The 67,593-nt window shown below is 44.0% G+C and overlaps 2 protein-coding genes across 3 annotated transcripts; both read right to left on the bottom strand.

Moving 5' to 3' along the window:
• Positions 1-12,216: 12,216 nt before the first annotated feature.
• Positions 12,217-33,130, bottom strand: ankef1a (ankyrin repeat and EF-hand domain containing 1a). 2 transcript variants are annotated; one of them, XM_086263748.1, is made up of 12 exons: positions 32,964-33,130; positions 32,472-32,678; positions 31,202-31,363; positions 29,148-29,347; positions 28,911-29,060; positions 28,596-28,719; positions 25,733-26,549; positions 25,269-25,495; positions 24,866-25,005; positions 21,729-21,884; positions 21,416-21,555; positions 12,217-12,306 (listed from the first exon to the last, which is right to left on the bottom strand). In XM_086263748.1, exons 2-11 carry the CDS (start codon positions 32,659-32,661, stop codon positions 21,427-21,429), a joined length of 2,295 nt encoding a protein of 764 aa, XP_086119874.1. In that variant the 5' UTR covers positions 32,662-32,678; positions 32,964-33,130; the 3' UTR covers positions 12,217-12,306; positions 21,416-21,426. The 2 variants fall into 2 exon arrangements, with proteins under 2 accessions (XP_086119874.1, XP_086119873.1); XM_086263747.1 differs by lacking the exon at positions 12,217-12,306 and having other exon boundaries at positions 20,291-21,555.
• Positions 33,131-34,728: 1,598 nt separating this feature from the next.
• emilin1a (elastin microfibril interfacer 1a) lies at positions 34,729-65,023 on the bottom strand. The gene is made up of 12 exons (XM_086263746.1): positions 64,665-65,023; positions 46,396-46,512; positions 44,396-44,562; positions 43,971-44,070; positions 43,636-43,744; positions 43,382-43,552; positions 40,030-41,304; positions 39,104-39,518; positions 38,741-38,857; positions 37,957-37,974; positions 37,723-37,857; positions 34,729-37,624 (listed from the first exon to the last, which is right to left on the bottom strand). The coding sequence occupies exons 1-12, from the start codon at positions 64,775-64,777 to the stop codon at positions 37,305-37,307; spliced, it is 3,057 nt and encodes a 1,018-aa protein (XP_086119872.1). The 5' UTR covers positions 64,778-65,023; the 3' UTR covers positions 34,729-37,304.
• Between the last annotated feature and the right edge of the window lie 2,570 nt (positions 65,024-67,593).

The following is a 67,593-nucleotide window of genomic DNA, read 5'->3' as shown; positions in this document are numbered from 1 at the left end:
CCCACAGAATGCAGTGTTTCACTCTGTTATACGTCGTTATATGTTAAACTTTTTTGTCCCTTACAGTTTAAACATCCCCCTCAGAGTTCATACATGCAGGCCATTGCATTTTGACAGGTCGCCTTTCATGACACTGACGTCATCTCCGCTCCAAATGAAAAAATACTGAACGACAATCACGTGACGAGAGGGAAACGTGCACAAAGACAGCGACTGATGTTTCCTCAGCTCGTCTGTGGACTCAGCGGCGTGGGAATGCCCCCCTCCCCTCCAGCCGCTGCCTCTGCTCTGCACTGTAACAAATGTGTCTTCAATTACTCTGAAGCGAACCTGTCTCCTAAATGAATGATAATGATAACTCTGTACGAAAAATCCATTTGGAGAGAAGAGCCAGAGGAGAGAGGACGGGAATCAGGAGTGTGTGTGTGTTGAGGGCTGTTACGTGGCTGCAGATGTGTGTTTGAGTGTGGAGGGTGAAGAGGATGAATCTACAGGTTTCACGTTCATTCATTTTGCTCTGAAGCAACATCACAGGAGCACGGCAAACAAAATTAGGCTCTGATGGAAATGAAGGATTTAGAGTTTGAACAGAAGCATCAGAGGCTGTGAGGCCGGCACTACAGAGCAGGGTTCAGGACCTAAAGAGGTAAGCTCGGGTTTGACTCGGTCACAAAGCTGGTTCACTTTTATTGCCTAACTTATGCTGCAACACAAAAACACCACTAGCTGTCCAATCAACTCTCTGGACAACAGCGTCACCACTCCTGGAGGATCCTGTCGACCTGTGTGCTCAGATATTATAGCGAGACATCCCTCATGAGCAGACTGCCAGCAAAGCAAACGTTATTCCTTTTTCCTCTTTACTGCTGGTCTAAAACAATTTAAAGGCATCTGTTTTTCCATGTAGCTTTAATAGTGTTTCTATACTGTGGATTATTTTTCTATGAAAAATGAAATGCTACAATGCTGCAAGCAGTCATGTTTGTGATTGGTCATATATGGCGAACGGCCTCTCATTGATGGGAACGCGCATAGTTAGACTGGGAAACCCTGGGTGGATCTATCAAGCTGATAACTACTTAGTGGAAACACTTTGTGAGACTGCTGATGGAGCTGAAGCTGCATGAGGGGAGAGACAGCCCGAGTATACTGAACTTGTTTGGCAGTACAGGACACACCTTCGAGCAAACTAAGGTCAACAATCTCACACACCACTTATTGTCAGCATTATTTCAATAATAGGAGTCCCAGTTAGGAAATGTTTTATGGACTGACTGTCTTTACTTTCTGAATATTCGTAGGAATAAATCTGAGTTTTGAGTTGCAATATGTTTACTGTTACGCAAGATGAGACAGAAAAGGAGGAACAATTCATTTATTTGACCGACGCATAGCAGAGATGCTGCGTTGGACGACTCCAAGCAACTTTGCTCCAAACAGTTACCCTCTAATATTTGGCAGCCATAATATTTAAGGTTTGCCATCTTATTTTCACACTAGCATTAGCCATTGGCCCTAAACAGAAGTGCAGCCGAGGCTGGTATTTAGCTTGGCAGCTGAATGTTAAGTGTGCTAGATTAATAAGTGTTTTTAAATTGGCTGTAGGTCTGCAGGAGTGAGCATGCATGGTTGTTAATCTCTCTGTGTCAGCCCTGCGACAGACTGGTCACCAGTCCAGGGTGCACCTGGCCCAGTGTCATCTGAGAAAGGCTTCTTTTAAATGATAAATTAAAAAACACCTTATGAAACAATAATTCATAACTGTTTTTAAAACAGTTTTCACATGGTTGTTGACAACAGAAAAGAAAAACCAGGATAAACAATCCATCTATAGCGTGTCTATAAGCACATCTGGATCAATACAAAGCTGTTTAGCTCCTGCTTCTACAAGCTCCGGAGGTTTTTGCCCATTAGTCCAGTGGTAGTAATTAGATTGAATGACTAGACTGAGTAACGTGAACTCAGCAAGCACAAAAAACCCTGAATTTAAAAAGGTTCAGATTGTTACTGTTTCACAATGACAGACCCACAGCATTAGATAACAATGCAGGGCTTTCTCCACCAAATCTGCAGCTACAAGTACCAAAAAACATGCAGTGAACCTGAAACTCACAGGCCCCCGGGAGTCTGGTGTCCTGGGGGAATTACATGTGGGTAATCCAACCTCGGGCACATCTAACTTCTCATTTAAACCTGCAGATGGTTACATTCTCAAAATCGAAAGGTTTCAGTGAAGCTGCAACAAACGCTAAGTCTCATTCTGCTTCTGCTGGTTGTTTTCTTGTTTGTGTTTTTTTGCCTCCACGATTAAATAGACTCGATCCAAATGAAAACTTAAAGTGTGCCTTTAATGAGTATGTGTGCTGGGAAAATAAAGTCCAAAGAGGAAACTACATCCAAGAATCTGGGAAAAACACAAAAGCACAAAACCAAAGAAAACCAGAGAGCAGCGCGGGATCACAACGCACTGACAACCAACAAAAGACTTAAATACACACTGAGGGAAAATGGGATTGGACACAGCTGTGTGAAACACATGGGCGCAAACAATCTGGGAAAATGTGAGGAGGGGAAGTAAACTGAACACGAGGCACAAATCCTTAAAATAAAGCAGGAAGTGAAACGTGGTGAGTAAGTAAGACAACAGCTGAACTAAACTGTAAACAACCAAGAACTGAGAACATGACTAAACAGCAAAATACACAAAGAACAATACCATCAAAAATATGACCAGAAGGTAAGAAAAAGGAGTCAGGAATATAAACTTCAGACACTGGGTAGACTGGGACTATGATACTAACAATGTTTTTTACAGCAGTACGTCATTATTACAGCATGAATGTAGAAAACAGCTGAATTTGTCGTCCAGTGATTCAGAAAAATCATTGACGATTTTGTTGTCATAGAGATTTGGACGACAGTATTATTATCATCGGTAGATTCAGGTTAATCCAGTTTCACATGTTATGAGAATTACATTTTTATTTATTTGTTTTTTTATCTGACAGATTTATCAGTTGTCTGAAACATGCACTGCCAGCCTATTTCCAGAAACTTCCCCCTGGCACTGCTTCAGTTTCTTCACCACAGAGCAAACTGTGGCTGCAAGGTCTAAAGTCTTTCCTTGTGGATTTGAGGGCGAGCTGGTCTCTTCTGTTCAGCATCTGAATATAAAGACACGCCTTAAGTTCTGATGTTATCATGATAAAGACATGAATTAAAAGCTCTCAGTGAGAGAATGAAGTCTTTACTGATCCATCGTGTGCATGTACGTGTGCATGTACGTGTGCATGTGTGTGTGTGCACGTATGCATGTATATGTGTGTGTACGTGTGCATGTATGTTTGTGTGTGTGTATGTGTGCATATGTGTGTGTGTGCACGTATGCATGTATATGTGTGTGTGTGTGCACGTATGCATGTATATGTGTGTGTACGTGTGCATATGTGTGTGTGTGCATGTACGTGTGCGTGCATGCACATATGCATGTACGTGTGCATGTGTGTGTGTGTGTGGGGAACTCAGGCGATGGAGCTTTTGCTGTAACTGTGCTTTGTCTCACAGTCAAAGAGCAAAACACAGCAAGTGGAGGGAAGATTAGCTGCAGCATTATCAGCCCTGTAGCAGACAAGCTCACACAAACTTCACAAGGAAGGTGGGAGGCTGGAGGAACTGAAGGCGGAGGAGAGAGGATGGGGGTGAGCTGTGAAAGAGTGACGAAGCAAAAAAACCAAACCCACAATAGTTACGGCCTAAAAACATAGAAAGAGATGCGAAAGAGCTGCAAGTGACAAAATCAACTGAGGCAGAAGAATGAGATTAGAGATGAGGCGAGGCAGCGATGGAGTGATGGATGGAGAGGCTGCATCTCTGTATTATGTTATATACGTGTTTCTGTGTCCGTGTGTTTGTGAAGACAGAGAGGGCAGGATGAAGCATGAGAGATGAAGCTAGTCAGCCAGGCTGAGTAGTTCAGTGTGGGGGAGGGCGCTGCAGCGGCAGCAGCAGCCGTGCTGTGACTCAGCACTAAACTCTGCCCCCCCCCCCTTCATTTCCCTCAAATATCAGCCCTTAGTCATCGTACTTAGCCATCGCACACAATTAGACCGCTTTTCATCCGTCTGTTCAGAGCTCGTCACGACGATGCGTTTTTATTTTAATGTTGCATCTGATTACAGCTGCCTGTGTTCCTGAGCATTCAACCACATGAAGCATTTACATCTGCCCAGCTCTTATTTACAGTTTTTACAGTTCAAAGGATATTTTCTGTTTGCAATTCATAAAACATCCTCATTTACTCGTTACTTTATTTAACAGTCTTAGTACACAAAATGGTCTTTAAAATGTTTAAATGTGTTGCTACAGGATAACGCATTCACAACATCAACGGGACTCCAGTGTTTTTATATTGTCGTGTTAATGCTTATTTCCTTCAGTGCATCTTGTGCTGCGTTTATATTCTGCACAGTAAAAACAACAAAAAAGCAAAAAGTTTATCTGGACAAATGTCGTAGGAGTAGCTGAAGAATCAGTTTATTAAGTCAAGGAATGAAAGACTCTATTAGTTAAACTTAACAGTGCAGTCGATGATCATTAGAAGAAAGTCTGCATTGTTTTGAAATTAGAAATGAAAACACCTACAAGGCTATTTCCAGACAAGGACACACACTTCATATAACAGTCAGTGAACACATAACAATTTGATTCGACTATTGAACAGTGGGTGGCTACTGTCAGTACTTGTAAGGCCATCTTCAGCTTCAGGGTGTGAAAACTGACGAACAATATCAACAATCTATGTGAACAGCAAAACCAGCCAGTAGGCGTGAAGCATGTCAGGGCCGGGTGCTGGCCAACTCCTCGTGCTGGAGACCCTTTCTTGGACATGGATCTAAGAGCAGGTTGCTGTGGTCTGCTCTTTGATCCAGTAGACACTCAGCATTGCTGTTGTGGGGTGCGTCCTTCTCCCATTGGTGGTGCTGGTCTCGTATTGTTCCCCTGCCACCGAGAGTACACCTCGGATGGTTCAGTGGAGGACAGCTGGTTGATTCTCCTACTTATATCTCTCTGCTGCATCTCTTCAAGCGACTGGCCTTTTTCACCTTAATGCAAAACTGCCAAGATTTCCTTCAGTTGCTCCGTTCCTCAGACTCCTATGGTTATATTTATCATTTAACATTTTAATTCAATACGTAAGTGTAATATATATAGAATTACCAGACTAGGTGATTTTTGGTGCATCTGACTGCAAGTCGTCACAGATCCCTGTCTTTGAAGAGACCATTTCAAAGGTAACAAGTCTGCAATTCTATCACACACGGTTGTAATAATTTTGATTGTGCTGTGATCTCTGTTACCCTGGTTGGACTGTAGCATCACAGAGAAAATCCCAACAATCACATTATCCACTACGAGCAGCACTTGGTGACCCCGGGAAGGAAGAACTCCCTTTTAACAGGATGAGACCTCCAACAAAGGGAAGCCACCGGCCACGAGGGGAGGTGAGAAAAACACAGAGAGGCCAAGAAACAAACACATGTACTGTAGAGGGTTGTTTAAGAGAAAGCCTCTGTTTTACTCATATCATGACTGTTGGTGCTGGATATAGCAGCATGTTAACCAAAGCAAGTAACAACACAGGATATTTTTTGATTTTTTAAAGGCTTTTAAAAATATTTTCTGTGATTTGATGGGAAACAAGAGCATTCAGAGACTGTAACTCTTACCAAAGGCTAATGGTTACACTAAAACCTTCATGTTTTATGATGTTTTTATCACAATCTGATGATGTCAGCCTGTTATTGGCATCGTTGTGTTTCTATGCTACTATATGATTTTTTTTTCCAGGTCAACTTTGACCACAGGTGCTAACTATGAAAGTCAAATGCTTAGTGAATCTGAGTACTTATGCTCCCTAAGGCCTAGTATATTGTTGTTAAGTTTGAAGACGATCTGTAAAAAATTGTAGGTAATATGAAATTTTTACTGATTTTCAAAGCTGACCTTGTAGTTGCACCTTGACCACACACCTCTGGTAGCCATCAGTAAGCTCCTGGCATAATTCAGGTTGGATGTTTGACTGCTCTTCTCAGCAGGATTTTTACATTTCATTTGAATAGGGACCTAGCCTAGCCTAGCCTAGCCTAGCCTAGCCACTTCTGCCCTTGAGACGAAGGTTTAGAAGTGTCCAGAACATCCAGACTCACTAACTCCTTTTCCCCACTGCCACCAGACTCTTGAACAGCTGACCCATTTTGCACGCCTGGTCGTCTTACATATTGAGCTATAGCTCTTTTGCGCACATCTTTTTCAAATCTCCATATTTTGTCTCCTTTTCTGACTTCAGCTATTTATTTGTACTATTTGTATTTATATGCTCTATTTCTATTGTATATATTATTCGGCATCTGTGGGTGGACAGTAAAGAAAGAATTTCATTGCACAAAGAAATGCCTTTTCTCTTGTGACACATAAACACTTTGAATCTTGGATCTAGTGCACAGATTTCAGAGGGATTGAGGTGTGATGGCTGCACTTACAGCCACACAGTGGTAATATCACCATATTAGTGCAGAGGCTTTTACATAACACTGCATTCTAAAATAAGTGCGCACATTTTAGTTTACACTGTTATGTATGATTTAATCTTTGTCTTCTGAGTTACCTTAGTTGCAGCTGCTCCAGTCGCTTGATTGAGGAGCCAGGAGGTGGAAAAGGGGCGGAGCAAGCCTTGATGGAAAGCTGCAAATTGGCTCATTCCATAACTCGGGACCATGGGGGGGATTTGGACTTCATTATGTTAGTTTCAGTTAGGTTTTGTGTGTTTTACCCCTTTTTGTGGGCTGATCAGCCACTATTTAAGTTTCCCTTTGTCTTGTTAAGTTAGGTCAGTTTGTTTGCGTTATCAGTGTTGTTGTCAACTTTGAGTAGAGTTCTGTTATTCTGACCTCTTTTATGGGCCCAAGATGTTGATTCTTTTTGCAGGATTTAACCAATTATGATTTTGGGGTTAAATAAAAAATCCTTTTTTTGGACTTTAACCTGTGCCTAAGTTTCCTTCGCTGCTCAGTCCATCACAAAGCTCAGGACTGCTAGCCTGCTGTATCCTTTCCATCTGGGATCACTATCCTGGTGCAACATCAAACTTTGTCTGAATGCAACCCTCTATCTGGTCATTTGAGGTGACATTTAAGAATATCAAGGTTGTCCTCCTCCTTCATTATTCCATCTATTTTTTACAACCTGCCAGTAGCTCTGGGAGCAAAGTGCCAGAGCAGGATGCAGCCTCCTCCGTGCTCCACAGCTGATACAGAGTTTGAAAGCCTCAGTTTTACTCCTCCAAACATACGTCTTGTCGCTGTGGACAAATAGCTCCATTCTTGTCTGTTAGGGAAAATGTTCTAAAACACTTCTTCAGTAAAGACTCAGAGAAGAGAAACACACAGAAGTTCTTGCTAGCAAGGGCAGCCTCCACTCTAAGAGACTCCAGTGAGAGAACTGCCCTGGTCTTTATTTATACTCTTGAGCGTATGTGTGTGCGTGTGTGTGTGTGTGTGTGTGTGTGTGTGTGTGTGTGTGTGTGTGTCACTGCTGATCAAAAGGGTCATATAACATACAAACACAAAAGGTACATCCTTGGTCATAAAGAGGGTAGTCTCCCCCACCCTAGATGGCACGGTGAGGAAGTCCAGCAGTTAAAGCACTTAGACTAAAACAGACATAGCTACGTTAAAACAATAAAACAAGGTGCGACCTCTCCCACGCTCCCAGGATGTGGGGGGTGAACCAAGCCTGCAGCCTGCTAGAGATCACACATCTTATCACTACACAATTGATTATATGCCTCTAAGTATACATGGTTAAACATTTCCTAATACAAATAACTACAAACAGCATCCTACCATAAGCAAACTTATATCACTAAAAGATTATACTGACTACTAAATACAATTTTCCATTGACATTGTCTCATCTGACTATGAAACTTTTCTCCACAAGCCATCTGGCTTGTCCATGTGGGGAGCTCCAGATGTCACTTGAGCTTGAAGGTGCTGACTTTGGAGCGAGGGCTTCTTCTCTGTGGCACCTAGTTTCTGTTTTTAAATGTCATTAGAGAAAAATGCAATCATTGTACAACCATTCCACCCTGGAAACGGTAACGTTCAAAGAAAACATTAAAATCCCCAAATTACCACGACATTCATGCCATGATGAGTGTATTTGAAACATCTGACCACAACTGTAGGCATTAGCACGTGTGCTGTTGTGTCACCATGAGGAGTGATTTAGATACCAAGTCATCGTGTAGTAAGTTTCAGCATTATTCTAAGAAGAACTCGTGTCTCAGTGGAGTGCTGCTAATATCGTATAAACATGACTGAGTCTCATCTTTTGTAGCAGCTCTGTGTGTTGACTCTGACGGTTTGCGTGCAGGCCTGTTATGTTGCTTAGCCTTTAACGGCCTGAACTCTTCCACAGCAGCATTTTTAATTTCTCTTTGATATTTGGGCTGATTGGGACCTGATGAATGTAAAAACAAAGAATTACCAGATTTTTTTTTTTTTACCTAATTTTTGTTTCTAAGAAAAATGAGAGCCACTTATGAGGATATTAGTTTAAAATTTTGATAGAACAGTAGCAGCATAATGTCCTCGTGAGTGGATATCAGGCCCTTGTTAAGCAAAATTGAGTATTTTGGTCTAAATAACCCAAAATGTGACGTCCACATATGTGGACGCAGGTCCTAGGAGGTTAAACTGGAGCTAAAGCAAATATACATCAACGGGGACGTGCATGAAGAATAGCTCTCAGTCTCAGCCAGCCCACTGGGGAGAGTGATATTCAATCTGATAATTGAGGTATTGATGAATCAGGAATGAGTGGTGACATTGATGAGTGTGAGACTGGAGGTCTTGCATCCGATGGTGAGGAGGACCATTAGAGGGAGAATGGTTGTGAATCGACCCGCACAGCTACGCCTCCCCGGCCTTATTCTTTTTCCTTTTCTATCCTTAGCTTTGGTATTTTCTCTCTTCTGTTTGCTCCAGCTCTCCCCACATTTTCCTGTTTTCATCTCCTCTTTGGATCTATTTGCAACCCCCACCTCCCCACTCCACCCCCTTCTTTTTTGTCTTCTGTTTTTTGCTAGTGTGGGATGAAGCATGTAGAACAGGCTTACATCCTGTGAGTGGTATGTGGTATTTGTGACTCAAACAAGGAAACGACATAGAAGCGTTGTCCTTAAACACTTCACTCCAACCGAGCAGAGACAGACCGAGGCGGAACAACTGGACAGAGCAGGTTATGGAAGATATCGTCCCAAACTAACACAATAACAAATGCACAAGCGCTGTTACATAAAGCAACACAAGGTAAGGAAATGTAACGTAATACAACGCGATGTAACGTTACAACAGAACTGAGAGCAGAAAAGGAGCAGAAGTGATGAGGGTGCACTGGCCCAGAATCTAAAGTCCCTCCTGGCTAGCTCACAGGAAGTGGAACATTACTGTCGAATAAACTCAGAATTCTCTCCCATATGTGCATATGTGTATACATGAAACTGCATATAAATGTGTGGTAATGTTTGAACAGCTGACACTGCCCCGATGCATGACTAGGGCCAGTGAGCAGAGAAATGCAATCAGCTTCGTCAGGATATGGAGATCAAGACGTTTCTGTTTGCTTTTAAAGACAAATGCAGATAAATGCCCATCGCAGGAATTTCAAATAGACCAGAATGATTTTTTGTGATGCTTCAGTGTTCATTAATAAAACTAAAGCTGTGCTGAAAAGTGACAAGTGAAAAATGACAAGAATGGCAGAATAGGCTGCACGTACATATTGCGCAGGTTTTCTTTGGTAATGCTCTGTTTTATTTGATGCAACCTCCTGTTTGTCCGCGGTAGCTGCTGAGCTTTCCAGATGGTCAGTCCATTTTAAATATCCCTGCAACTATTTGGTGCATTACTATGATATTCTCGCTGTTTTGCACAGAAACAATTTTAGTTTTTGGACAGTTCACACTGTTCGGGACATGCTAACACATGGACATGCTAACACATGGACATGCTAACACATGGACATGCTAACACATGGACATGCTATATTGCTAACACAATTCTAATATTTAAGAAAATGTTTTCCTGAAAGTTAAATATGAATTGAACTTTTTCGTGTCAACTTCTACTTCGGCTAAATTGTTGATTGAGGGGCGTTGGTTGGCATAGAGCTCCACGGGGAGGGAGGGGGGGGGGGTGATGATTAACAGTGATGAGTAAAATTTACATTAAACCAAAATTCACGATAAGTACTTACATTCAGAGTCCAACTAGAATCTCAAATATCTGGAGCAGTACCCTCCATGGAAAAGGAGACTAAAGGCCCTCATGTCGTTGCAGAGGGAAGTGGAAAGGTGTGATAAAGAAAGGGATGCCAAGTACAGCAAAATCCCCACACCTTGGAAACTGCCGAGCAAAGACTCACAGTCTTATCTTGAAGAGATAAACCAGAGAGATTGAAAGTAGGAGAAGAAACCAGCTGCTCTCCACTGAACCATCCAAGGTGTACTCTCAGTGGCAGGGGAACAATATGAGAACAGCACCACCAAGACTGGAAGAGCACATGGGAGAAGGACGCACCCATAACAGCAATGCTCAGTGGCTACTGGATCTAAGAGCAGACCACAGCAACGTCTCTGAACAGGATGCAGCAAGTATCACAGCGGCAGACATCCAAGAAAGGGTCAGAGTTGGACAGCACCCGGCCTGACATGATTCACACCTACTGGCTGAAGAAGCTGATTGCAGTCTATGAGTCTGGCAGCACAAATGAATCAGCTGCTAGTAGATAAGACACACCCCGAGTGTCCTGATCCTCAATAATCCCCAGAAAGGACCGGTCCCATCAAAATACCAGCTAATAACCTGCCTCAGTATCATGTGGAAGGAGGCATCATAGCAGCTAAGATGAACAGACACATGAGCAGGGCACAGAAACGGATGGGCAGGAATACCAGAGGGGCGAAACTACACCTACTTATAGACAGAGCAATTGCCCGAGACTGCAAAACCAGCCTCACTGTGAAGGCCTATGACTCAATGCCCCACACCTGGATCCTGGCATGCCTAAAACAGGAGCCTAAGAGCCTTCATCGGGAACTCAGTGGGGATGTGGTGGACAACACTAAAGGCCAACTTAAAGCTCACAAGTCACCATCAAGTGTGGGATCTACCAAGATGCTCTGCCCACTGCTGTTCTGCATAGGCCTGAACCCCTGAGTGAGAACTACAGAACGGAGCAACCGTCAGCCACCTCCTCTACATGGGTGACATCAGGCTGATGCACAGCACCAGGATACACAGCAACGACATCACAGTGTAAAGTCCTGTTGTGGTACAGCCACTTTGGTATAGCCTCCACTGCAACACAGCAGACCAGTGTGTGAATGTGTGTGTGAATGGGTGGATGACTGGATATGTAAAGCGCTTTGGGGTCCTTAGGGACTAGTAAAGCGCTATATAAATACAGGCCATTTACCATTTACCATCATTCAGGCAAACAAGCGCTCAGAAGTGTTCATGCTGTAAGGAGCTGTGGCTCTTTACAGCATGAACAGCATTTCTGCAGCACACCCTGCATGCATCTGCCTTTTCTAAAGTTTTCCTCACGTCCTGCTCTAATCTCTCCCCTCTCTTGTTCATTCTTTGAAATTGCTTTCTTCTCCTTCCCTGTCCTCACCCTAGCCCAGCGATCCCCCTCTCTGTCTCTCTTCCCTCCTCTTCATCATGTATTGCAGCTCCAGGGTACAGATCAACACTCTCTCCCCCAGCACCCCCTCCTCTCTAATCTCACTCTCCTGCCTCATCCTTCTCCTCCTCTCCCCTTTCCTGTCGACTCCCCTTTCACCCCCCTCCCCTTCCCTCGCCAATGCGTCAGGCATTTCCCAGAACAGGGTCAGCAAAGTCACGGTGCTGGTTGGCCAATCGCGTCTTCTCTGTGACGGAGACCATTTTCACACGTGTGCTTTTCTCACATCTATGACTGAAAATGCACGAAGCTCTGCCATCGCACTCGTGTGAGCGTCGTTCTAATCACACTGCAAAGTGCATGCAAATGTTTCACCTCAGCAGATCGAAAACTAGCTCCCAATGTCTTGCACCTGCCTGTTGCTATGGAAACTGGGTATCCTCTGTGCGTCACCTGTGCCCATGTTTGGTCTGGTTTCCTGCTCCCTTCCATCAGCTTCCCTCTTGCTCTCTCTTGTCAGATTTTGCTGTCTCTGACGCTCTCGCTCCCAACAACTCACTGGAAGAGAAACACACACTAAAAACCTTAAGTGCATTAACTAAATGAATTCCTTTTTTTGCACAGTGCAGTGCACAGACACACACACACACCGCTGGGATCACCTCAACAGAGACAAAAACATAAAATACTGTACACATTTCAGAATACAAGCACTGTAGAGAAAACAGCAGCATCGAGTTCCTGTGTGATGCTCTTAATCAGAATTAGCTGAGCTTTGATCAGCGGCTGTTTGCGGTTCAAACAGATGTCGCTCTTTATGAATCAGCGATGAGGAACAGAGCGCCGCACACTGAAAGCATCGGCATTACTCATCATCGAACCCTGTTGTGAAAATAGTACCTACAGGAATTTCTCTCCCCTAATACAGAGCTGATACTTAAACCCTACTGCACGAACCAACAGGGCACCGATGGAGCCTTCCCACTTTATGACACAGCTAACAGCTAACAGCTAACAGCTAATAGCTAACAGCTAGCCTGGCTCTGGGAAAAGAAGCAGCAACTCTAACGTTTGCTCATTTATCTAATTTACTCTACACAGAGAAGGGTGCAAATGACGAAGTTTGTGTTTAATGTGTTTCTTTGACATAAGTGGTAACTTTAATGAACCTGCAGTTTCTCCAAAACTGATTCAGTCCCACAGACTCCCAATTTTAAAATGCCCAACTTTACAGTATTAATACACCTTCTTCCAGCCAGATACAAAAAACATTTACAGCCTCTACTGATCGTTCCCACTTCATGACAGCTGGACAGGGAGGGAATGTTTATATCATCCTGGAGAAGAAACGATAACTACTTTATTTATACCATATACGGGGAATTCGTTTATTACAGCAAATGTTAAATAACAACAATAATACAGTAATAATTACTCTCTGGCAGACACCGCGTTTCCAGACATCCAACCACTGCAGAATGGTCAGAGTGTTTCTCTGCGTGTCCTGGGGTGTACATGGTGAGCAGGAATGGAGACAGCACAGTGGAGCTGCTGTACTGCACATCATTAAACCAGACAGAGCCCTGCCCAGTCTTACATACTGTCTATCAGATAGTCACCAATCCATGAAATAGATTAAAGTTAGTGCAGAAACAATGTGATGTAGCTGACAGCTGTCTGCTATGACAAATCTGCACTCACTTCACTAAAGGTCCCCACACTTTCAGTGCCTTTAACACCAGTTTTACTCGACTTGTCTAACTAAATGATTTGCTGTGTCACTTTGGTTTTGGTGAGTGAAACTGTAATCTTGTGTTACATTTTATAATAGCATAATATTTGTGTAAACAGTTTGGTCATGATTGTGGTCATACTTTGAAAAACATGATTGAAAGAGGAAGAAAAAAGGGTCTCCTGCGTCTCCACGTCTGACACTGTACTAACCCGCCTGTCCTCCCCGACCTCCTCTCTATGCACACCTTACTCTGTAACGATCTCAGCCAGTGTCTCAATATAACAGGCAGCTGGATGCAAACAGACACTTTCTCTCAAAACGCTCTCAACAAGAAACAAATGAATCACAGCAGATGGCCCCGCCCCTCCCTGAGCCTGGTTCTGCTGGAGGTTTCTTCCTGTTAAAAGGGAGTTTTTCCTTCCCACTGTCGCCAAAGTGCTGCTCATAGGGGGTCATGTGATTGTTGGGTTTTCTCTGTATGTATTATTGTAGGGTCGACCTTACAATATAAAGCACTGTGAGGCGACTGTTGCTGTGATTTGTATAAATAGAACTGAACTGAATTATTCATCGTAGATCATCCCGACAGTGTGTTTGATAAGGTGAAAAACCCATCCATCAGTGTATCCCTACCACTGCCCCCTACAAACTCCCTTCCAAACAAACTCTAGAAGAATAAGTTTTGTGCAAATGTGCCAAGTTAGTACAGGGCAGACGCTGATGCAGCTAATAAGGAAAAGTGTAGGATCTTGGCAGGATGCTGGATGTCTGCACACTGCAAGAATCTGAGACAACTTCACCCAAGGCTGCCAGAATAGTTGTGGACAGTGGGGCGCCAGGTATCAGAGAGCAAGGTCCTGCCTGGGGGAAAACCGGGCAGAAGGACAGGGAGAGACAGCGAGTCAAGCAAAGACAGATGAGACTCCAGTTAGAATGACGGGAGAGAGAGAAAGATATGGGGCCTATCAATGTGAAGTCAGAGAGAGAGCCTCCACTGCAGTAAAACAACCCTATACCAGGCTGACCCTCCTCCTCCTCTTTCTCCTCATCGATTCAGTAGCGCAGCAGCAGCATAGCAAAACTCTTGCAGAAAAGAAATCGCTCAGCTTTAGGCTCTGCAGTGGCTACACGGTTTGGGGAAAACACCTCTCTTTTGTCTTCGATCGCTGCGTCCTCATATTTGAATCGACACACCCAAATACAGCCTATTGTACTGACACCCACGATGATACCTGCAGTTTCATTAAAGGCCACCTTCTTTTTGAAAGACACCCCTTTTCCCACTTTTACTCACCGCTAAACTTATCCTCACCTTCCACTGTGTCTGAGTGATTTTCCTCGCCTGCCATAACTTCCATGCAGATCTTCTTCAGTCCTCTCACGCTCCTCCTCTTTATCACCTACCGGCTGCCTAACAACAAGCCTTCACCTTCTCCTTCTCTTCTACCCTGAAGCACATTTCTCTCGTACATGATAAAACCAGGAACACTGTAGAAACACAGGCATGCTTGGCATTCAGTTCATTGTTTCCTCTCTGCATCCTGTGCTCCACAGCCACGGCTGTATCCTTACCATTCAGAGTGAGAGTGCAGTGGCAGCGGTAAGTGTGTGATGTGTGGGGCTTTAGGGGAAATAAAGCTAATGGGAAACATAATGACAAGAACTCTTCAGACTCCTAATTAGATAATAAAACGAGTGTTTGCATGGCAGCAAAACTAAAACAGTTCAGTCACAGTCTTGACACATGAGTGGCTTTTTTTTACATAACATTAATCTGTATTATTTACAGGCTTATCAGGAAGCCCTGCTAACAATTCCTTATATAACATTTAGATTTTATATTATTATTATATTATATTTTATGGCTGTTTTTTTGAAGTTTGATTAAAATGTCTCTCTTGGCCACTGAGCAGGCCCTGTGTATGTGTGTGTGTGTGTGTAACTGTGTGTGTGTGTGTGTATAACTCCGTGTATGTGTGTGTGTGTGTGTGTGTGTGTAACTGTGTGTGTGTGTGTGTATAACTCCGTGTATGTGTGTGTGTGTGTGTGTAACTGTGTATGTGTGTGTCTGTGTGTAACTGTGTATGTGTGTGTCTGTGTGTAACTGTGTGTGTGTGTGTGTATAACTCCGTGTATGTGTGTGTGTGTGTGCAACTGTGTGTGTGTGTGTGTGTGTGTGTATGTGTGTGTGTGTGTGTGCAACTGTGTGTGTGTGTGTGTGTATAACTCCGTGTATGTGTGTGTGTGTGTGTGTGTGTGTGTGTATGTGTGTGTCTGTGTATGTGTGTGTGTGTGTGTAACTGTGTGTGTGTGTGTGTGTAACTGTGTGTGTGTGTGTGTGTAACTGTGTGTGTGTAACTGTGTGTGTGTGTGTGTATAACTCAGTGTGTGTGTATAACTCAGTGTGTGTGTGTGTGTGTGTGTGTGTGTGTGTGTGTGTAACTGTGTGTGTGTGTGTGTGTAACTGTGTGTGTGTAACTGTGTGTGTGTGTGTGTGTAACTGTGTGTGTGTAACTGTGTGTGTGTGTGTGTATAACTCAGTGTGTGTGTATAACTCAGTGTGTGTGTGTATGTGTGTGTGTGTGTGTGTGTAACTGTGTGTGTGTGTGTGTGTGTATAACTCCGTGTGTGTGTGTGTGTGTGTGTAACTGTGTGTGTGTGTGTGTGTGTGTGTGTGTGTAACTGTGTGTGTGTGTGTGTGTGTGTGTGTGTGTAACTGTGTGTGTGTGTGTGTGTGTGTGTGTGTGTGTGTGACCATCTCTCCTCGTTGTATTTTCAAAGGTCAGTTTGGGGAGTACAGCTGACACTGCAGTAAGATCCAAGCGCACACAAAGGCTCGGACACAGGACATCAAAGTGCTCTTATCAGTCCTGTAAATCCAAAATGTCCCACTGAAAACAAAAGCACAACACTGACATGGTCAAGTCATGAAACTGAACTCGTGTTAATCAGATTTGGTCTCATGTATCCAGGAGAAACGCAGGAACCTGTGGGCTCTAAGCTCTCCTGTTGTTAACATGTTTCTACTCGTGGCTCCAGGTGACGTCAGGGAAAGCTGACATTAGAGGTCAGTGGATTGATCCAAATATCAATAATGCTGGTATGGGTATCAGATTGATACCAGCTGATACTTTGTTTCTAGTCTCTGATATCATTATGTGACCTCTTGAATTGTATGAAATTATCTTCTTGGAAATTAAAAAAATATACGTTAAACCTGCTGTATGAAAAATGTCAGAGCGTATTTGTGTTGACTGTCTACTTTATTTAAAACCTACAGCACATTTAAAGACCTGAGGTTGATCCAACGTGCTGTTTGCAGGGAAGCACAGTCCACGTCTCACATACTGGTATCGGTGTGTATATGTTGGTATCAGCAACACTGCGCCTGTACTGACTTATTAACTAATAAATACCAAAATGTGCAGTACTGCATTACCTGTTAGGACAGCAGTTGCTCTGTTTGTGAACGCAGCAGCCCCGCCCACCTGCTTGTTTATAACAGGCAGCCAATCAGTAGAAAGCTGGCTTAAAGGAACAGCTAATAGGACTGTTTCAGGAAACATCTGTAATAAGGGGCTGTACCATTCCACAGAAAAAGATGGGGGAGGATTGTTTTGTACAGTGAATCATGGAAAACCTCATTAAAAGTTATTGAATAAAAACATAGAGGTGAAAATGAGCACAGTAGGTCCTCTTTAAGTAGAATACTCACCCTTCTTTACACCCAGACCCAATCATATATGTAATACTTTTAGCAGTGTCGCATTCCTTTTTCTCCTACATTAGATAATATAATTTTTAATGCAGTTTCATAAATCTTCATTCCCAAGTCAAATTAATAATATCATGTCTTCTTAAGTACACTAAACTATTATGATATGTATTCAGCTTTACACTTATTATGTGCCAGTCCTGCTTCTTCGTGGAGGCGCTTATTTGGACTTTGGTATATTTTCAGTGTGCTGTAAAACCATACTGAAGACTGAAAGCCAGCAGAGTTAAAGTCTTCATGATCTCTGCCAGCAATGCTGATGAGTTGTTTTCAGGGCAGAGGAAATTTGTTCCTGTAGTTTGAGCTGATTAAAGCCCAATGCCAGCGTGTTCCTTACAGAAACAATATGTTTCTGTATAATAGGATCTTAAAGTAGAGAGTCAGTGTTTTAAAATCCCATGTTTGATTATAGTGACCTGGTAATATCAAATATTGCTCCTTTGGCCTCCTGTTATTCTCTTTTTCTTAAAATACCATTAAATACTGTTTTTTTTTTTGTTTTTCTTAAATCAAAGTACAGTCAGTGAAATGGTTGCAGCTGCAATGCATCCTGAGAGATATTTATTATACCAGCTTTTGGTGTCTTTCCCAGGAATTGTTCTGCTTATGTGAGCCAAGACCCCATCCTCTGTTTACCACCCAGCCTTACTGGTCTCACTATGAAATTCAGATCAATACTCTCATAATAAAAGTTCCAGGCCTGGAACAAATTGGAATCTAAAGCTGAGAAAGATAAAGAGATCTATGGCACTGCCAACGCTGCACTAATGAATGATGAATCACTGCAACACACACACACACACACAGTAAACCTGCACAGGTGCTAAACAAAGACAAAAGCTGCTGGCAGAGCTTACTGTACGTTCTCCTGTTGTGTCACATTCAGCGTGAAACACAACTCCCGCATCAATAATGGATACAGATCTGCACAGTGCTGTCGACGGGAGCGTGGCTACCATATTTACACTATTGGTGAGAAAAGTCACGAGCACTGGATCCATCTCACCCTGAAATCGGAGAAAAACAGATTTTTTAACCCAAAATGTTGTTCATCATCAAAGCTTTTAAGCTAACACCTATGTGTCTATGTGGATCTCCGTGTAGATGCTTCTGGAGACTACAGGCAGACAGACACAACTGCACGTCGTGCATGTGCACAATGAGTCTGTGCATGGTTATGCATGTATGTCATTACTGGATGCTGGATGCATATGTGAGCACATTTGTGTCTCTATGAAGGCACGATTATTGCAAATGATGACACATCAATAATGCTCTAATGTGACAAACAGCAATAATATAATATAGTGTGTGTTTTTGTGTTTGTCCCCAGAGGCTGTTTGGGGAAGTGAAGGGTTGAAGTGCTGAGTAAGCGGAGCAGGGCCCGAGCTGAGAGACTGCAGTGCTGCTGCCTGCAGCTCAGACTGATACTCAGCAGAGGGGAGGAGGGAGGCTCCAAACAGGCTGCGACTCTCAGGCATGTTCAGCTGGCACGCTTTCATGGTACGCTCACACAGACAGTTCAAATAGGAGAGCTTGTTCCTGACTGCGCTAATGACACATTAACTCAAAGCCGCTCGCATGTGTCTCCGAGTGGTTCTGCAAACATGCTGCAAGCCGACGCCCTAACAGACGTGCTGCATCACAGCCTTGTTTACTCCCTCTAACCTGTGTGCCACTGATTGTGCTAGAAAAGCCCTCATCCTCTCCTCCCGCCCACTCCCATTCCTCCGTCGTGCTCCCTCCCCATCCTCTGAATCACCCTCCGCTGCTCTCCCCCCCCCCCCCCCCCCGTGTGCCTCTGCCTTCCCTTTCCTCGCCGTCACTCCTCACCTTCCCTCATGTCTCGGGTCTCTTTATGAATGGCACTGCTGGGCTTTCAGTGATATGTTCTCCATTCCCCTGCTCACCGTCTCCATTCGTCTCTCTGAGCATCGTTACATACATGCGCGCCTTTTTCTGCCTGTCTCACTGCTTCCATCCATCCCCCTCTTTCTCTCCACTGTCATCGATGGCGTTGTGCTTATGTATATTTAAACAAACCCGGGCCCGTATTGAGAACCTCGAACCCCCCCTCTCTGCTGATATATTTGATTATATAACTCCGTCCCCATGGACCTCGAGGACGCTGCAATCTAATTTTATCAGGTGAAGGTGGCGATGATGATGGATCAATGCGACATTTAAAGCAGAAGAAATGTCTGTTTCCTGTAGCTGCATTCATGCAAACATCCAAAACACAAGCCTTATCCAAACAGGGCTCAGACACAGTATCGTTAAGGTAATCTGGGCAAAGATGAACGGCTACCATTTTGATGCCTTTCTGTGCTCGAAACACAAGAGCTTGCTCCAAGTTTTCTGTTCTAATAAACAACCAGACCGCTGCTTTGGAAAACCTGGCAAACAGCGCCATGTGCTGGTACAAAGATGGAACTGCACAGGGCTGAAGGACCAAATCACCCCGACACGAAGGCGACGTGAGAGCCCTGACAGGCTGCGATGATGACTTCTTTCTTTGTGTGACGTCTTAAGCGTGTGGTTTGATCTGTTTTCTCTCACTGCAGGCACAGTTACTGCAGAGCTGGCAGGATCTGAACCATCTGCAGCATCTGCACACTTTTATTTCACTCACGAACTGTGCTAATTTCCAGCTCTGTATCTTTCTATTCTTGCAGACCACTAGAGTAGCTTTGCATGATTCACAACTCAAAATAAGTTCTTCTTTATCTTTGCTGCACCCTCTCAGTTCATCCACTGTCTGAAACCACATATTTGTCCCCCTCTTAAACCAGCAAAGACAAATTCATGTAAAAACATCAATACCCCATTATCTGTAACTGTAACCTCATTTAGTTGCACATCCAACCCCCGAGATGTCTCAGAATAAGAAAAATAAAGTGCAACTGCAACAATACTCCTTAGCTTTTCTACATGATCAAAAATGCTGCTGTAATAAATGAAAGAAATCTTCCAGCACAACTCTGAAACTGCAAGAAATAAATTAGAGAAAAGGTTCCAGGGGCTCATTGCCATCGAGTGGAATATTTTATACAGAAAATGTCTCCTTTTATTCATTTTTCTGTGGATACATTGTATAAAAAGAAGATGTTTTTTGTAGTCGATAGTGAGAAAACAGGAACTTTTCTGTTTTTTAATTGTTTATCTTCATTATTGTGTTATGAATAGCTGTGGGGGGAGTCTTTATTAGTAGGACAGCTGTAGGTTTAATGAAAATACAGTTAAAAGTCCTAAAACATCCAGTGGGCCGAGTAGGGGATTTTGCCAGGCTGATTCTGGCCCCCAGACCTCAGGTTTGACAACCCATCGTTCCGGTCACTCTGCGTGTCAGAGATGACCACATTGAGCCATTATAGCAGCAGAAATATGAGCAGAAATAAGAAAAAGCTAAATAAACGTTGTTTCATGAAATGAACAAACAGTTTTTTAAAATAAGCGATCACACATTTGGCCCATAAAGTTCATTCTCATGAAATGCAAAGTTGTTGCCATGACAGCAGAAAAAGCAGTGAAAGATGATGCGTATCACCGAAAAACAGCTGCAGTTTGTAAAACGTGTTCAACAACACTACAGCAGATCGGCTCACAGTTCATCCTTCTGAGTCATGCTGCCAAACAACATTATGACCTTTGACCCTGTGGATATAATGTTATCCATACACCATGTTGCTGCAGTGCTTCCTGAGTTGCAATGTAGTTTATCAGGGCCACAAGCCCTTTGTTCTTTGCCACATGTTGCTGTGCAGTGCTGTCTGCGTTTAATCACCTGGCTGTGATAAATGACAAATTTTCCCAAAAGGAAACAATAAAAGTGAATCGATTATGTCCAATCGGTTCATCGTTGAGTCCACGTGGATGCTTGTGCCTCCTTAAAAAAGAAAAAAATATTCTTAAGGTAATCCTGAGTTATAACATCGATGATTAGAGACGCACAACCTGGAAACATCAAACCTGTGACCACGTCTGTCACGGGCACAGAGCCGTAATGAAAGCAGCAGGAACCTGATGCGATGGAAGGAAACGTTATTCAAAGCACGATGTCCAACAAGGCAGAAGAAAGAAGCCATGTGGAAAAGATGAAACATCCACAATTATGATAAGTGGCCAGTTTCAGTCCAAGATGTCAGCCTCTGTCTAACCTCGCTGCCTGTTACTCTGCGCTGTTTGTTAGCTCCAGCATCGTGCCCTGGAGGTCGCGGCTGAAAGGCATCACGAGGTTGTCAAAGTCCACCTTTGACTTTGACATCAGCTGGCTGGTGGTGGGCGGCTTCCCCCAAACCTGAGACAAAAACAGTCAGAGTGAGAAGTGGAATTACACAGTCACTTCTTCAGGAACATGTGTGCACTAACGGGCTTAATGCAGGGTTGGTTTGTGCACGTTGTGACTGCTGCAACTAGCCGGCAGCAGAAGACACATTAAGCCGTCTTCTTGTAAACGGTGGAGAGGCTCACCGTCTTTGGCACAAAGGTGATGTCCACGAGTTTGGTTTTCCCAGTCGTGATGCTGGTGTTCTGCAGGACGACGCTATTTGAATCCTTCTGGGGTGGAGTCTTCTCTGCTGCTGCAGACGACGTCTCTGCTTGCACAGCGACTTTTGCAGCAGCAACCTGTAGTGAATACCAAGACTTTCAAAGCTTCTGCAGCCTCGCTGTGTTCAATACAAAGTGTCAGATTCAGGCTGGTTAAAGGCAGCTAGAGATGTCCAAATGCACAAGATTAGGTCGCTAACAATAAACGTTATGTTTGAGGATTAAAGCTCAATGGTTTTCAGTAACGGTGCAGAGGCAGGATAAAGAGTAATCCAAAGATTTAGCTGTTGCACCGAGGAAACAGAAGTACTCTGTTAAAGCACCGGACAGCTAATGTTTACTTTGGACTGAGAAAACCTGGTGAAGGAATCTGAGGAGCATCAGTAACAAAACTTATTGTGTATATAAATGTGCTACAAAAAGTATTTGCCCTGTTCCTGATTTCTTAGTTTTGCATATATGTCACACTTACATGGCTCGGATGTTTCAGATGAGAAACAAAGTCCCTGACATCCGTCTTGAGAAGGTTACAAAGCCACTTGTAAGGCTTTGGGACTCCAGCGAACCACGATGAGAACCACTGTACACAAATGGAGAACCTTCCCAGGAGTGGGCGGCGTACCAGAATGACTCCAAAAACACATCAACGACTCATCCAGGAGGTCACAAAAGAACCCCGAGCAACAAAGAACCGCAGGCCTCACTTGTGTGTGTTAAGGTCAGAGTTCATGATTCAACAGTAAGAAGGAGACGGGGCAAAAATGAGAGTTCGAGGAGAAAACCACTGCTGACCAAAGAGAACAGAAAGGCTCATATCTACCAAAAAACACTGTGATGAAGCTGTTGGGATAATACTCGGTGGACCGACGAGGTAAAGCTCTCGTCTGAGTCCTGTTATGCCGGCATAAAACTAGCACGGCTTTCCATGAAAAGAACATCAAACGACTGTCAAACCTGCTGAATTCAGCTCCACCAGAAAATCCTGAAGAAGCATATCTGGCCATCAGTTCGTGCGCTGCAGCTTAAGTGCGCTTGGCTTCTGCAGCAGGACAACGATCTGACACACACCAGCATGTTGGTAATTCATGTTCAAGAACCCTCCACTGTGGCTGAATTAAAACAAAGACGACTGTTGCTCCACAGTGAAGGATCCACAGTGAAGGATCCACAGTGAAGGATCCACTGCTCGTTATCACTGACTGCAGTTGTTGTCACGGTTGACACTTAGTAGCTTTAGGAGGCAATGACTTTTCCACACAGCTCCACGTAGGATCATTTAGTTGAATGAATATTTACTCAGGTTATCGTCGTCTAATATTAACATTTGTTTGATGATCTGAAAACATGTTATTGTGACAAATAAGAAATCAGGAAAGGGGCAAATAATTATCCACAGAACTGTGAACTTTACGAGATATGACTTCCTGCCAGATGTTTGCATCACTGCTACCTGCTGCTGATGTGATCCTGCCTCTGGATGGTACCAAGTTAGACTGAACTGAAGGTCCTGTGAAGCTGCAGCTGGAGATCATCTAGGCCTGCTTTAAGCAATTTGCATCGATTCGAGTGTTTCTTTTTGTCGGCCATCATCGTCAGGTGTTCAGCCTATCTGCCGCCACCGCTGTGTCAGTGTGTCATCGCAATAATGAATGTTTATCACTGGCATTGTCAAAGCATACGCAGGAAAACTGTCTGCAGGCTGCAGGATGTGAAACTTGAGCTTTGCCAACTGCATGTCAAAAAAGGCTATCATCTGATTGGCCAGGACTGTGGCTAAGCTGGATATTGACGGCTGCCAAAACGCTGTTTTTGTAAAACCCCGTCTACATGTGAGGCGTGGTCATGGGAAGAATTTGCTGCTACACCAATCGTTCTGCACAAAGGCCCATTATTAACTTAATCACCGATCACACGGGTGTTGATGTTCTCATCAGGATGTTCTGGCGTTCACCACAGACGCTGCAGAGCTCTGTGCTGTTTGTGTGAGCTTGTTATCAGGTAATCATTGGCTCTGCTGGCATCAAACTGCCTTTCCCATCCCCTAGCTGCTCTGTGTGTGTGTGTGTGTGTGTGTGTGTGTGTGTGTGTCCTATATTTCTTAGTGTAATTATTCTTTCATTGACAAACATTAATTTTTTTGTTCACATGTAACTAATTTTTAAAGACAAACAAGAGCAACATGCAGTCGGGTACTGAGAGTGGTGTACTTCCCACAGAAGCCCCCACATGTTCCCACGGCTGTGGTTAGAGGGTAGGACGACCACAGGGCTTCTTCTGAATCACTCACAGTGCTGAAGGTGCATGATTTACAGAGAGTTTGTGAATTCCAGTGGGCCTGATGAGGATTATTGCCCTTTATTGTAGAAAACAGTGAAAGCAGCTCATACCGCCTCCGACCGAGCTCAGAGAAAAACGCTCCGTGATTCGTCGGCTCGCTGTGTGACAGATATTTTCATTGAATTATAAATACTCCTGATTATTTATGAACGCGTCACAAACACCTGCTGCTTTCAGGGTCTTAATGACAACATCAATACATCTGAACCGACTGTGACCTGGTTACAGGGAATACAAAGCTAAACACCAGCTCGGTGTAGCTGTAACCAAACACATGTGGTGTCATTTGCGTACGAGTGCCCAGCTTTAAGTAATCGGCTCCCTTTGCAGGCTCGGGTTTCCCTGCTGCTACGAGGGAGAAGAGAGCAACACCAGCGTGTGTCCTTTTACATGATTTAGAGGTCATGATGGGGATCAGGAGACAGAGCGGGCTGTCTCTGTGGCCCAGACGCTGATCCCAGAGCTGCCCCTGCTGCATACATCAGCGTGGGAGTGTGAAAGAGCACTGAGGCCCAGGAAAACGCACTTGTGTGGTGAAAATGCTGTGAACGCTCAAACAGAGGAGAAAAGCACTATATCAGAACCAAGACTTGCTATATTCCTATAGTACAGAGTGAACATTAGATACAGTTTAGAGAAACAAAGATAACAGGGAAAGTCTGAAGGCAAACGATTTTAATGTGTTTCAAAGGTCTCCTTTAAGTCGTAGATTATTTGTGTACCTTGGCTTTAGGCTTTTTAGCTTCGGCCTCCTTTCCTTTTGCTTTGTCCTTTGGTTTAGGCAGAGAATCCATCTTTTGTTTGACCAAGTCGATTATCACAGGGTTTGCAAAATCTCTGGCAACATCAAGGCAGCTTTGCTCTGTACAGAAGTAAAATCGGCAGTTAAACGACACATGGTGATTCTAAAGTGGCCATAGATGTGAAAGTGCTACGATGTAGGGTTGTAGTCAATGGGCCTATAAAGACAGGATATGAATGCTGGTACGTTATACATCGCCACAAAGGAGACCTGTAGAGTAAATGCTGATGGAGAGTTAGAGTTAAAGAGTAATTATACAAAATCACGTGTTTCCATTGTGGCATTATAAGAAAAAGGTACAAAGGCTTTGAACTACGTCACACCTCTCTTGTTCTCTGCAAGCACACTGGCACCCGCCTCGATGAGGAAATCCACACAGGACACTCGAGACGTCTCAATGGCCCTCATGAGGGGCGTGGCTCCGCCCAGGGCCGGGGCATCGACGTTAGCTCCAGCATTCACCAGAAGTTCAATGAGTTCCCGCTGCCCGGCGTACGCCGCATGGTGGAGGGGGGTCCAGAAGAACTGGTCACACCAGTTCACATCAGCCCTGTCACAGACAGTGATGTCAGGGTTTAAGGCGTGTATTAGTATTTAGGCCCATTCTTTGGCTCGGATCAGCAGTCATCTCTCAAACACCAGAAAAAGTCAGTTTGCTTCTGTGTGCGTGCTTTGTGATACAAAGCTAAAGAAACGGGTAAAAAATATTGAAAATATTAATTTGGCTTTTATTGTAAAGCCACAGAAAAAACAAACGGCACTGAAATCAGAACATGAACTTTCTCACCCCTTGCTGAGGAGGTACTGAGCCGTCTCATAGCTGCCAGTGGAGCACGCGACCATCAGCGGCGTCTTGTAAAACTCATCCTGAACGTCCACCGGCACCCCTTCACTGAAGGCCTGGTCCAGAGACTCCAGATCATTGGTTCTCACGCAGGAGTTCACGTTGACGTAGACCGGCGGTGGCTTGTGTATGTACCATCCTGAGTCGTTCATCACCGGATGCACTGGCGGGTGAGCCGGGTCGAATCGGAGGACGTCCGAGCAGTTAAAATAGGAGCTGATCATGAAGCTGGGTGGGCCTCCGTCTGCTCGTCGGGGCTTCAGCTCCGGTGGGAGGGTGCAAACGGGCATGGGGAGAACAAACGGACCCTTCTTCTTCTTCTTGCCCCCTTTTTTTCCCTTTCCCCCCTTTTTCTTCTTAGGCATATACAAGGAGAGGCGGAACGGTTTCTTGATGTACTTGACTCCTCTGATGAAGTCACTGATGTTGACGTCTCCTCCATGGGCTGAGATGACTGCTTGGATCCGGTCTGGTTCAACTGGAGCTTGTAGCTCCTCTAATACAGAAATAAACCTCTCTGCAGTAACTGTGTCTGATTTGTCGCCAAAGGCTTTCCACAGTTCGGCTTCATACTCTTGAGACCAGTCGTGGAGAGTCAGTGCCCAGAGCTCTGACATCTGCCCGGTGCCGCTGGGATCGCTGCCTTTTCCCTGCTTCCTCTCCGCCTTCCGGAGCTCCTTGGCTACTGCGTTGTGACCGCAATCTTTGGCAATCTGATGCGGCAGCAAACCTTCCCGGTTCTTCAGTTTAGGGTTACAACCTGACCACAGAGCAGAGGTTATATAAACACACGGCAGAATGTCCTCAGGACTGTGGTTGCAGCTATAGTATCATACCAGAGATATGCAGACACAGAGGGGAGAACACTGATCCTCCAATCTGTTATAAAAATACTGAGGAGAAGAATTCGAAATTCAGTTCTGGAGTTTACCCAGAACCCAGTCCAAGCAGTGAGGAGACGTCAACATGGGACAAATGTACTGTCTGACATCCTGATAACAGCGAATTACACAAGTCCAGCCTAGAAGTCACAAATGCATGAACGTGGGATGTTTCCAATACAAGAGAGGGTTTAATATGCGCGTTGAAGGACAGAAATGTCTCCAAATCAGCTTAAGAAACATGAGTGATGGGACAGATTTGTCCCCAGCTGGGCAGCAAACAGTCCAAAAAGACCTCTGATCACACAGGAAGCTGACAACGTGCTAAAACCAACACACAATGACAGGTGTGGTGAGCAGCAGGCGTGCACAAGCTGGTAATTATGGACAATACTTCCACGTGTGAACATGAAAAAAGCAGGGGGACTGTGTTATTATGTTAATCTCTGAAACGACTGTGCGTTTGATCATAAAACGACAGTTTGATCCATATTTATAGCAGCTGGGAAACCCCCGTGTGTGATCAAACGAGACGTGCTCGTGTATCAAAGAAACCAGAACAGAATCAGAAATGTGCTCGACTCTTCCAGCGTCCACACGCGTGTAAATGAAATGACATTTCAACATTTTGGCAGTAACGTGGAGCGTGCTCCTTTACGTTTCCATGTATACGAACACTACTACAAACGGAGGGTAACATATTGAAATCATCATAACGTAAAAAGGTACCGTAGAGCAGTTTTTGGAACGAACTGAAACTCCCATATTCCAAATAGAGTCCTGTTCCCCTTTTAAACTTGAAAATATTCAGTGTAACCGTCAGCATTCCTCTCACAGGCCATGCATATGAATCATTACACAGTTTGGGTATACAATACTTACGTAGCAATACCTCAAAAACACCGTGATCAACAATAATGTGACAGCCTCATGAACACGCACTCACAGAGGCGACGCCTACAGAAGGTGAGGCAGGTGCTGAGAAGACAGCAATAAGATGTGAGCCAGTACAGACGTACGGCCATCATCACGGCCACATAAGTGTCATAGATGCTTAGGTGGGACCCTGGGAACGCAGTCCAGCACCTTTGGGCTCTACGAGAGAGAGGGAGGGGATCAGAGCGACAAGCCAGAAGCAACCATGAATACATGGCCCCCACCCCCACCCACAAGATGAGCTGCTACAACAGTGCCTTAGGTAGCTGAGGAGCTAACAGGAGGAGGAGAAACAGGAGGACAAAGCCCCTGCATGGGCTAGACAGAGGAGGTGGCTGACATCAATAAATCCTACCAGAGGTTAGAAGAGCTCAGCCTAAAGGACTCCACAGAGTCATGGCGGCGCAGACAGACAGCTGCTGACGACCAACCACACAGAGCTGTGGCCGATAAAGAGCACAAGGCTGCAGACGCGACAATCCTAGCTTACTGTAATATTGGGAAGAAGTCCGATGGGCGGAAAGAACAGCTGGAGATGTGAAAGGTCAAGTCCAAAGTGGTCCCAGTGGCTAGAACAGCGAGTCCAGCAGATTCCAGGCATCAGAGGTCTGAGGAATGACCGAGACGCTCGAGCAGAGCACACGTCATGGTGGTTTTTATTTACCTCGTTCAACAGTAAGTATTACGATGAGCCCTTTTTACTTAAGTATTCAGTTTGTTTCCCTGTTTGTCAAACACCAACACACACATTTAAGACTCGGAGCCGATTGCAATGCTCTGTGACCAGCTTTCTCCTCATGTACATTTTGAGTAATAGCTGCTGTGCTCTCCTCCTGCGTTTCAGCGTTAGCCTACAAGTGACATCAGACTGAAATTACTGAACGTAATGTTGATATGAGCTTTAAATGTCTGCACAGTCGGGCTCCTATTAAGGCATCAGCAGGAGTGACAGGCCTCATCACAGAAGAAGACTTTAAAGAGTACAGTACCTCTCTGTGCCAGGAACTTGCAGCAGTTTGCATTGCCCGAGGCAGCAGCGTAGTGTAAGGCTGTGCAGTCCTTAAGGCTCATCGCACTCATGTCTGCTGAGTATGCAGACAGCACCTGAAGCACCTGAACACAGCCCAGAGCAACACGTTAGACGAGCCTAAATCCGAGGTGCTGCTTACACTAACAGTGGGTCGCTGTCATTTTAATTCAGCTTCCAGGACAAAGTAGAATAAGACCTAATAGATACAGCTTAACTTTGCATGTTATTGCCATTTCAAAAGTTGTCAGCTATTATATATGAGCAGCTACTACACCTCAAAAAAGCCCCCCATGGCAGCATAGTGGACGGCTGTGAGCCGCTTCCTGTCAGAGGCGTTGGGGTCTCCGCCCATCCTGATTATAGCTCTAACAAGCGGCAGGGACCCTGCTTTGCCTGCCTCCATCAACGCTGTGACTCCAGTTTTCTGAGCAGAGGGGAAGAGAGGAGAGGAAAGGCTTCAGCTCCAACAGATTGTCTTCAAAACGCAGGTCTCACAGTCCCTGTTGTTTACCTGGTGTGCCGCATTGGGGTCTGCCCCGGCATTCAGCATAATGAGGCACAGGGGGGTGCACTCCTGGGCCTTTTCACACATCAGCTGAAAGACATGCATCCCCTGCACTGACACGCTGTTGGCATCGGCTCCGCACTTAAGCAACACCTGCAGGCAGCGGCAGTGGCGTTTGGTGGGGTAGATGCAGTAGAACAGCACATCTGAGTCACAGCGTGGGTGCAAAAGTTTAGGAAAAGCTCATGAGACAGAAGAAGCAAGTAAGCGTCAACAATAAAGCTGTACATCAGTGTAATCAGACTACTTTGATAGCTAAGCACTTAAGACCTAAATGCTGTTTCAAATATTAATGTGGACCCTCCGTCTAATCCAGTGTTTGCAGTCCTTCGCAGCTATCAGCGAGCTAACTCTGCCAAGTCAAATCAAGCCATCTTCATTTCTACTGCAAAATTAAAAGCGAGGAAACTTTCGGGAAACTTTGCTCTGACAGAGAGCTTCCACGCTTCCAGCACCGAGCACAGCTGCTAACTGCTGGTGGATCAAACTGCTGTAAAAGGAGGGAGGGCAGGATGCTGTGTTTTACTTTCCCCACTCTGATTATTCCCACATTACTCCATATTCCTGACACGACGGATAACACAAACAGGTGTGTGTGACTACTGAAGCTCAGCCTGCTGTGAGCACTGAGGCCAGGCTGAACAAAACCCCAGGGAGAGCTGGGTCGTATCAAGTTGCTCAGCGTGTTTCACAGGAGACGATCATTAGGACTTGATCTGTAATTAGACGTGTCCATGTGGCATGACACACAAACAAAACCTCATATGGCTCTTCACACATGTGTACATACATCATACAGTATGTAAATTATGCACACGTCAGGAAGCATTCAATCACTCAGCCTTGATCTACCTCTCAAAGGAGAGCCAGTTAGAGTAATCGCTACCACAGACACACTGTAATGGGGTCATTATCACGATTACTTCAACGAGCTCCTTCAGAAGACCTTTGTGCGCTCTGATTGGAGTTGTCTGGGATACCACCTCCTCATCAATATCTAAAGAGACAAACTCTGCATGTTCATGAGCGGAAAGACGCCGCAAGCGATCCAGCTGACCTAACTTGAGATGGAAACGCCCCCATTTGGGAAACTGAGACTCAAATGAGAATACATACATTTAAAGCAAACCATCTGATACACTTGGCACACAATGAATGAGCTTCATTTGTGCAGGAACTTTTAAACAAATATGACATATCGCAAACAAAAAAGCTCTGAAATTCAACTCTCACGTGTTCCTGTGATAATATCAGCCTTGATCATTCTGCAGCTGTTAAATGCTACAAAATATTTTTGTTTCAAAACTTTATTTAATCAGAAAGCAAAAAGCTGCAGCTTTAGAGTCTCTTTGTTTAAAACGATCGTGGGATAAACCTGCATCCGCACAGGAAGCGATTAGCTTCCCAAACCTTACTTTGTAGGTAACAGTCGGCTGTTAACGGACAGACTCCCATCACCTAAGTAACTTCTAATGTATTTACTTCCCTGTTAGCTGTCAGCCACCAGCATCCTGTGCTCTCAGTGCCAGCTGAAGTTGAGAAAGACTCAGACTTCTTTCTCATTGCCATAGTTTTTTCACCCATAGTCACTTTACGTCGCCAGATGTGACTGAATTTCTCTCGAGTTGCCAAGTCGTTGAAAATCACCCACTGTGTGGTTAAAGCTAAGGGAGACAAAGATAGGCATCAATGTCCCTCTAAAAGTGAGCATCGCCATTGGGCTGAGCCCTTGAAATGCCTCTGGGTTCTTATTGTGAAAACTTATTTGAATTGTGTGACAGCTGCAATTCTGAACTAGACATCTGAAGAAAACCCTGCTGTTTACCACCATATACACACTACATGAACAAAAGTGGGCCGCCTACACCTGTACCATCGGCCATAGAAACTCATGCCACGAAGCTTTAGTGTGTTTGAAATCCCGTAACTGTTCTGTCAGTGCAGTGTTGCTAAACCTACACAGAGATTATAAATAGTAATGCCTTTAGTTTTGAACTCACTTTTGCCCTCTACATCCAGGAGCCTCAGGTTGGCTTCGCTGTGGGCCAAAAGAGACACAATGGGATGGTTGCCCAGCTCAGCAGCTAACATAATCGGAGCGCGGCCCCTTTTGTCCTGCACGTTAGGATCTGCTCCCTTGGAGAGGAGGAAGGTGACGAGCTCTGCGAGGAGAAAAAGAGAAAGCAGAAACAATCCGGAGACAGATCATATTTGGGCTTGTGGTAAATTCTCAGACCAACTGGGCTTGATGCAGATTATGTTTAAAAGTAACTGGAAATACATGTTTATACCCCATGTCCTCTTTCCCCAGTATTTGTATTTGTATTTGTATTTATTTATTTATTGTCATTGTCAAGAACAATGAAATTGCGTTTGGGGCTTCCATACAACCCAAAAAAAGAAGAAAATAATAAATACCCCTTAAAACCCAAGTGTACATATTTAACCCAGTGTGACTCCAATGCAATAAGACAATCCTTAGCAATAATGTTCGTAGAAATTCAGACAAAGACCTGAGAAACATGACAAAATACAACAATGCAACCCATTCAATATTATTGTACTGTGAGATATGATATCAGATTGATATCTGTTGAGGGTGCCGCTCAAACCACACTTTGTTTTCCTCTGCCATATCAAATGGCTGAAAATTGCAAATCTTTTTTACTGCAGTGTTACTGCAGGCAGTGATTAAGATGTTTAGCAAACTTAATAACATCCATTTTCCATTGCGCTGCCGTTTTCGAGAACTCTACATGCTGCCACAAATCTCTGTGGACATATTTTCTTTGGCAAGTAATGCGGCATGCAAACAAAGACACAAAGACTAAATTCACTCGCTGGGCCCACGTCCTCATTTTAGGTTTGACAGCGTTTTAGTAGGTAAAAGTGATGCTTTGACATGAATTGAGCTGCAGTTTGGGGAAGGCCTCGAAGGGGACGGCTCCCGGGCCTGGCAGATCCCCGTGGACTAAATAGAAATGAAGAAGTTAAAGAATTGAGAACAAGGAGGGAGGGACGGTGGGGCACGTAAACGACAATGAACAGTTTGCAGAACTGGCGGAACCTATACAGATGACAACCGGAAGGAGCGTGTTTGGAGGCGTGGTCCCGCTCCTGAAATTCCGATACATTATCTCCAATGAAATAACCTGTACTGTAAATACCCACAGTATTTGAGCTGAACAAACATAGCACTCGTCCAACCAAATGTGTCTGATTGTTGCAAAGGAATGAGTCTGCCACAGCCAACCCACAGGCATACATTACCTAGGTTGTTGGCTGAAACTGCCACGTGGAGCACCCCCACGCCGTCCTTCGGCTCTGTGAGACTGATGAGGTCTTCCGCCCCGAGCTGCACCATCTTCTCTATCTGTGCCGTATCCCCTTCATGGACCAGCTGAAGCAGGCGGTAGATCTGCAGGGTCTGCAGGCGGCCCTCTGCCACTCTGCTGCTCATTGTGGACTCACTGAATGCTGGTATGAAATAGGAGCTTTCTAACATGCACGCAAATATTTGGTTCTAACATGTTTTAATTGAATTACAATTTTTAGGTGCTTTCTTTTCCTCTGAAAAACTGCAGTTTAAATAAGCTAGTTGTTCATGTTACCCATGTGAATGGCGACTTTCATACAAAGTGGCCCAGTGCTTTTTCTGGTCTCTTTAAGACAAACATCACCACAGTACATGAAAAATAAAGTCACGAGTATTGTTAAAAATCTGTCAGTACAGACGCATAAACCCTCAAGCTCATCACGCACCTGCACGCAGACACGCACGGGTTACACGGGCTCCCCTTGTTTGACAGACACTTGCTGCTGTGGTCCACAAACCCAGGCTTGGTCAGCGAGAGGGTCCCGTCTGTACCTGCTTTTCCTCCCAGGCTTTTCACTTTTCTGTGCGGGCCGTTAGAAGGAAACAAAGTCGGCTCCATGGCAACGGAACGCGCGAAAATCCCGGGCAGGACCTCGTGCCCTCGGCAGCGTCTGATGCTGCTTTCAGGGTCTCTCGATAAGCTCGGCAATACTGAAATTGTCGTAAATGAAAGCGTCACCACTTTGCTTCCATTTCCCCAAATGGATTATTTTATTTTTTCAAAATTGTCAAAAGTTAATGACAAAGTTAAAATCGTTTGCTTGAAATTCTTGCAAACTGACTAAAAATAACAGATCATGTACATGAGTATTCACAGCCTTTGCCATGACACTCAAGGTTGGCATCATGTTCATCCTGTCTCCACTGATCATCTGTCAGATGTTTTCTGTTGGAAAAGCACACACCTGTATAAATCAGGTCACAAAGTTGACAGTGCATGTCAGAGCACTAACCAAGCCATGAAGTCCAAGGAATTGGACAATCCCAAACCTCCGAGACAAGATTGTATGGAGGCACTGATCTGGGGAAGGTTACAGAAAAAGGTCTGCAGTTTTGAAGGTCTGACTGAGCTCAGTGTCCTCCAACATCTGTAAATAGAAGACGTTTGGAACCAGCAGGACTAGAGCTGGCTATCAAGCCAATCTGAGCAATCAGGGTAGAAGGGCCTTAGTCAGAGGTTTTAGAGAACCTGACAGAACTCCAGCGTTGCTCCGTGGAGAGAGGAGAACCTTCCAGAAGGACAACCATTTCTGCACCACCAGAAGTTTCTCCACCAATCAGGCCTGTGTGGCTAGATGAAAGCCACTCCTCAGTAAGAGGCGAATGATTGCACGTCTGAAGTTCTCTGATCTGATGAAACGAAAATTGACCTCTTTGGCCTGACTCATGTCCTCCATCATGTCTGGAGGAAACCGGCCACCACCATCCTCACAGTGAAGCACGGTGGTGGCAGCATCATGCTGTGGGGATGTTTTTCAGCAGCGGGAAGACTAGTCAGGATCAAGGGGAAAGGAATCAAAAATGAATACAGCAATGTGCAGAGAGTCCTTGATGATAAGCTGCTCCAGAGCTCTCTGGACCTTATACTTGGGCGAAGGTTTATCTTCAAACAGGACAATGACCCCAAGTGCACATCCCAGATAACAAAGGAGTGGCTTCACTCTGTGAATGTCCAGCCAGAGGCCAGACTTGGACCTGATTGAACAGAGAGCCAAAAATGACTACGCAGCCTGGTGGGGCTTGAGTGGTTCTCCAAAGAAGGATGAGAGAAACTGCTCAAAAACAAGAGTGCTAGCTTGTAGCATCATATTCAAAGACTTTAGGCTGTGATTGCTGCTAAAGGTGCTTCAACACGATGTCGAGCAAAGTCTGTGAGTAATTATGGGCATGTAATATGTAATTATATATTTTATATACTTCCAGCAAAAATGTTTTTCACTTGTGTAGAATTTCATTTTGGAATGAGGCTATAACATAACACAAATAAGAGCACATATCTTTTCTTTGATAAGTAATGAGCATCTTGACTGTTAAGCTTTTCCTAACAGCTGCTGGAGTAAATATCCTGAACACTAGGGGTCACTGCAGTGCAGCATATGAAAGAAAAACAGTTTAACAGACTCCTTGTCTTGTCTTAAGCTAAAATTAGCCTGTTGAAGTCGAGGGAGGAGATGATAGAGGTTTGAAGTAGGAGCCAGAAACAAAAGTCAGCCCAGCTGTGTGTATTTGTGAAGGCCAAAGAAGTGCCAGATCAAATAAGTGAAGTCCAAAGCAGGCGGGGCAGTGTGTAAAACCTGATGCATACCAGCTCATTTAATAAAAGAAACCAAATCCAGATGAGAGCGATACTGTTGACGTGAGCCGTATAACACTGGGTATCTGTATTTGTAGCACACGTGGCAAAACATACAAAACGTATACAGTACCATGCAAGGTGAAGTGGCAGTTCTTAAAGATCATAAAAATATGTACAGTCTGTTAAGGTTACACAATGCTTAGACACATACACTTATATTTCCACACTAGAGTTGATGACAAACATGTCCTCCTTGCAAAGGAAAACGTGTATGATACGAAAAAAGAGAAAATACACTCTTAAGCCATAATGTACAAAATGCATTATGAATCTGCAAACAAGTGTGCAAGCCATTTAAAAATATGTACAACACCTTTCAAAATACACAGTTGAAAAACAGACAACCAAAGGCAGGATGTGTGTGTTCAATCAAAGAAATAGGCTTTGTATACTTGATATAAGGATAAGTGTAGCTTCTGTATTTGTTATTGTTTGCTTTGCATAAAAACTCCAGCGTAAGATCGACTGATAGTAACAGCGACATAACTTTCACCATCTGAACTCTCACAAACGTCCTTTAGAAGAACTGTTCTTGCCCTTGGCAGTCCTCCACGTCCTCTTGTGTTTCTGGGCACAGCTAATGTCCTACAATGCTCTTATTGTTTTGTATGATTTATAAAATCCTGTGGTTTCTCCACCAAACTATCAGTGACTTCATTTGCGCATTTCCTCCTAAAGAATAGTGATAGTGGTTTGGACTTCATCACTCTGCATTTTTTCCAATACAATTGGCACTCTGCGTTGTATTTCTGGGAATTTACTTGTGGTAAGAATGAAACTCCAAGGAATAATTCAGGAAGTGTGTGTAATAACCTTTGATCGTTTGGTATGCTGTGGGTGGATAAGGGACAAAAAGCCCTCACATTAATCATCTTTTTATAAGATAACCTTTCTTTAAACGGCACCGGTGGTGCTCCCTTCCAGCTCCATGTTTTCATTCTTGAACTCTGCTTAGCTTTGTAGCTTTGAAGGATCCCTGGTTAAAAATAACCCTTTTTTTATCTTACACTGGTCCTTGGCGTAGCCCCGTAGTTCATCCTCTGTCTGAAAGAAGCAATTTCAGCTCCCCCGCCCCACTTTGAGCCAACTTTCTTCCTATTGGCTACACAACTAAGGTGCCCATATAAGGGATATCCATTCTCAGTGACATAATACAGAGCTAAAAGTAGAAAAAAAACTACCTGAACCAGTTCCAAAAATGTTGGAATGGCATGTAAAATGAAAATAACAACAGAATGCAATGATTTTGAAATGTTATGGATCCATATTTTTACAAGTTTAAGCTGAAATTATTTTGAGAAAAAAACATTAGCTCTTGACTTGGTTTGCATCAGCAAATCTCAAAAAAGTTTGGAAAAGTTAACGTTACTAAAAAGAAACAGCTGGAGGAACATTTTGCATCTAATTGTAAGGTCCATTGTCTGTGACTACAGTCCGCCGTGACATCCACAAAGGCAGGATAAAGCTCTATACACGAACATGATCCAGAAACTTCTCTGGGCCAAAGCTCATTTAAAATAGACTGAGGCAAAGTGGAAAACTGTGGTTGGAAGAACTGAAATTTGAAATTCTTTTTGGAAAACACGGACGCCGTGTCCTCTAAAGAAAAGGGAAGAGGCACCATTCGGCTTGTCAGCAGCTCTCAAGTCCTGCCTCTCTGATGGTGTGGAGGCGCATCAGTACCTATGAAATACATACAGGTGGGAGATCAGAACGAGTTCCCACCCAGACATCTTTTCAGGGAAGGCCTTAGACAATGCTAAGCTGCATAATGCATCTATTACAGTGCAACAGAGAAGAGCCAGGACTGTTGAGCAGCTTGGATCCTCTAACAGACACCAACGGGACAACAACCCTCTCCCAAAAGTCCAGCATCTGGTCTCCTTAACTCCCAGCTTTTTAAAGATGAGGGATATAGTGATAAGAGTCACAAACATGTTTTGTGTATTCGATTGTGAATAAAAAGGTGGATTTATGACATTTGTGACACAAATCATTGTGTTCTGTTTTTATTTCCATTTTACACGATGTGCCAATTTTTTTTAATTTAATTTTGGGGGAGGGATTGGTTGTAGATATATATGAAAATATTAGTGAAAACATGTGACATTATTAGATAACCGTGCAGTGGCTTCTTCAGGATACAAAAACACACCAATGGCTCTTGCCTAAAATAGTTTTCCTTAAAGCTGTGAAACACAGAACAAACGACTGTGGTTACAAAGGACTTCTGAAATCCTTCCTGGCACTGAAGGTCAAACATAAGCTTTTGTCTTGCTGAATAGATCCAGTCCAATAATCTGCATTTCTCAGTGGCACTGTCTCTTGGACAAATCAGAAGCTCTCACGCTCAGGATTTTTACACATCCAATCAGATGGTTTCGTAGAGCAGCATCCCACTGAAGATGGTCAGAGGTTCGGAGGAGTAGGCCAGCTTCCCAGTTACAAGGTCGATACAGACCGTGTCCCCTTCCTCCATGGGTAGGATGATGTTAAAGACAGCTAACGCTCCAGGGATGTGCTTTGCCTCAGCCATGGGCTTCTCCAGGCCTTCAGGCTGATATCCGGCCGAGTCTGCTCGGGCCACACCAGTGTTGGACTTGGACAGCACTGCCTCGATCTTTATGTTTTTGTGGCCTGTCAGGATGCCACTGAAGAAGTACTTCCCACGCACAGGAGCTGTGAAATAACCTGAGGGACAGGACGAGGTCATAATGACTGACTGCAGACACCAAGTTGAAATAAAGAAAACCTAAAACTATTGAAACGTCCGTTGTAGTGAAACTCACCTGTTTTGGGATTGTAGGCGTTATTTTCATTGACAAAGACTTCATTGAACACTATGGTTCCCGTGTTCCTCATCGGGCGGGTCATGGCGGCAGAGAAGGAAAGGCGTGGCACGTGGGCATCGGAGCCTGGAGGACCTGATGATAGAGCAGAAACAAAGAGCAGGTGTTACCGTGGATTCGAGATCAAAGAGTTAGTCGCACTTTGATCTGCTGTTTGATAAGAACACCACATACCCTGTTCCCCTCTGAGACCTGGAAAGTAAGATGAAAGACAACAACAGCGAGTTAGACCCAGCGATACCATTCCTCATGTTTATATTGTACATATGCAACATGTTAATGAAGAGACATCAAAGATGCACCAAATACGTCTGTTAATACACGTTTATTTATATAAAAAGTAAATTCAAACTAGTAAGAAGCAGAAGTCAATTTATGGTATTCGTCATTACTCTGACCTAAATTTACTCTTCTGTACTGAAGTTTGTGTCCCAGTGGGAGACGGCTCACACATGTGCCTTGTCCCATGGCTGGGTCGCATTAGAAATTCATAGTTCTATAGTTTATGTTTTTTTGAGTGAAAATTTAGAGCAAATCACATTCTACTGCATTTTAGTTGGTGTGATGATTTAAGATTTCAATGGTGATAACGTTATTGTCCCCAATGGGAAATCGATTTGCAGTATGTCCATAGAGAGATATAAACAAACAAACAAACAAACAAACACACACAAAAATAAAAAATAAGCCCAGAGAAAACTACCTAAATTTGATCATCTAGTTGAGAATAATGCCAATTATCAGCCAAATAAAAATGATTTGCTGCTGCGGTGTTAACAGATTGTTCAAGAAGCCTCTGTTTGGTGAAAGGTTTTACCAGGAGTCACATCCTAACGGTACAAATGCACATTCCTAAATAACATAGCTAACTTTAGCTAGCTTGATTAAGCTTAACTTCCATCTTTTTGGCCTAAGATGATCACTACTCTGGTTCCAACACTGGGCCTACAGTATTTACCTGGGGGTCCCATTGGTCCCTGTTCGCCATCTCTGCCCTGAGGTCCTATCCTCCCTTCGGGTCCCATCGGACCCCGGGGCCCTTGCTCTCCTCGGAGCCCAGGTGGACCAGGTGGACCTGAAGGAGTGCAATGTTTGGTGAGACAGCCAGGAAACACTCCAGTACCAGTAACACTATCCTTAAAGAGAACTCGTGGGACTTAGCTTTTAGGCAGAGAGCACCATTTAAATCATTTTATGACAACTGCCTGGAATCTTTCTTTCATCTATTTTTCCCTCAGTCCAAACGTACCTCCCTTCAGTTGGGAGCAACTATCTCTCGACCAGCATTCAAATCCCACGCCATCTGCCCTCTGTGACTCACCCTTAAAGTCCCGTGTTTTGAATCTGTGGAAGTCTCTGACCAAGTCGACCACTGAAGAGTTCAGCCTGTGTATGTTGGAGTGGATGTGAGGCAGCTGGACGTTCTGGATATTTTCAATAGCATTTCCTTGAGAAGTAACTGTGACATTGAGTCCATTAACAGAGGTCCACAGCCCAGACACGTGTCGGTCCAAGCCCTCCTTGATGCCCTCCAGCTTTCCAGAAACCGAGTCGAAGCGCCCAGACACTTTTTCGAGGTTGGAGAGCCTTCGATCTAGGCCGTCACTGGACCTCCGGCACTCCCCGATCTCAGTCACATGGTTGCTCCTGATTATTTGGATCTCTCTGCCCAGATCGCTGAATCGAGTGTCTGAGTCAGCGACGTGGTCTGCCACGACCGTTTGCAGGTTATTCACCTTGAAAAGAGTGTTGAAAGTTCTACTATGAAAAGACAATTTATTCTCCTACGGTCAGCACATCATCTGTCAGAAAACCCAAATATCTGTAATATCCTATTTTCATAACTGTATAAATATTCTATGAAAACTGTTCCAAAGGTAACCACGATGCATTTGGAAATTTTTATGAATTTCTCTTGTTTTTTATTGAACTTCTGTTTTCTTTTGTGTGCTTTTGCATCATTTTCTGTTTGCTGGTGTTTTCTTGACTTGCAGTGCATTTGAACTGAACAACTGCGCAGCCCGCCCAACACTGCTCTTTCTGTTTTTCCAGGCAGTTTCCGCTGCTATGCCTGCTGATCCAAGCTACCAACAGTCACACTGATATAGCCTCCTTGTTTTGGTTCATTGCTTACTTTATAGCCACTCCACAATGCAACGCAGAAAAAGCCTTTAGTGGCTTTAAAAGGTTCACATGTCAAACAGATGTGTGCATAACTAGGCTATTATCTGCATCACATATTCTTACCTCAACGATGATATTGTCCTTAATGTGGGTCAGATCTGTTATCGTGTGCCCGTGTGTCTGCACAGTCCTTCCCAGGCCCTTCAGAGTGTCATTAATGGAGCTAAAAGTATCCATGACCTCAGCCAGCTCTCCTTGGATAGACTTCAGATCCCCTCCTAATTTTCCACTATGTACAGTGTGACCTTCCAGACGTTTCTTTAGATCATTTATGTTGGTTTTACACTGCACCGTGCACTCCTCCACGTCCTCTCTGAGTCGTCCCACCTCCTCCTGGAGGTTGGAGCAAACCTGAGAGCAGACAGATTCTCCCGAGTCGACTTTTCTCCGCAGATCCGTCAGTGCCGTCTGGCATCTGTTGAGGCTGATCGTGGTGGAGTTTTTAAATGTGAGCAGGTCCTTTTCTACAGTGCTGCATATCAAACACTCCTTAAAATCGCGGCCCAAAGTTTCCACTTCAGTGAAGATCCTGTTGAAGTTCTCGCCATCCTTCCCGGTCACAGCTGTTATCTTTTTCACATCAGTTGTTAAGTTAATCACTCTCTCAAGCAGCGAGTCTCCTGACACCGACAGGTTGTTCAGCTTGGTGTTAAACTTTTGGATCTCATCCTGGTTGGCCACAACCCTCCACTCTAAAGTTTTCACAGTTTCATCACTTGTTCGGTCTCTTGCGTTCGGCCCGCAGGTGTCTCTGCACATGTCTGTGGTCGATGTTAGCCGTCTGTCGAGGAAGGTCGTGATGTTCTCCAGCTTGCTTAAACGTCGACTGTGGTCCTTGACCGTGTCTGCAAGAACAGCCACATCCAGCTCTACTTTACCGATCTTGTAGCTGTGGTCATCGAGCTGAACGAGGACCGAGTTTCGCAGCTGAGTGACGTCTCTCTGCACAGTTTCTTTCATGTTGTTCCCGGTGTTAGTACACCTCTGCTCCGTCTTCCTCATTGTGGTATTCATCCTCTTTTCCAGTTCTCTTAGCCTGCCGTTCAACCGGTCCTCTGTCACTCTTCCCTTTCCTCCACCCGTCCCGAGCTCCTTATCCAGCCGCCCTTTAATAGCGTCACACTTGTTTGCAGTGGAGGTGAGTCGGACTTCGACATCAGACAGCCTCCTTCCCAGCTCGGTGACTGTGTTGCAGCAGGCCTGTGAGCGCTCGGTCTCGCTGCGAGAGATTTCCAAGCTTTGCCTCAAGTGCTGGTCTATGGAGCTGATCCTCTTTTCCAGGGCTGCGATCCGGTCCCTGTCCTGCTGCTGCTGGCGCCTCATGTCCTCCACGCCGACCTGGTGATAACGAGACATACGAGACATAACCGTCATGATGTCAGGCTCATATTTTTTCAGCGTCCTTGAAACTTTGATTTTTTTGTGATTTCTAAGGGTTTCAAAGGTACATTTTCCTGAACTGTAGGTTTGCTTTGTTGTTCTGCTTCTCAGCAGGAGTGATTGTATCTCTATACTAATACCATCTGTATTACTTCACTCTATAGGAGAAAAGCACTGAGCCATCTACACACCAACAGGAAAGCTGCGTAGCCCTGGAGAGTCACCCCACGAAGCCCCTGGTACAAAGTGTTTGTGCTGATGTTTTATTATTTTTATCGTTTTATGGATCACTGTTTACTTAACACAGGCCAGGAAATCAAGTATGGGATGGTGGAGGTGGGGTTTCCACGACCAAACCCCTCTTTCATCTTCTTATCAAAGGTTACAGCGCTCCGTTAAAAGGAAGGACGTTCTGATTCAATATTGTTTCCCTGTAAATATCACTCGTTGTGTAATATTGCAAAGAATTTTTACATATATTATGTATACAGTGCAATCTGAGGCTATAGTAAAGATAAATATTTTTGTCTTGAGCAACCATGTTTGTTTACTTCATCCAATCCCAGACTGGATCCTGTAACTAGCTTTTTTCTTAAATGATGTCATCTGCTAACAAACTCACCATCAGCAGATTTGCACATCCAGCTAAGCTGCAGGTGGATGTGTAATCATATCCTACTGCAGGGGTAGGCAACTCCAGGCCTCGAGGGCCGATGTCCTGGAGGTTTTAGATGTGTCCATGACCCATCACAGCTGATTTAAAGGGCTAAATGACTCCTCAGCATTTCTTGAAGTTCTCCAGAGGTCTGGTAATGAACTAATCATTTGATTCAGGTGTGTTAACCCAGGGTGAGATCCAAAGCCTGCAGGACACCGGCACTTGAGGCCTGGAGTTGCCCACCCCTGTCCTACTGACTGAGATCACAGCTGGCAAAAACACAGACAGTAGAAAGTGAGGCTAAGCTAATGCGTTAGTGCCTTAAACCTGCATTCTATCTGAAGACCAACAGGTGGCGACAGCTGTGGCTATAAAAAGACTGACGTAGGCCTGTGGGTCAATGACTTTGTGCCTCTGTAAACACTTTCCTGCTTGGTTTATGGGCTCATTTACTCTTTTCGTGTCATACTGAATAAAAAAGTATATTTACAAACCTTCGTCATTCCACCTATTTTTCTATTGTGCGAAAGGCTTTATAGCCTTGTTTTGAAACAGGTGCTATATAAATCAAGTATCAGTCAGCACGGGGTGGTTGGGCTGACAGCTAGCCAAAAGTGTCCGAAGCTTCCACACAGGAAGTGACTAACAGTGACATGGAGACCATGGGCAAAAAACCTGCTGATGATGTAAAGCGCTCAGGCTAAACTTTTCTCATTTTTGAGGTAAATACATTCGCTGAGTGCCAATAAGAGCAGAGTGTACATACGGCGACAGACGCAAGACGATATAACGTCCTCTAGTTTACGCAACAGGTGTAGGTGTCATTGTAGAAGCTGCCCAGTGTACTAAGACAATCGCCCTGCTACGACGCTTTGTATGCAGCATTTTAGGTCATATGTGCTCAGAGTGAAGATCTGACAATGCAGGAGCACCTGGGACAAACAAAGGAGTGGCTTTGTGCTATGGTGGGCGCAAGTGTGGGGCCCTTTATGTGTCGACGCCCACAGGGAGCCATGACAGCACACGAGGCAAATGAAAACTCACTTTATCTGATTTATGTTGAATCCCAACAAAAAAACGTAATGCAGCTGGTAAACTGTTTCCTTATTGTCGCTGCACTTTTCTCATCTTTTTCTTCAGTAATCCTTTTTTACTGTTTGTTTGTGCAGCGGTTTATGCTGCAGCATGGGGCCATTATCTTTTACTGCTTTGGGCAGAAGAAATCGCTTCCCACAGGGGCAAAGGCATGAACATCGAACTGCTAGTAAACGAACCACAAGTACGCCTTCATGTCTTATTGGTGGTGGGGAAATAATGGTGATTGTTGCCATATTGATATAATTATGACATAATGAATGAGGACATATTGGACTTTACCTGACAGGAAGAGCAGGACAGAGACACCCTCCTCTCCAGCTCTGTCAGTATCTCTTCCTTTAGGATGTTCAGCTGGTCACCTCCACCTCCTCCTCGGTCTGCTCCATCCAGTTCATTACCTCCTCCATTCACCAGGTGGTTGTTGATCGTGAGCAGCGTCTGATCATGTGCCTAAACGACCACAACAGTCACAGAAATGAGCATCATCCATGCTTGCGTGCACAAACAGCAGACTTCTGGACAGCCGCAGTTACCTGTGTTCTGTTATAGAGATGATCCAGCTTTGTCTGGATGCTGTTGATGGTTTCCTTCATGTGTGGTTGAGCTGAATCTGCAGGGACAATGGCCCCAGTCAGCCCGTGCCTACGAGATAGAAACAGTTTTGATTCCCTCGCGTGTGAGAAGTTTTCATCCACTCCAAAGCTGAGGTATATCTCCAGTGCAATAAACAGGAATTGAAAGTGTGCCGTCCATGCGTGACCCTAACAACACTTTAGTTTCTTTATTTCCACTAAACAGCGTTTCACTAACACTCAACTCAGTCCATGAAATAAAGCGTGCACGTGTGTTAAAAACAACAGTGACGTACAGCCTCTGGTTTATGCCATTGATGGTGGTCTGCATGTTGCTGAGGTCTTTGGTCAGGCCATGAATGGTGTTCTCCAGCTGTCTGATCTTCTCTGTGTCTCCTGGACAAAAGGAAAGGAAGGTGTGAAATGTGCTGCTTAATGCTGTAAATCTATTTGCTAAATGTCTCGACATGTTTTTCAGTCAGCTACTTATACTGACTGTTTTCATGTTTCCAGATTTGGACCATTTTGCAGAAACACACAGCTCACTGAGGTTCAGTACGTGTGACGCACATAATACGGCAGCCTGAGCTTCTTTTTTTAATGTTATGACCATTTGAAGCAGTCGTCCTTTACTTTATCAGAGGCCACACGTCTTCTTTCATTCTTGAGGTATCAAAACTCAGAAGATAAAGAATATTTTATGATTTGTTTGTAATTTCACCTTCTCCTCCCCGCTGCCCACCACCTGTGTCCGCGACACCAGTCTCAGGTGTCCCCTGTGGTCCACTGTGGCAGTCCTCCCCGGAGTAACCATGGCAACACCTCCACTCCATTTCTGTCACCATCTTGTAAGCTACTTTATATCTCGGTCTCCTGTACGTCCGATAGCTGAGGATGAAAAAGGAGTTTGTGAAACGACATCCAGATTGGTGTTTTCACTCGTCCGACCCCGTGACCCTTTCATCTCGATTGTTTTTAGTTTGTGTTGGTCGTCTTTATAGTGTCCCATATGGAAGAGAAATAGAATAAACTTATAAAAGACTTGCATCAGATGTGGCCTACTTCATATAGTGACTCATATAAGGCTGATATGATTTAGTCATGAACGTGGCCACTTTCTCAGTACTTTCATATATTCTTTTAGGAAGTATCCAAAACATACAAGTTTCATTTTTATAATTTTTAAGGATCTTATATCTGTTTTCACTCTCTTTTCATACAAGTTTCACACAAGACAGATACAAACTTTATAAGATTTATATTTATCTTTTCCATATGGGGTGGCTCAAAAATTGTTTCATTTTCTATGGCCAGATTTAGCTTTATATTACTCTTTTTTTGGTATCATTGTATGGAGTGTAGAAAAGTCAGGATAGATTTTAGAAAAAAATCTATAGGCATACATGTATTAGCCTGTCAGCATGCTATCATCTGTGTTTGGTTTCAAGGTGCAGCCATGCCTGAGTACAGCCTCACAGATCACTAATACAGCACCAAACGTTTCTGCCTTCAAAAACTGCAGCCAACTTGTTCCCGGTGATGACACTGCAAGATTTAATATTTGCAATGTAACCAAGTCAAAGACCTGCAGCGGCCCCTAAACCCTGCATGAGACATCATCATTGTGCTGTACACTGATATTCATGTGCAAAGGTCATTATATGTGAGGAAAATCACAGCAAATCATCTACTGATGATGAATGAGATTACAGGGACTTTAAATTCCCATTTTCCAAAGGAACTGCACTGAGCCAGTACAAAATCTCGTTCTTAGAGCATTCCTTTGCAAAAAAAGAAAAGCATGTTTTATTTGGAAAGCTTTGCTGGAGTCGTATCATTAATGTGCCACTCAGCTCTGCTTCTGAAGAGGTCTTATTTGCAGTCCTAACGCAATAAATAGACCAGAAATTGGCCAAAGCACTCCATAAAGATTTACCATCACAGGCATGTTAACAAGCCGCGGCTGCAAAAGTTTTTTTCCTTTCGTGACTTTACTGTAGGTAACACAGAAAAAAGATTTCGTCTTCCAGCTCCCTTTTCTGTGAGCGTGAGAAAAAAGGTCCTCGTAGAAGAAAAACAAAACAGGGCTCGAAGAAATGGGAGCAAGAGCTGGGCAGAGTTAGCAAGTGAAAGTGAGAGAATCATAAAAGGAAGAAACAGAGAGCAAGAGAAGATTGTTTTTGCAGGGTAGGAGACGAGACTGCGGTGCCTGGAACTCCTGTTGGCTTCATTCTTAGCATAGCCCAGGTTTAGACTGAGGCCCCTGGCAGGCATCGGGATCAAGCGGCAAGGCCAGGGTTAGACAACACAGTGAAAACTTCAAAGGAGGGAAAACATCAGCAATGCTCGATTAATGTTTTCTCCAAGTATTACATCCACGACTGGAAAACCCATTTAGCGAGTCCTATCTCTAGTAAATGTGCTCCGTTACTTGTAATAGTAGATATTCACCCGTCTGCACCAAAGAGACTTTATCACTGAGATTACCCAGAGACCAGTACGGAGCTGCAATCATGTGGAAGCCCAGCTTCAACCAGGCGCCCTCCTGACCTCGTGGTTGAAGCCCGGGAGACAAAAGATTGAGAGAGCTGAGTGAAGTCTACAGACAGGAAATAGAACAAAATGATGGATACAGGGTGCAGGACTCCTGCGGCTTTGAAGACGGCAAGGCTAAACTCGGGGTAGAATCCGGAAACACGGAGACGAGGCATAGATACTCACGCTACTCGAGGACACTGTCCCCAGGCACAGCGCTGGTAGTCCGGCTTGATGTACGTCTCCACGCCATCCTCCATCACGCAGCTAACCGTGCGCGTCACCACATAAGCGCACCAGTTCCTATTGAAGCAGGGAAAAGGAAATGGCAGATGAATGAGTGTGTGATGGCTATCGGTTAGCTCAGAGTTTCGAGTCAGGCGTTAACACAAACATAGCACCTCGCCCTCACTCCAGTTCTGCTCTACGTTCCCTGGCACAGAAAACAGGGAAGGAATGACAATCAAAACTCTGGTCACACGTTGAATGTGAGTCTCCACTGTTTGGAGTTTTTGTAGATTAATATCTCAGACCTTAGACTTGCAGTTATTGTTCTGTGCTGCACTCCAGGAAAATTGGTGCAAAAGTCAGATCATGTATGATAAGTACATGAATTTAACAATGACTGCAACACACCAAGTTCACTGCAGTATTTATACTGCATCTCTTTGCAGTAAACACAGAGTTACATTTATTCACAAATGCCCAGCATAACATTTATAAAAGCCTGTCAGATGCATGATCTCTTTCCACAAATCTGAGAAGTCGTGAACCAGGGAAAGTAACTGCAAAAGTAAATTAGATTTTCTCTGCAAACAGTTTTCAGTTCATTACATCAGTTTTAAAAAATGAAGCAATACCTTCATAAACCAATGAAGGTAGATACACTGTAAATGTGCTTTAAGTATGAAAGCGCCTGTTTGCGTTTTTCCTTACAGATAACAATATAAAAATAAAAGAAATATTCATTTCAGATCTGGCCCACATACCTCAAAGAATGACGGCCCTTTGGTGGCCCAGATTTGGTTTGCCAAAGGTGGCCCACGCATGGGCCAGCAGCAGACACGCTGCTGGCCCTGTGATGGCCCAGAACAGATGTCAGCCTAATGTGTACCTTAATCGACCCATGTAATAACTACATGTGCCGGAACATAATAGTGCAAAAGTAACATGACGAAACTCTGCTCAGACAGTGAATGGACTGATTCTTATATAACACTTCTCTACTCTCACAGATTACTCAAAGTGCTCCATACAGCATTCACACACTCGCTCTAAGCTAAGTGTTTCCTAACTACATTCATGCACATTCACACTCTTGACATCCTGGAGGAGTCAGGGATCGAACCACTAACCTTCCGATCAGTAGGTGACCTGCTCTACCTGCTGAGCTACAGCCACCCAGCGGCAAACATGAGTGAAACCTCACTGGGTTTTGGATAAAGTGTACACTCACAAACCTGTCAAACCTGCGTTTGAAACATTAGCTACCATAGCAGTATAGTATTGCAACATGACATTTGGGTCTTCTACCTAAAATAGGAAAATAAACAGTGTCATCATTGCCAGACCTGGCCCACATCTGGTTGACACACACTCTGCCATGACACCAGTCACTCAGAAGTGCCAGCTTGATGCTGGGCCAGACCTGTTTTCTATGAGCCTGGGCCACATAACCCAAACCATAATCGGCCCAGATATGGCATGCCATCACATAGACAGTGCCATCTACACCTGGCTCGTATCTGGATGACATACCACTTACTATGCCAGAAGCCAGCCAGCAGTGTCAGCTTGACACCAGATCCGGGCCAGACCTGACTGCTATGTGGGATATGACCCCCTATGAGCAAGCACTTCGGCAACAGTGGGAAGGAAAAACTCCCTTTTAACAGGAAGAATATATAACAAAATATAAGAGTAAGAAAACGTTTAGCCTAGTTAAGCACATAATGTTAACCCGGGGATGCAGGTCGCTTCGTCTAAGCAAACAAATATCAGCAACATCAGTTTCCAGTTTTTCCAAACATAACTATATTTCCTGTCTTTGTTAACTTTGATGTTCCAAAGCTACAAGCTGGTTGTGCTAATACTGGGTTACTTAGTGGACTTCACACAAGAATCACACAAAAAGCTGAAGATAGTAACCTCACTGTCCACATGGTGTTCTCTCTGGTTGTTTCACTGTATTTGAGCCTACAGCAACTCAGTGCACTTAGGTGCGTAGACATGGTCAACATGACCTGCTAAACTGCTAAACTGCTAAACCAGACAGGTTTGATTGGGATTATCGCACATGAACACTTTTTCTGATTTTTCTGTGATCAAATGTTAATGTCAGAGAGAGTGTCCAGACTACTTCAAGCTGATAGAAAGGAACACTGCTATCAGCTAAGAACAGGATCCTCAGACTACAGCTGGCACAGGCTCATTAAAAAGAAGATTTGAAAACCATTGCCTGGTCTGATGAGTCTGCATTTCTGCTGCAACATTCAAACAGAGTCCAAATTTGGTGTAAAAACCATGAAAGCATGGATCCATCCTTCCTTCTATTAATGCGTCAGGCTGCTGGTGATAAAACTGCGTTTGATGCCACTTTGGGCCGCTTACTACGAACTAAGCCTCATTTAAACAACCATCCAATTATGACCACACCTACCCATCTCCTAATGGCTGCTTCCAGCAGGAAAATGGACCATGTAACAGAGGTACAATCATCTCAAACTGGTTTCATGAGTTCACTGCACTCAAATCCCACAGTCACCGGATCCCAATCCTACTGGGTCACCTTTGGTGCAAGAAGACATTCACATCATGGATCTCAGCAACTGTGTGATGCTGTCATGTCAATATAGACATGAATCTTCAATGAATCTTTACAGCACTTGATTGAATCTATAGCATCGAGAATGAAAGTAGTTCTGAACGCTAAAGGGAATCTGACCTAATGTCTGTGAAGGTTCTCAGTCATCATCGTAGTATAAGGAGCTTGGAAAGCTCCTTAGAAGTTCAAACTGAAGGTGAAACATCTTCAAGCAACTTAAAGAAGTCCAGACGCTTTTCTTTCCAAGCTCCTTAGACCAATCTGACCTAATACTAACAAGGTGTACTATATATGGTGCACACACGTGTCACTGCTGACAGGGTAGCCCTCTGATCAACCCTCTGAACCACCGATTCCCACCTGTTCAAGGAAGCACGATGTTCATTGATCCTACAGTACACACATGGAAAACCACAACACCAAGCATAAAGTGGCTGCAAAGAGCAAAATCACAGATCAACAGCAGCATGCATCTAGAGTTATGTTTCCCGGTGAAGTATTCACTCGCGTCATGTACTTCCCCTCCTTCACTGAGCCCTGAGGGGACTGTAAGTAAGTAAAGTTTATTTATTAAGCGCTCTTCATAGACAGGCCGTCACAAAGCGCTGTACACAGAGATTAAAATAAACAGACAGTTAAGTAACAAAATAGACAATATACACAATATAAAAGGTTAAAAGTAAATAAATAAGTAAAATAGTAAAATAATACTGCAGCTCCTAAGAGCTGGTGGCTAACTTTGTTTGCCAGTGACTTCAGTGGAAACAGCTGCCCGCTGTGGCTCAAATAACACTGGCTGCTTAACTGAAAAGAACTTTTCACACTAAATTAAATCCAATGTTGATAAAATAATGCTCATTATAGCAGCTTTCTAATGCTAGGTTCAGGTTTTAACTTAATCCATACTTTTCACGCCAACTCAAATATTAATCCTAAAATAATTCCCATGAAGTGGACATTTGTTAAAAAAACGTCCCCATAAACATGCTTTCATAGCACGACGCTCCCACACACTCCCACAGTCTGCAGGCTACTCCGTTTGTCCTCGTCTGCCTTATCGCCCTTGACCCTCTGATGTCTCTCTTGATAACGGCTGCAGATAGATTTGAGACACAGACGTCCTTCAGTCACTTTCTATCATCATTTTCATATTACCCACAATCCCCATCTGCGGCTATTTCTCCAGTGGTCATTACGGCCAATTAGTGTCACTCCCAGAGTCATCTACGCAGAACTATGAAGTGTTTTATGGATAAAATTTGGAGAACACAAGGAGCTCCTTCATCCTGGGAAGTCAGTCAGCAGCTTTAGTCCCTCTTCTGTCTCGTCCTTTCATCCGTCTGTCTGTCAGTCTTCACGTCTGTCACTTTTCTCTCTGTGTTACCGTCTTGTTCAGTCTCACACAGGTTTTGGCACCCGAGCGCCTCTCTGTCCATCTCTGTTTATTATCTGCTACTCGTCTCCTTTCCTTTTTTCCTCCTCCTGTAGCCTTCGTTCTCACCCCGTAAACTGTCCCCCTCCTCATTCCAGAGCTTGTTTCATTGACAAGAAGAGTTTATCATGTTCTGACCCCCATGACCTATTACCTCTCTTCATGGGAAAGTGAACTAATTAGTTGTCAGACTGCTGTTAATGTTTGTTGATCTGAAACATAACATATGCTACAGATGGATGGAATCAACCACATCCACACCTTAAACATGTCAATTTTCAAAAACTTTACTTATTGTTGGAGCTTTTTCCCAAAAGGTTTTCCCAAAGTTCTGGAGAAAAAACTGTATCTGCTTCGGGAAACTTTGCTGGGTCAGGACATTTGCAAATACCCCATCAACCTGATCGCGGTGCCAAAGCCTGTGCGTTACATACGAACGCTGAGCCCATCAGCTCCGTAACATATGCCAAGGTCGCGAATCTGAGACATCCACTTCATCCATCCATCCATCTTCATCCGCTTTGTCCGGGGCCGGGTCGCGGGGGCAGCAGCCTAAGCAAAGAGGCCCAGACCTCCCTCTCCCCAGCCACCTCCTCCAGCTTATCCGGGGGAATACCAAGGCGTTCCCAGGCCAGCCGAGAGATATAATCTCTCCAGCGTGTCCTGGGTCTGCCCCGGGGCCTCCTCCCGGTGGGACATGCCTGGAACACCTCACCCAGGAGGCGCCCAGGGGGCATCCTTGTCAGATGCCCGAATGGCCTCAGCTGGCTCCTTTCGATGTGGAGCAGCATCCACTTCATTTAATTATAATCAATAAAAACAGTTAAAAACAACCGTTGAGCATAATTTTCTCTTGCAGAAAGCAAAGAGGTCCAGGTGATGGTTAAAGAAGCACCTCAGACAACATTTTGGTTTAAATTCATGACGTCAGTCCAACAGTGAAGAAAGGACAGGAGGGCGGGGGCAGAGCGAGGGGAAGACATGCGGTAAAGGATGGATGCTCTCAGCCGTACGGCACGTGGCCGCCCGCTCAGCGCCCCGAGCTTTAAAGTAGTTACTGTTACTTTTCACTGTACACTTACAAAAAGGCTTTTCAACAACTTCTGTTGAGAGTAGAAAAGTTAAAGCACACAGGGATTAAAGTTTCATTTAAAATGGAAACAGCCTGTAAGATTTGTTACTCTCTTTTTTAAATGGGACTTCTTTATGTTTTCTGTCCACAATAATAGATGTTCATAGACGTTCATGGCTCTACGTGACCGATTAGGCTGTTGTTAGTTTTGTTTTCACAGCTTCCCTCCTCACGCAGCCACAAACTGACCTGTGTCTGTTCTGTCTTCTGTTAGGTGCATGTGTAAACCACTCACTCTACAGCCACGGTTTACTTAATGTGATGACAGATTATCACTGACATGTATGAGTGGGTCAAAAACAGTGGTTACATCTGTTAAATCCGCCTGTGATTCCCCCTCATTAACATCTTTTCGGATTGGCTGAAGGGAGCGTCCTAACGTTCCCTCTGATGTGTGCTATGATGTTGAATTATTATTTATAGTGTTCCTGCGCACTGTTTTGGTAGAGCAGTGGCTTAATGAAAGTGAGCTCTGTGGATCATAACCATAGTTTCCTGCTGACTCGATGCTTGATGTCAGCTGAAGGGTGAGAAATTTCATGAGGATAATACATTTTGTTTCAGTGAACACAAAAAGTATTTGTTAATTATTTAGATCTTTAGTGTCTGTCTGTGAAGCTTTTGTATCTGCGTGTCAATCGAGTTGATCCCATAGAAAATAACTGTGCAGATGTTGATTCAACCTGAAATAACCCAACAGCTGCTCTGACCTCCGATCTTTGTCTCATCCTGTGGCGGGTTAGATCGATCAGTAAGGCATCTAACATCTAACAGCATGTTTCAGACAGAGGGTACCACAGCAAGCAGAAAAACTCAGACGTGCTGTTGAGATTTTACTTCTTTATCTCATATTGACACATCTCAAGGATTAAATGTGTAGTTAAACATCTTTAGACTGAAAGAGGAGTTTTCACTGTTCGTGGTCCTTCATGTAAAAGGCTAATAATACATGTGATGGTTGTTTCTCTTTTCACCAATAAGACATGGAGTTTGAGTGGAGGGGTTATGGGAAAAACACATGAAATATTGATGGCAGTTAAAGGCCGTGCGCAGAAACTTGTGGCTTATTTGGTCCGTTTACAGCATATCACGTTGCCTCACACTGATGTGAAGTGGTTTCTAGCTTTCAGCCTGGAGTCGGCACCACTGAATGATATTTGGCTGAAATCACCCAGCGCCCATGCGTCCAAACAGCACTGGAGCTGCCTCTATATGCTTCCACAGATGCAGCACAGACACTCGTGTGATTTGTTCCACTAGCTGTGCATTGCTGTTTTTAATATATTACATTTTCCTCAGTTACATTGTGTTTAATGTCTTTGTAAAACTCGGTCTGGTGGTCGGTTGCACTGCATTATGCTTCGTGGTGGTTTGCTGGGTTACCGCTGGTCTTGCTCTCTTCTACTTAAAATGACTGAGAAATGGGAATCGAACATGTTCATCAAAGCAAGAGTAAAAAGAGAGCGTTTCAAGTCACACAGCCGTGGTTAATCGTCACCGCTCATCCTCCTGTTCTCGCACTTTAGCTGACTTGTTTTCGTCACAGGGATTCAGTGGGACAGCGCTGCCGCTCACTGACAGCAGATAAAGCTTAGAGCTGGCAACACCCCGCCCGATTTTCTCTGACAGAGAACAGAACGTCTCATATAAATAAACGTAACCATCGATCATTTTTTCACTTCTGAGCAGACACAGATGTGCAAACACGCATTCGTATCCATATACATCCAGAACTGCCTCGATCTGGCAGCTTTCAAACACTTAGTGTACACACCGCCCTCACTGTGGGCTCATTTTCCAGTCTTTCCATCATGGGATGACAGCCGTCTTTATATTTGTCAGATGATGACGAAGTCTAAGCGCAAAGCTCATTGAGTGCATGTCTGTCCCAAAAGCAGACTTTGCTGGATTTGTTGAAGTTTTCAGGCTCTGTGCTGCATAGATGACACATCTGAAACGTTTCAGCAAACCCGTTTTCTCCTCTCTGGCTAATCAGCATGAAGTTAGGCTTTCTCAGCCGTAATCCAATAAAGTCCCAATAATCCAAACGGCTGCAGAGAAATCACTCAGATGAAAGTGCACTAACTAGACTTGGCATCTTTGCCCATAAGTGTGAAACACAATTGCACGCACACTCAGCTGTGCATTCCTAAACAAGCACTAGCACACGCACAAAGGTAGACGCAAACCTGAGTGTCACCTGCTCATTCTTCACAAACACACATTACTATTGTGAACATCATCATTAAAATCACTGCTCAGAACATAACACGGCAGGAACACGTGTTCCTCCGTGGACACACCGTCAAGACCGTGACGTATGGATACTAAAATACTTGCTTTGGATTTCACAGTGCCGGTGTTTGGACAGTGACACGTTTTTGTAGTTTTGCCTCTGACCAGCACGATGGGGGACTTTAAATCATACAAGCAGGATGTGATTGAAGAGCCAACTGTCAGCGTTATTTCAGGCCGTTTAACAAAATTGCTCCATTAACTGTTCAGCATTGGCAGATGTTTTTATACATAGTGCCCCATTTTCAGATGGTCGAAAGTAATTGGACAAACTAACAGAATTTTAAATAGAAGGAATGGTTTTAATATTTGGTTGAAAGTCAGTGAGTGAAGTGTAGAACATTTCCTCCAACGATATTTTTCTCTTCCTTCTATCTGCTACATTTCGTTTGTTTCGTCTTTCCAAAAAGTTGTGTTTTGTCCAAACTGTGTTGGCTCTTTTCCGTGAAGGCCAGCCTGTGCTTCCTGTTCCTGGGTGTAACCAGCGGTTCACAACTATGAACTTGTTTTTCGTAACCAACTAAAGATTGTCGATTTGATCGCTCCTTAAGTTTTTGCTATTACACTCATGGGATTATTTTGGATTTAATGATGGGCATGTTCACTTGCACTGACATCTCCTTCAACCTCGTACTGAGAGCTTGAGTGGACAGTACCACCAAAACATACCAAGTTCAACACTCAGAATCAGCTCCAGACCTCCAGGATCTGCTTCATTTACCATTAGAAAAATACAGTAGCAGGTTTCGCCTGGACATAAAAGAGCTTGTTGGTCAGTTGTCCAGTTACTTTTGAGCTACTGAAAAAAACTGGCTTTGTGTAAAAATGGCTGTAGTTGATAAACTGTCACAGTCGGGGTGTTTGCGGAGTGGACGCAGAAGCAGACACAGGAGAGAGAAAATGAAGGTTTAACAAAAAGCCGTTTATTTGGCTGATAGTAAAAAACCACCAAACAAAGGCGAGGCGAACTGGGGCAAAACTAAACTAGAAACTAAACTGGGAGCAGCTAAACTTACTATGACGACTAAGACGTGAGACATAACATGTAAACTGAACAGCAGCATGCAAAACTTTGAACATGAAGTAAACTAAACCTGCCAAGAACACGAACACGAAGAGTAGAAAGCAAGACTCTGCGACCCGACGTGAAGTAAACAGACGACCCAACAATGAAGAGAGGAACACAGAGGACACATGCACAGAAGGGTAACAAGGGAAGTGGAAACACCTGGAAACACAGCTGATACAAGTGAACACACGCCACAGGGGAAGCAAAACTAAACACACCGAACATGGAAACACAAGACTTTCAGACAAAACAGGAAACATGGAAAGACGTAGACTGTGACAACACAGGCTTGACGACGGGACATGGAACACGCAGACATGAAACGCACAATAGACAGAACGATACACAAGGAGAGGAAGATAGAAACAGGAAGCAACACATGAACAAGGGAGCATGGATGAAACTAAGACATACTAATAATACACTAGAACTTACCAATTACTCTAATAAATCATGAGGAATCAAAAACAGTAAATAAACCTAAAATGCTGGTCACAGTCCCGCTGTCATAAACAGCTCATGCATTAGTTTTGTTAATGTCCTTGAATCAGAGCTGAAGGTCTACACGAGGGCTGTTCGATATAACGATATAAAAACATTTATCGTGTCCTATCACGCTATCGTTGGTTTCGTGGTGTCGTAAAATAAACTGTTTATATTAATATTGTTTCATCGTTTGATGGTCACTGTAGTGGCTACATTAATTTCTTAAAGTAAACCTTTCACAATAAAGCTTAAGATCCTGTTGAGACTTTTCAAAATAAACTGAATCATGTGAAAGAGTATGCAGAGAGTTTATGGATGAGAAACAAAAAAGAGCCGTCAGGTGCTAAAAAATAAACCTTAGACTCAGACCTTGAAAGGAAACGGCGGCCGTTACAACTTGTGTCTAAAAATGTGTCGTTGCATGCATCGGTTAAAACACTCGACTCCAGCTACCCCAGCTGGAAACACTTCAAGTCGAGCTGCCCGAGATTCACAGAATTTACAGAAAATGTTACATTTTTGTGATTTATATCGTTATCGGGAAGACAGATGTCTGATATCGGGATATGGTCATATCGCACAGCCCTAGTCTACACTTACTGAAGCTGACCGATTGATCCAGCGTGATGGCATACAGAGGCAGAGCTACAAAAAAAGTGTGTCACTTGCCAAAATTGTACCAGTTGGATTGTATTCACATGAATCCCAGTACGCTGCTGTACTCCCAAATTAAAGTGCACAGCTGTTGCCAGTATTGAATCCTTTTTCTACAGTTTGCTTACAATAAACATGATTTACGCTTTACTGCTGTTAATGCATTTTAATGATGAGAAAGCTTTCCTTTCTTTGCTTCGATAAACTAATAAATCATTAAAAAAACTTGGATTGTTTCCGAATACTCACATCCTGTTAGATAACTCACCGACTGAAACTCTAAACATGTCTAAGAGTAAATGACATTAAGACATTTGGACTTTGGAGAAGTTTGTAAAGCTAAAAAGCTAAAAATCCGAGTTATTACAGGCAACTGAGAATTAAAGCGCTCGTGTTTGAAATGCACAGGTCTCCATGTATGGGTCTGTACTATTGCCTCCCATCAGGGGCCATTCAGCAACGTTTCCTTTACTATATCAGCTCCACAGTATAATACTGCACATGTGCAGAGCAGTTCCTGCACATGCTTCAGGATGTTTATGGCTACATTGTGTATTTTCAGGATGCTTGTCTGACAGTAGTAGATAGAGCCAGAAATGTAAAGCTAAAGTACAATGATATTCAATCCATATTCAAACATCTATTGTGCTGTGCAACCAAACATTGTTAAACCTGCTGAACTGTAGTTGAAACTCACTATGTAGGCTGAGTCTGTAGACGCTTTCCTTGTGCCAGTGCAAGTGGAAAGAGTTCAAGTGGAAGTGGACAAACTGGTTCAGGTAATTACAGAAGAAGGTGTGACTGAGGCTGGGGTCATGTGGAAGTAATCCAAATGGACACACAGAGAAGGCATTTCAAAAATCCACATCCATTTATTAAATTGCATTATGTAACCTTTTTTTATCATAGCGCTAAAAACCCTTTAAATCCACACATTTGTATCAGTATTTCCTGAGCCGCTCCTTCCCTCAGACACTGTCACATTTACAAGTGTAACTTTGTTCTCACAGCTTTGAACCATCAGCAGTAACAGAGACTTCTGTCAGATAAGAGGACGTACAAATGCAGCTCTTTGGAGGTGTTCATTGCACAAACAGTATTGTCTGGCTTTTTCTTTTTCGAGGCAGGAGGTCATGTGATGAGCCGATTAGTTTTTATTGACAGTTGTAATAAAGAGATTAGCGATGGCACACTGGAAATGTTCTGGGATTGAGAAACTCACAGCATCTACAGTAATTTCCATCACCTGTCGACCTGCCGGTCGTACTGCAGAAAATCAGCATCTGCATGAGAAAGGCGGGACAGGTTTTTTACTTCATTTCAAAAACTAAAAAAAATGTCCAAGATTTTCTCTAGCAACTTTTTTTAAACACCCATTTATCGGGGATTAGCTCATAACTCATGTGGTGGCACAGTAAAGTCGGGCCTGGGTTCAAAGCTACCAGCTGTTAAATCACAAATTAAGCTGAATTCAATTTCACTTAAAACACTAAAGCTACAGACCACAAAACCAAAACAAAATACTGAAAGGGGCTAAAAAAGTAGAGTAAAGGTGAGTAAAGTGAAGGTGAGTATAAAGTTACTTTAACATGATAAGACATACCTGCTGCCTTGCCGCCTTAAGATGTTGCTGATTTCTAAGGATGAACCAGGAAATTGCTTAGAGTTTGTAGCTATGAACAAGTGTTCTCTTGTAAACAGTAATGTGAGTCATTGTTACCAGAAGGTTAATGATTATAGCAGCTTTAAGTCAACGAAACGGGAAAGCCGCGCTTTTGCAATGCAAGAAAGTAACCAAACGATTGGCCTTGAATGCTGGCTTCACATCCTCACATCCACGTCGTCAGTCTCCCACAGTCACAAACATGCAAACTATGCCTTCATTAGCTCTCTGGCAGACACAGAGCAGGGAATCTTTGAACGTATGCGTCTTGTCTTTATATACAGAGCTATAACTCAGCGTGAGTGAAAGTCTTACACCTGCCTGAACCTTGCTTTAATGCCCAATAAATTTCAGCTCCCTGTAAAACAGCAGACAGAAACTTCACAGCCAAGCAGGAAGTTGTGATCTGACATCTCTACCCACGCATTCCAGGTTCATTATATTCAGCAGCATCACTGCATGGGACCTGCACAGAGAACGTGCGGGTAAAGTAGAATATTCGCATCGAATGAGTGGGCGGAAGAGGGAGTGAAAGAAAGAAAAGAGTGGGCTGAGGTTTAATGCTTAAACAAAGAAATCCTTTGGCGGCGTCTATTGTTGAGGAATCTTTCACTTATCTTCAAGGAGAGGCCTCGACAGCAACCTGAATGAGTGGGTTGAAAGGGGTAGGCTAGCATTTGAACTGTGAACCGGAGGTCGAGCGTCCCTATGAAGTCCTTGTACACACAGTGAAAGGCACACGGATCGCCACGGATGACTCGAGTGCACTCACTCATGCTTGAGCGATCCCATTTGGAGAGGCTAACGTACAGAAAAGGCAGGCGCACGCATATTTCCAGGCTCTGCACACGTTTTACTGGCACGCACACCAGGACGTGCGTGACTATGTAAACTTCTCTCTGATTGTTTAGCCTGACGGTCACCAAGATATACTGAGAATGTCTAGGATTCTGCCATTTGCTTTAATATTATTGCTAAGACACATCAGCATTCGGAGGTCTGCGGGGGATTTTTGGTGACCCACTTGAATTTTAGCCATTTATGGAAGCGTGCGCATTTAGAGCATAAGTGCTCAAAGCCTTAAAATCACAGTTGCCCAGAATAGCAAGGTAAAGCTCTCCAAGCTGTTTGTAGTACAAATGTCCTGTCATGGCATCCGTGACCCGAGTCGAGGCTCATAGTCTCAGCTGTTGAGCTGTGTGGGGGGATGTGATGGGAAGAAATCCCAGTCTTTATAACTTTCTGTAGGTTTATGTAAACAAAGGACAGCTTCCTCATATGTGATGCGCGCTGAAACTATGGTAATTAGGTTACAAAGGCTGTGCCTGGAGAGCATCCCTGTTCCCACATGGCATTAGCATATTTAAGGAGATGTTTTTTATACTGACCTAATTAACAGGAAGCAGAAAATACGGATAAAGTGAATTTGAGCACGTTCCAAGTTTTGGTTCAATAGGAGACAAACAGCCTGATCCACCGGCTGCATAGTGCAGCGTTAAACATGTTCTAACTGTGCAGTCCTATTAAATTTACAATGAAGTTTACGCCCCTCACTTCTGAGTAATTTTGTGGGTAGATGTGTCATATAGATGGGTGATTGTTAGGGAAATATTACACTGACAGAGATGAGCTGGAGCTGATCAAACACGTGCCAAAAAGACAAATAGAGGACATGCTAATCACTTCTGTGCCAGTCAGACAAATCAAATAATTATGTTCTTCAATTCTGTTGCAACAAGAGTTAAAGTAATAGCCATGCTTAGTGCAAATTAGCAGATGTTACCATAGTAACATGCTAAAACTAGAAAGCTCATTGGAGCTTCTTAGCTGCTGCTTACATGAGATGATATCAGAATCAGAATCAGAATGGGTTTATTGCCAGATGTTGAGGTTTACAACATTAGGAAATTGCTGCGGTGCTTCAGTGCAGACAATAAGAATTAAAGTGCTATGTAGAAAGAAAGATATGTGCATGAGATATACATGAGATATATACATGAGAATAAGAATTAAGAGTGCTACGTAGAAAGATATATACATGAGTGCAGGTGGTGATCAGTGCCAAACATGAAATGATGCAGTGACACAGCGTAGGGTCATGTGTTAGTGGCGGGGACAATCATGTGGTTATTGTTCATGTGTCCAACAGCAGAGGGGAAGAAACTGTTCTTATGGCGAGAGGTTCTGGTGCGAATGGACCGGAGCCTCCTGCCTGAGGGGAGCAGGTCAAACAGACTGTGCCCATATTTAACACAGTCTTCAATTTAAACTGTCAACGGTTGCCCCAAAGTGCTTCATATTGGTAAACGGCCTAAAAATCTACTTGAGCATTCAAACAACATGTTACGTTCACGTAACCACCGAGATTTATGCACATTCACAACACTTCAGAGCAATTTGGGGTTCAGTATCTGACAACAGTCAGTGTTGTCTTGTGTTGTGGGTGTCAGCCACCAGGTTTAAATAAAGATAACCAACACATCAGCCCGGTTCTTAGTCTGTGTACAGATCATTGTCCATTCACACTATGGATGCTTATCAGCTTTGATAAAGTGATACAAAGCAATAATATCTGAGTAGGCCTACAGTTGGTGATTTTGAGATTGGATTTCAGCCACACAGACCGTTTGCCCGCATACAGACAAACTCACTCAAATGTTACAGGTCGACAATTCTTGGACTACGACAGAAACGTGAAAGCTTCCTGCACCCATGCCCCCTGATTCTGCACATTCATATGCAAACATCTCTTTAACAACACTGTTTACTTTTTACCCTGAGAGCGACATCAATTTCTGCTTGGAATTTCATCGCAAGTCATCCAAAAGTTGTTGAGACATTTCACTCAAAACCACAAATTTGAACTCCACGGTGGTCCTAAAAGAAAAAAAAGCTACCACGAATGCTGAGATCATTCAGCCTGTATCAGCTGGCAGGCATTACCATCCACACAGCCAAACTTAAGCACTTGAGTGTGTGAGAAATTCAACCCCCTCATTGTTTAGTCTCACCGTGCATTAAGATCGGCTGAGGGAGCACTTTATGAGGTGTTTATAATTTATAAACGAAGAGCACAAAGTGTTGGATCACATGTGGGTGAACAACAGTTGTGAACATGATATTTTGGGCTAATGCTTAGTTGAATCTAAGGATTAGTTCCCTGTAGATTTATGCAGATGTGGTCAGTTAGGTTTTGCATGCATTGATGTTAAATAAAGAGGACTAGAACCACCGAACGCTGCCTTTAAACTTCTGCGATGCTTAATGAACGGATGCTTGCTCAGACGCAATTAAGACAAGCTAAGTTGTGGACAGCAGCTCCCACATTGCTGAACAATCCGAATCTGCTCCTGTTTCCTTAATAATTCCTTAAACAGAAGAAGAGCGTTCTAAACAGAAAACCACAATGAGAAGGTTAGAAAGTGAAACAGAGTCTTGTGGTTCTGCCGGTAACTTTTGGTCAAGAAGCTTTTGGAAATTTCACATTTGATTCATTTTCAGTGGATCCTTAAACCTTAGGCCCAGAACAAAGAAGCCTTTGTCATTCAGTTATGAAGGACTGACAGCAAATCTCGGTGTTTACGACTGACGTTTCAGTTCAGCCACAGGAGTAAGTACCAAAAACCATCAGGGCTCCGCATTCAAGACTTTTGTTCTCAGTGTCATGTTTGAGGACACCAAAATAAAAAGTTTAGACTTTTGAGTACGGAGAGAGGCGACCGACTTATTCCAAAGCCATTTGCTGCACAGGGAGGTACAACAAAGTTACACATTCATTTCATTTTGCTCCAGATTACTCCAGTGTCTGAATAAGTGTACAGTGCATTTGTCTCCCTTTGTGACCCATGTATAAGGGAACCTAAGTGTGATAACTAACAGACGGTGACAGTAAGCATGTTCTGCTCCTTGCTACCCTCCAGTGGTGATCTAATGCCTCGTCCATCAAACTACCAACGAGCCAAAACAGGTCTGCAGTCCACCTGCATCCATCTCCAACATCTCCTCCGCTCTTCCTCAGTCAATATCTGCAGCTTGGAGATTTTGGCAGGAGATGTGTCAGAAAGCTCTGGGTCCTCCTGATCCCGCAATCAAACCTCTGCTGGATGTCTCCAGTTCATACCAAAGCCTTTGCCGCTTTTGGAATACTTCACACATCTGTCAAAACAGATCACTTGAGTTCAAACAGATGTCAGAGGGGCAAACTGCACCGTCATGGGCCAATACATTCTTCTTCCTGATACGTCACTTTGTGTGTGCGTATGTGTGTGTCCATCACAGGCCAACCATGGTGACTCCTTCATAGCCTGCTGGTTGCAGCAAAAGGAAGCCTTTTAAGAAGCAAAGCCCCCCCTCTGCCCCTGTCAGTCTGTCTTTTTTCTTGTCTTGTCTCCCCTCCCTGCCTTGTTGTCACTCTTTCACTCTCTTTTGCCATGCCCGCTTGCTTGGTCTCACTCCAGATAGCCTTTTATACCACTTTTTCTACTCCTGCAGAGACAGAGAACGTTTTATGCCTACTTGTCTCCGTCTGATTTTTTTTCTTTTAGCTTCCTATCTCTTGCTTCCACTCGACCAATCAACTCGTTCTCCATCTCCATCTTGTGTCCTCCTGTCTGTGGTTACAGCTCAACTTGAATGCACACGTGAACAGCTGCTTTTCGTCACAGACAGCATCAGCAGCACAGAAACCTGATAGAAACCTCTGTCGCAGGAGCTCAGCTCCCAGAAGCTTGGCCTATCCTGCCGACACATACACACTAACTACAAACACATGCAGGCCTCGAGGCAGACCCACACCACATGTGAGTGCAGTGAACCTTTTTATTCACACACATGTGCGACTACCTACATCATCAGATCAGTTCTTTATTCATCCATTTACAGCCGTACAAGTCACTCGCATTGTCTGAGGGGGTCGTCCACACACGGGCCCCTGAAGGAGGCGATCAATTACATGCTAATAACAACCTACGGGGTGGATACAGGATAATAAAAATTATACGCCCACTAACAATATCATTGGCCGGGTCTGAGCTGGGACGCCATCAGTGACTACTAAGCAGCTGTCTTAGGATCAAAACGGGAATGGTGCAAATCCAGCTGAACCAGCAGTTCTGAAAAATGAAGCCAACATGAAAGGTTAAAAAAAAACTAACGGAATTACAAAGCATGTTTACAGGATAGAACAGACGGGTAACAGACGTCTCCGAAAACGTCGGAGCGCTTTTGAAAATATGCGGTGTCTTGATAAACTGAGCAGATATTTGAGGTTTGCACAGCTACATTCTCGCCTGAAAATATGTTAAACGTTTATTTTGTGACCCAGAAAGAATAATAAGAGTAATATTAAAACTAACTAGCTGCCGCCATTGTTGGAAACTGAGCTGGGCTGCGCTATGAATTCTGGGATAGGTTGGGCCCGACCCATCCTTCATATCTGGGGAAATGAAGAATGCATTTTTCGGCATGGTGGAGTCTTCGAATTTGGACAGGCTTCGCCGTGTCGCTGTAACGTAATTGGTCTACAAATGCGGCCTCCGAAGGATGCAGCCGCTAACTTTGGAGACAGCTACGATACCGGACACTGCTCCTTCTTCTTCGGGGTTTGGCATCCTTGTACATGCAGTGCTGCCATCTTCTGTTTCAGTCCGTTATTACACTCTTAAATCCTGCTACTTATTCCTGCGTCTTTTGGGATCTTACAAAGCTTCAAACGACGCGTCGACTATTAAATCAGTCGTCGACGATTTTGATAGTCGACGTAATCGTGACTAGTCGACTATTCGTGGCAGCCCTAATGGAGAGTTTCCCTTTTATAAAAGTTTCACGGCCATTTGAAAGTTAATCCAAGCTAAAGAAGCTAGCTAGGGCTGCTTGAATTGACTGACGTTTTACACTGTAGCCAACAGCCACCTACTATACAGCACCTTGTTCCAGGTGATGGTGCCCTTTAAGACAATCATCTTTGTGTTCTAGTAATAGAAATGCTAGTATTTGTAACTTAAGACAAACACTGAGAAACACGGTATTGCACTAGTACTGTTCAGAAATGCACCTCTAACCAAGCTTGCTAGCCATTGCTGATAGCCTAGCATTCCACCCTCTCACATTAATATGGTGACTTCTGGCTAAAGATAACATAGTAAGTTGCATCTTCTGAAACATGCTAGCTGCAATGCTGAGCCACAACTTTTACTCTGAAGGAGCCTTCTTCATGGCTCTTTGTCAGCTTTTACTCAGCTCATTAGTAGTTAGCCAGTGTTTGCAGACAAACATAAAAACTAGCAGCAACTGTGGCAACCTGCTGGCAACCAAAGCAACTCCTAGGAGATTTTTGTGCAGCACTTTCTTTGTAAACTCAGACAGCCAGAGCCAGCAACCTCCAGGAACCATTTGCCAACCAGTCTGGGAATAACGGAATTACAATTTTCACTTGGGGATCTGGAACAGTAAATGTCTGTAATTCCTATAAGCTCTGTCCAGCTCCGGGGCCCCTGAATCATCACACTCCACCCACCCACTCACTCACTTACTCACGCTTTATTCCCGATTCTCTGCTGCGTAAGAGACTTTATCACCAATAACACATTTCATGTGAAAATGAGAATTCAGACCACGTGTGAGCTGCTTATAAACGGCCCATTCATCTGATGCTTGAATGGTTTAAACAGATACAAGCAAACTTTAAACAGTTGTTGACTAATAGATTGTTGCATCCATGAGTTCATCCATGAACGGACCAGTGGGGAAATTCACAGGTCTCGAACCTTTCTTTGGAGAAGAAAAAATAACAAAGCAAACTTTTTTAACCAAAGAGTTTAATTTGAAACTATTTTTAGGTAAACAAACGTTTTAAACTGAACGAGTCACAGGTTGGTGATCTCTGCGCGCGGTGGACCTTACCTGTGCCTGCTCGCCGCTCTCTGACCCGCTGGAACTGTAGACTCCGCGTATCCCAGACCCGAACACACACGGGCTAGTAAGAAGGTAAGCAGGTAAAATAAATGCTCCATCATTAAATCCAATGTAAGTCAAAGACAAATGAAAGTCATTTAGGTCCAAAGTCTCTCCAAGAAAAAGCCCGCTGGATCCGTTCAGTGACGCACAGTCGGTAAATGCAGACGCAGAGCCATGACTTCACAGGATGATGAAGACCCGCAGAGTCCAGTCAAGTGCATTTCAGACGCTAAACTGCGAGCGTGCTGGAGGCAGACTTCCGCTGAAGAGCGAAGGAACAAGAAGCAAGTTTGCTGAGCTCAGTGAGCCCCATGCCAGCTCCCTCCCTCCCTGCATGCCCCCTACCCTCCCCCGTTTGTCTGTTTCGCTTTGATACTCAGTTTACTGGAAGTGCACTTCGCTTTCTACTCTGCTTCCCAAGTGTACTCGTGTCGACGTGCGTGACGCTTTTCAGTGTGTTGTTATCTTTTTAGTAAGTAGTAAAGTTGATTTATTAAACGCTTTTCATAGACAGACAGTCACACGCACAGAGTAAAGTTATTTTTAAACTTTACTTAATAAACGTTATAACCTAAATCGTCAGAATACGAAGTAGACTCCTCTGCTCTCAGGCCCTGCGCCAAAATCACAGTGTAAATATAACTGTGGATAAACTGTATAGAAAAGATGGCCATAACTTATCTAGATGGATGAGTTAGAACAACAACCTGTCTCTGAACTATTAAAACCGCCCAAAAATATACTTTGAAATGTGTCAGTTTGGACACATTTCAAAGTATATTTATTTTAATATGTGCTCACGTTAAAATAAATCACACTGAGCTAAAGTCAAGGCTCTGAGGCATGAAACATGCTTATTTATTTCTGATATTGTCCCAGTTACTTATTTTACTTTGTTTTACACGCTGTAACTGTAAAACTTTTAGTCTCATCTTTTAAGCCAGCCTGGAATAGAAAATCGATTAACTCAAAGTAAGGATTTTATATCGTAGGCTGATGTCAGATTTCAGTCTGAGAAGCAGATGACATCGAGCGACTCCAATCAAACGCACACAGACAGCAAGTAGTCGAAGCATTGTGGATATTCTTGTGCTCTCTGAGCCAAGAGAGAGCTTTTATTCATGCCATGATTTACGCTGCTCTTCATTTCCTGCTTCAGTTCTCTTCCTGCTATTATACGTATCCAAAGTGGGCCAACATGCCCAACAGTTAAATATAGACGGCTGCGATCTCAGCAGCTCTCCTGTGAGTGACACGGTGTCCAAAGTCGGTTTAAAAACAGTCGTTTTTATTTGTACCGTGCTTTCAAATGTATTTGGAAACATTTGCTGAACTCTAATTGTCCACACTCTGTGATTCAGACGAAAGAGGGGGGAAAGGACACACTGGCTGTCATGGTCCGTGGGAGTACCCGGAGGGGTTTTCCTTCTGTGGCTGCTGAGCCATCCCTTTGGGGCAGAGACTGCAGTGCTTCACCTGAGCCTCTTCTGCGAGCAATCAGCGGGAGACCTACTTAAGCTGACTCGACTGCTTCTCCTCGCCAGTTTGTTCTACTCTTCTCGGTGGTAAATGACGTTTGCCCTTCGTGGTTTTCCTCGTGTGATTTATCTCTTGGAGTAATTTCTGTCTTCCCTTCATTCCGTGGAGTTCCAACCCTGGCTTCACCTTACTTGGACAGTCTCTGTCTCCCTGCCTGCTCACCCGCCTGCCCTCCGAACTCCACGCTTGAGCTTGAGACCCTCCAGACACTTTCCACGGACCTCTCTCCCCTCCCCTCAGTGATACTAACCCGGACTGGCACAGTAAGGCAAACAATTCTCCAGTTTCTAGTTATCAAGCTCCAGTTTTCTCTTCAGACTATAGCTCCCTCTCCCTCTGTTACAGAAAATTCTCTCCGACCTCTTCCCCATTCCTGCAACTAGCCTTATTGGGCCTCCCTCGTCACTTTAGGTCACTGTTCCAAATAAATATCGCTGTAAAGCATTCCTCGCCCGTGTTTGTCTGCGTTTTTGGCTCCACTTTCCTCGCAAACCTTTCGGTTCATGACACTGGGTTTGTTTTTCGCGTTTGGTTATTCATGTTCAGAGAGCCTCGAACAGTTTCTGTGTCCTGATGAGCAACTTTTGTGAGACTGGTTGTAGGAGGCTGTTTTCTTTCCCTGGAGTTCTCTTGGTCTGTTGGTTTATTTCTTTCACTCACTGAAAGCTGTGCATCTCCTCCACTGCTGCCACAGAAGAATGCCCAGCTCAGCAGCCCTCCCATCAACCCACAAATGAGATCAGCTCTCCCAGCTGCGCTGTTGCCGACTCCCCACTGAGAGCAGAGCCAGGCATGCTGAGGAGCATAGACCATAACAGGAACATGCAGCTGTACCTGCAGCTGTATGCATGATGATAAACGGATAGTTGGCAAATTAAAGATAAACTCTGCTAGGCCATGACTCAGATATATCATTGAAATACACCCAACAGTGTTAGGAAGCCAGGTGTGGTACAAGCTGATGCATGACTGCCATGCTTGCCCTTTTTGATGTTTTCTACCAAGCAGCTCAGCATCCTCATAAGTCAGAGTGACAGTTAGCAAAGCATCTGCTGGGCTTGTAAAATTGGCCATTGCCCAGTTCTAGCTTTGTGAACTGGATTTCCAGCGCAGTGACCCCTGACCTACGCAGATCCATACCAAACTAAATTCCTTCCAAAGAAACGCTGGAACATATTTATCAGATTGGGAAGTAGTGGCCTGTGTTTAGCAATGGTAGAGCCACTGTACTTTATTCCACAGGCTCATGGCTCATTAACTGCTGCTGCAGGCTGTAACATTGCTACTGTACCTTTCAAATGACCTGTTGCTGGTGTGAGATGCAGGCCAGCCTGCA

Source organism: Aulonocara sp. 'chitande type north' Nkhata Bay, linkage group LG15 (assembly GCF_057382095.1).
Source record: "Aulonocara sp. 'chitande type north' Nkhata Bay isolate Kocher_YH1m ecotype deep benthic linkage group LG15, A_spYH_male_GT1.1, whole genome shotgun sequence".
In the NCBI taxonomy this organism is placed as follows: domain Eukaryota; kingdom Metazoa; phylum Chordata; class Actinopteri; order Cichliformes; family Cichlidae; genus Aulonocara; species Aulonocara sp. 'chitande type north' Nkhata Bay.
Note: the sequence above shows the minus strand (reverse complement) of the source record. Positions and strands in the feature narration are given on the sequence as shown.

What these genes read in the sequence shown, in the direction of transcription:
- emilin1a (XM_086263746.1), bottom strand. Translation starts at nt 64,777, where the DNA reads ATGATGGAGCATTTATTTTACCTGCTTACCTTCTTACTAGCCCGTGTG. An exon ending in AGAGCGGCGAGCAGGCACAG is followed by an intron (nt 46,513 to 64,664) that starts GTAAGGTCCACC and finishes CTGCTTCAATAG; the next exon opens with GAACTGGTGCGCTTATGTGG. An exon ending in CAAAACACGGGACTTTAAGG is followed by an intron (nt 38,858 to 39,103) that starts GTGAGTCACAGA and finishes GCACTCCTTCAG; the next exon opens with GTCCACCTGGTCCACCTGGG.
- ankef1a (XM_086263748.1), bottom strand. Translation starts at nt 32,661, where the DNA reads ATGAGCAGCAGAGTGGCAGAGGGCCGCCTGCAGACCCTGCAGATCTAC. An exon ending in AGTTTCAGCCAACAACCTAG is followed by an intron (nt 31,364 to 32,471) that starts GTAATGTATGCC and finishes TTCTCCTCGCAG; the next exon opens with AGCTCGTCACCTTCCTCCTC. An exon ending in CAGTACCTCCTCAGCAAGGG is followed by an intron (nt 25,496 to 25,732) that starts GTGAGAAAGTTC and finishes TGTCTGTGACAG; the next exon opens with GGCTGATGTGAACTGGTGTG.